We start from the raw sequence: 72,089 nt of genomic DNA, 5'->3' as shown, positions 1-72,089 counted from the left end.
CTCTTTTGCGCTTTTCGCCATCTCCTTTTTGTCCATTGGACTTCATTTTTCTCAGTCCTGTAATCTTCGATCCAACCGCTGCCGTCGTCAGTTGAAAGGAAATGGCAGTTGGCCGATTGGAGGTCAAAGGTCAGTGAAGCCGCCAGTACCAGGCTTGCCAGTACTTTGCCTGCCAGTACCCTGCTCTGCCATATACACTGTGATGTGGCCACCATGAGTGATGGTTTAGTGCCCAGGGAAATGGAGAAATTCATAGCTGGTTCTTCCAGTGCCACATTATTAGTAGATGGGCAGGGATGGCACTTGATGTCTGGGTTGGCAGTGGTGCCCATAGTTCATGAGAAACTTTTGGAGTTTTATAAAACTTACAGTTGATTGGAAATTGAAATGAACCCGGCGGAGGAAAAAACATAAATTGTACTAATGAGAGGAATAATAAAGTCTTGTGAGAGGTCATTTAATAAGTGTCCATCATCCAGATACATGATGTGTATCTCCATATGTTACAGCGGGCAGCGCCCTCGCCAGTGCAGATCTGGGTGTAGCGGGCGGAGATGCTTCTATGGAGGTCATAGATGGATTTATCCACAATGGGGGTTAATGCTGAGGTGTCAAATGATAGAAAGGGGTCATACAGAAATGTTAGGAGGATGTTATAAATCTACGGTTGCTGTGTGAGTTATTGTTGGGGGCTGCAAATTGGCGCAGTAATACGGTATTAGGGCGCCCACCCACTGGCGTTTTTTTTCCCTGCGAAATTCGCAGCATTTTTTTCTCTGCAGGGGTCTATGGGACTTGTAATGTTAAAATCGCGATCGCGCAAATTCGCGATTTTGCGGTAAATTGCGATTTTGCGCGATCGCGATTTTAACATTACAAGTCCCATAGACCCCTGCAGAGAAAAAAAATGCTGCGAATTTCGCAGGGAAAAAGAACGCCAGTGGGTGGGCGCCCTTATAGGACTTTTTATTTACACTGAGACAATAAAGACTATTTTATTAGACTAGCTTGTGAGTGCAATCTAAAGTCTGGGAGAATAAGAGGTTGTGTGCAAGATATAGTCAGGTTTAGGGCAACGACAGACGAGCGTGTAACGTAACACGCTCACTCCTGCACATTTTTTGCGCAGTGAACGAGTGTATTTAACATTCATGCCTGTGCAAATATGGAGTGTATGTCCGCAGGCTCCATTCGTTCACACAAGCGGGAGAATCACCGCACCCTGATTTAAAAGGCTATTTTGCCTAACGTGGATGATTGCAGATCTGCACTGCACTTAGTGCATACCCGCGTGGGCAGATGTGCGCGCTTGCCCACCTCACGTGGGACTCTATGGTGCACAAACACGCACAAGATAGGGCAAATACAGCCGCAATGAGCCCGTTTGCAATCAATGGGTTCTATTCTCTACATATCGCACTCATCTGTTTAAGCCCTTATATAAGGTGACCAGACGTCCCAATTTAGGCAGGACAGTCCCACTTTGGGACCCTGTGTCCTGCCTTTCCTAGGGTCCAAGCTCCCTGGCTTGTAATCAGTCAGTGGCGCTGCGGACGGCAGTGTGTGCATCCAGGATCCTTCTCCCATGACCTCTCCTCATTTGTTCCACAGGAGGAGAGGAGAAGGGAGGAGGTGTTGCTTTGGGTGCACACACTTCTGCCTGCAGCAGCGCCGAGAAGAGAGAGCTCTGTAGACCAGGAGAAGGGTAAGTATATGGGGGGACACTATTACTACCAAGGCCTCTGTGGGGGTGGGGGGGTCCCCATTACTAGTGAAGCCACTCTGGGGGATACTATTACTACTGACGCCACTCTGTATGTGGCAGCATACCTCAAGCTGACTTACTGTATGCTTACAGGTGGCAGAAGTGCTGCAGACTGTCCACGGTAGAAATTTCTGCTGCTAATTATGCAGCATTTTCGCAACCAAAAACGGTCAAAATCCGCACCCCTGGTGTCATTCTTCAGCCTAGCATACTGTATTACTAGGGGTTTGAACACATGCGCGTGATTTTGTTCCTTTAAGCGGCCGTGATAATCACGAGACAATTGATTTCAGCTCTTTTCTCGGGAGTGAATACTACGTCGCACCTATCTTCCCCCAATTATTTTCAGCCTTCTGCACAATGGCATGGAGTTTGAACGGGCCGAGAAGGGGGAAAAACCCTCCATTAATGCACCACTATGCTCCATACTGGTGATCGTAGTTGGGCATAAGCCCGTGTGATGTTGCCCTTGTATATTTATATAAAATGTGTGTGTTTAGAATATATATAATATATGTGTATTCATATAGAGTCTCATACTTACCCATCCAGCGTGGGGCCGCACAGAATTAGGACATGCTGCAATTTATCATAAGCCAGCATTAGGGCGCCTACCCACTGGCGATTTTTTTTTTTCCTGCGATGCTAAATTGCGTTTTGCGTTTTTTCTGAAGAGCAATTAGCATAGAATGTGTTCTTGTCCATTTGTTGTTTTTTTTTCGTTGCGTTGCAATTTTTCACATAGGAACTGTCAGTTGCATATGTCTCCTTATTTTTCTCTTAAAGGGGTTGTCTCGTGAAATCAAGTGGGGTTCAGCACTTCTGTATGGCCATATTAATGCACTTTGTAATATACATCGTGCATTAATTATGAGCCATACAGAAGTTATTCACTTACCTGCTCCGTTGCTAGCGTCCCCGTCGACATGGATCCATCTAAATTTGCTGTCTTCTGGCGTTTTTAGACGCGCTTGCGCAGTCCGGTCTTCTCCCTTGTGAATGGGGCCGCTCGTGCCGGAGAGCTGGTCCTCGTAGCTCCGCCCCGTCACGTGTGCCGATTCCAGCCAATCAGAAGGCTGGAATCAGCAATGGACCGCACAGAGCCCACGGTGCACCATGGGAGAAGACCCGCGGTGCATCGTGGGTGAAGATCCCGGCGGCCATCTTGGTAAAGGAAGAAAGAAGTCGCCGCGAGCGTGGGGATTCGGGTAAGTAATAAACTTTTTTTTTTTTTTAACCCATCCCTTGGGTTTGTCTCGCGCCGAACGGGGGGCCTATTGAATAAAAAAAAACCTGTTTCAGCGTGAGACAACCCCTTTAATGCACCCATGATTGTCAATGGAAATTAACGAAAAACGCCGCAAAAAAGGTGCGGAAAACGCGCGAAAACGCTGCGTTTTTCACGCACGAAAACCGGCAACGGCAGTGGGTAGGCGCCCTTAGAGTGCATAAACTAACGCAATCCTATGATAGCGTGCCAATCCCGCTGCAGAATTTCCGTCCGTGGGCATTGGGCCTAAGCAGTAGCATTGGCCCCATAATGTCACAATTCCCAATATCCTATCGTAATTCTAATCTTTCTTTTTCAGATGAGCAAGAAGCCGTTCAAGAGAACATTTACCAAGTGGATGAATTCCCATTTGGCCAAGGTAGATGGTCATGTAGTTACATTGTGTAAGAGGACATTCCACATGCTTTAGGGCTCAGTCACACCAGCAAAGTTTTCCTGCATGTATAGGCGCGTTTCCGAAACGAATCTATTAGAATCAATGCTTTCTAATGAAGGCGGTCACATGTCCGTTTTTTAGAATTCTTTAAAATGCGCACCTACAAAAGATAGGACGTGTGAGTGAAAATGCACCCGGTCACGTGATTATTTTCTACATGCCATGTGCTTTTATTTTTTTTACATGCGTGAAAAATTTGCTTGTCTGACTGCGCCCTTATAGTTGTTACAGTAATCAGAACTTCTCTCGTTAGTCTGGCCTCCTTCTCCACTACTTTATCAGGATGTTGTAGGGGAAATGTATTAACTGATGTTTGCCGGGTTTCTGGTGTAAAAAGGTGACACATTTTGGCGCATGCCACATATTCAACCTTTTTCTGTTTTGTGGCTTGATTGCCATTTTGCAAAGGTGGTCAGATATTGAGTGTAAATTCTGCCATCTTTTGGTGCATCTTGTTTCTGCGGCGTACACAGTGCAGCAAAAATGACGTGAGAACTATATTCTATGGGTCAGTACGATTACTAACATAAAAAATTAATTTTTATTTTTTGCTTTACCACTTTTTTTTCCAAAGATATTTTATTTTTTAAAATTATTTTCTTCCGCAATCTTCTGACAGCCATACCTTTTTTTTATTTGTCCGTCGACATAGTTCTGTGGGGCCTCATTTATTTTTTAGCAATACCAAATAGATTTTTGTCTTTTTATGTAGATTTTTTTTATTATACATCTGGCAAAAGGTTTTTTTTAAAAAAAATTTGTATTACCTTTTTATTATTTTAATATTTAATAAAATTTAAGTGATTTACACTTGTTTTTTACATGTGTAATACACGGTACTAAAAGCCCATTTACACTGCGCCATTCAGGCACACATGATAAAAGACGCAGCATGTCCTCTATTGATGCATGAGATACGCAGCGAGGACATCTTCGGATGGACGTGTTTTTGTCAGGTTTTGTTTTTACTAGCGGGATTCTCGTGCGTTAATACTACCTATAGTCCGCCTGCTTTTTTTGACAGGAGCCGTGTGATCATCATCAGTCACTGTAATATAGGAGGAACAAAAAAAGGTTTGGTACGGTGTTAGCCAGCAGAGCAAAATGTGATTGTTCCCAGCAAGAAAACCATGTAATCTTGGAGATATGATACCTTTTAATGGCTAACAAAAAGACATGATGTTCTAGCGAGCTTTCAAACCTACTCAGGGTTCTTCTTCAGGCTTAATGAAATAGATGTGAAGAGGAATACATATATACACTCATACATATGAGAAGGTACAGATCTGGTGTGATTAATGTGCACTTTAAACAATATATACTGGGGGTGGGGTGGCGGGGGGCTAGTTACATAATAAATGAGAAATGAATTCACTGGAGTGGGCTTTTAATACTCTCTTTACGTTAAACATTCTTGCACGCACTAGCAGCGGGGCCCCTACCGTGAGGCAGCAGTTTGTAGGACCCCAGAAGGAGGAGGTTGCTGCCCTCTGGTGAAAAAAAAAAACAATTGCCACCTGTTGGGTGGGCAGCAACCTGAGAAGCATTTTACTCACTTAGGCTAACTTCACAAAAAGGGCGAGCGCAATATGGGGCCATGAATCCCACCCCTATATCACACTCTCCACTATGTCAAATCCCTGAGGATGTGAGGCGTTGTCACGTGAGAACAGCCTCGTATCACTTCAGGGATGCAGGAAACCTCCGCCGTGACGGACAGGAGTTTCTGACATTGATTTTAATGGGAGACCTCGCATCGCGTGCCCCTAGCATGTGGTGCAATGCTGCCGCCGGGACCATAAAATGACATAGGGTTTAGAATCAATTTCTGCGTATACAAATACGAATCTGCCCTCAGGGTCCCTTCTGACATTTATGGGGTTCCATCTTAATGATTTGTGAATAAGGAGTGAGACTCATCTGGAGAAAGAAGTATGAAAGGAGTGACATGTCCACTGTACCCACGTTTTTTTAAGGGTATCTGCTTTATCTATAGTGAGGTGAGTCTCTTGCAAACCCACAATCTGGGGATTAAATTGCTTAGTATAAGAGAAAACTGCTTTACGCTTATTAGCGGTGCCCAGGCCTCACATGTTCCAACTAAGACATGACAGCGACATTGGGAGACATAATGACATATAGCACAGTCGGGTTTTCCAAGTAGGGGAGCATATTACCCATATTAGAAAGAAGGATATAAGCACAGACCTACTTGTAACTTAAAAGAAACTGTAACAGCTTAAACAACTAAGAATTGACATTCCGCTTAACAATAATGTGTTGCAGGTGTCTAAAAAAAAAGAGTAAGCTACAATCTATTTTGAAAGTAGCAGTTGTTGTGAGTGGGGGACATTCCAATGGCCTATCGGGGATTGGTTTATGGGATAAAAATTTTTTTTCCCTTTAAGCATGGCTTCAGGCTATTGCCGCAGCGGTGGCTACCCGGGGACGAGCCCACAATCCGAGACAGCGTAAAGGCTAGGTGACATATCTCTTCATCTCAGCCATATACAGTATCAACCATAGGCCAATGGATCATGGGCCCAAATGTTCTTTGCAGAATTTACATTGCATAGATCAGAACTCGGGACTATGCAACGTCGGATGACGCAAGGTGCATACGGAGCCACTCCATGGCTTCAGTAGGGGAATGTAGAAAGATCACTTTATCATTTGCTGCAATCCGTAAACGGGACGGGTATGCCATAGAGTATGGAATGCCTCTATCCTTGAATCTCTTTTTTATTTCCACGAAGGTGGCTCTTTGTTTCTGCAGATCCGCCGAAAAATCAGGGAAAATAGATCTCACTGAGTTGTTATATTTAAATTATATGAGGGCTTGTTTTTTGTGGGACAAGTTGTACTTTTTGATGGCATCATTTTTGGGTATATATAATGTATTGCATACCTTTTGTAAAAAAAAATTTTTAGGGAGATTGGGGGAAAAAAAAGAAATTCTGCCATTTGTTTTTTGGATTTCATTTTTGTGGTGTAATAAAGTTTTCTTTATTCCTCCAGATAAAAAAGTACAAAATTTCGACTTGCATCTTTTTCAAGTATAAGATCACATGTAACATGAAACTCTTATATACAACACTTATAAAATGGAAGCACAAATCATAATACACAACCCTAATTAGGTAGATCCTTCCACTAATGTCCAATTTACCTGTGGTTTGAGGTCATCATGCCGAGACGTTCCGCTCATCTGTATGTGTCCTACTGATGTCAAACCACATATGTCATCCTCCTAGTGGCATATATAGCGATGTCTATAACATGATACAACCCGGCATGCGCGGGATCTCAAGGCGTCTCCACAAACTGACCACGGAATAGGATCAGCTTGCGCATGCGTCAAATATATCGGCACTTGATATCACGGTGTTTCTAATCAGAGACCAACCGCGCAACTGAGTGTTATTTTCCGGCAATTCTCCCAAAAATATAATAGCGCATGCACCGAACAATATGGCGTGCCTATCTGCTACCTTTGCTGCAGCTGAATCAGATGCATAAGCTTTCGTCATACTGGATTCTGCTTCATGGTCTATAGTATCCCTCAAAAGAGAGGACACCTCAAATAGCTTCTCCTTTAGTTTTTTTGGAAAAAAATAATCTTTCTTGATTAGTTTTATGTGAAACATATCTTCCTGATCGTACCATGGATATAAGGCATGCATCTGACGATGAAGAATAGTACAGAATTTGTTTTTGGTCTTTGAAGTTCTGCATTTTTAAAACTTAGGACAACTAATCTTTGAACCAGCATAGGAATTCCCTGGCTTCCCCTTGATGGGAGGAGAATAAACAGTCTGTAGATATCTAATGGAAAGTTGTCAGGCAATGGCTACTGGCTACCGGATAACAAATTGTGGAGTAAATGTTCTCCTTCTGTCTCTTGCAGAAAAAAAAAATGCCGGAACTAAAGCTTGCAGGGCTGCAAGGGAAGGCAGGCGTGACAGGGTTCAAGGAGCAGAGAGGGAGATGAAGCAAGAAGAAGGACATGCAGCAGGACAGAGAAGAGTCACACACACCCGCCCTATGGAAGATGACATGAGAGATCATGAGAATTGTGATAGCAGCGGTGAGGGGAGGGGTCCTTGGAGTCAGCATAAAAGTGTGGTGGGAGGAAAGGCAAGGGCTGGATAGATACCTTGCCCTGTTTTTGTTTGATTAGTAGGTGGGTCTGTCGCCTTTTGGCTTTGACAGGGTGGTGCCCTGCAAAGATGGTTGATGTGGCTAGCCTGGGTATGGCTAGCTAGCCTCGGGGTCGGGAGGTAGGCGACTAGAGTTTAGTTTGTGAGAAGTGGGTCTCCCGAATCAGGTGACTTGCGGTGGGAGGCGTGGTTTGGGAAATAAGGTCTCCTGAGTCAATTAGTAGGCGATGAGAGGCAGTTACAACTATTTCCCTGGTTGGGAAGGTGACAGAATTTTTTGGGGCTCCAAGGATCTCTCCCCATTTTTTCCTATTGGGTTGGAATGTTTTATATTTTTAATGTTATGTTTGTAATAAAATGGCTGCTGTGGCCAAATTAATGCAAAGAAAAGAAGTTGTCTGTGGTTAATTAGGTAAGATGGGATTTTGAGGGGTGTTGGCAGCAGAGATGACTCCGTTATACCCGGGTCATATAAAATTTGGAATCAAACTTACGTTTTTTCAAAATTGTATTTATTAATTTTCAAAGCCCAACAAAATACCTGTGGGGTTAAAACACTCACTGTATCCCATTATGATTTCATTGATGGGTGTAGTTTCCAAAATGGTACCTTTTGAGGGTGTTTCTTATCTCTTGGCACATCAGCGCCTCTGCAACCCTGAAATGGTGACTTGTACAGGTCCCAATGAAATGGAGGCCCCCAAATCCCCAAGATCTGTGTCTGAGTCACATTGTAAATTTAGGGCTACATATGGAGATATTTCTAAAAACCTCAGATTCAGGGTAATAAATATCGTGTTTTATTTCTGTCTTCGTTTACTTTGCTGTTTTACAGAAAAGAAAGTTATTAAAATAGAAAATCTGCAAGAAAAATTATATTTTCAAATATTTCCTCTACTTTGCTTTAATTTCTGTGAAACACCTTTACCAAACTTTGTAAATGCTGTTTTGAAGACTTTGAGAGCTGCAGTTTTAAAACGGGGTTATTTTGGGGGGTTTCTAATATATAGGCTTTTCAAAGTCCCCTCAGAGCTAAATGTGTCCTTTAAAAAATAGGTTTTAAATATTTCTTTCAAAGTTACAAAAGTTGCCGTTATACTTAGAAGCTTTCTGGCATCCAAAATAAATAAAAAGACACAAAATGACGTGGACACGGAGCAGACATATGGGAAATGTTATTTATTAACTACACTCCTGGTCATAAAAAATCCCTCCCCAAGAAGACGTCAGAATTGAATGAAATTTTCATTTCGTTTTCATAACATTGATATAAGTAAGTAATAACAATATCAGAGCAAAGGGTTAATATAATGCGGAAATAGAACACTTGAAGGGAGGCTCTAGTATACTGTTGTACCACCTCTAGCATGGCTACAAAACATGATATTGGCAAGCATGGAAGCTCTAATACCCTGTTGTACCGCCTTCTAGCTTGGATACAAGATGTGATACAGACTGGCATTGAGGCTCTAGTATCCTTTTGTACTGCCTCTAACTTTGATACAAGATGTGACACGGGTGGGCATGAAGGCTCTAGTACCCTGTTGTACCACCTCTAGCTTGGACACAAGATGTGACACGGGTGGGCATGAAGGCTCTAGTACCCTGTTGTACCACCTCTAGCTTGGATACAAGATGTGATACAGGTGGGCATGGAGGCTCTAGTACCCTGTTGTACTACCTCTAGCTTGGATACAAGTAGTGATACAGGCGGGCATGGAGGCTCTAGTACCCTGTTGTACCGCCTCTAGATTGGATACAAGATGTGATAAAGGTCGGCATGGAGGCTCAAGAGCCCTGTTGTTGTACCACCTCTTGCTGGGAGATAAGATGTGATACAGACGGGCATGGAGGCTCTAGTAAACTGTTGTACCACCTCAAGATTGGTTACAAGATATGATACAGGTAGTCATGGAGGCTCTAGTAACATGTTGTACCCCCTCTAGCTTGGATACAAGATGTGATACAGGCAGGCATGGAGGCTCTAGTACCCTGTTGTACCACCTCTAGATTGGATACAAGATGTGATAAAGGTCGGTATGGAGGCTCAAGAAACCTGTTGTAACACCTCTAGCTTGGAGACAAGATGTTATACAGATGGACATGGAGGCTCTAGCAAACTGTTATACTGCCTCAAGCTTGGTTACAAGATATGATACGGGCGGGCATGGAGGCTCTAGTACCCTGTTGTAGCACCTCTAGATTGGATACAAGATGTGATAAAGGTCGGCATGGAGGCTCAAGAGCCCTGTTGTACCACCTCTTGCTTGGAAACAAGATGTGATACAGGCGGGCATGGAGGCTCTAGTAAACTGTTCTACCACATCTAGCTTTGATACAAAATGTGATACAGGTGGGCATAGAGGCTCTCGTACCCTCCAGCTTGGCTACAAAACATGATATGGGCAAGCATGGAGGCTCTAATACTCTGTTGTACCGCCTTCTAGCTTGGATACAAGATGTGATACAGACTGGCATGGAGGCTCTAGTAACCTTTTGTACTGCCTCTAACTTTGATGCAAGATGTGATACGGGTGGGCATGGAGGCTCAAGAACCCTGTTGTACCACCTCTAGCTTGGATACCAGATGTGATACAGGCAGGCATGGTGGCTCTAGTACCCTGTTGTACTACCTCTAGATTGGATACCAGATGTGATACAGGCAGGCATGGAGGTTTTAGTACCCTGTTGTATCGCCTCTAGATTGGATACAAGTAGTGATAAAGGTCGGCATGGAGGCTCAAGAACCTTGTTGTACCACCTCTTGTTTAGAGACAAGATGTGATACACGTGGGCATGGAGGCTCTAGTAAACTGTTGTACCACCTCAAGCTTGGTTACAAGATATGATACAGGTGGGCATGGAGGCTATAGTAACATGTTGGACCACCACTAGCTTGGATACAAGACATGATATGGGCGGACATGGAGGGCCTAGTACTGTTGCACTGCCTCTAGCTTGGATATAAGATGTGATATGGTCTGGCATGGAGGCTCTAGTGCCCTGTTGTATCACCTTTAGCTTGGCTACAAGATGTGATACAGGTAGGCATGGAGGCCCTAGAATTCTGTTGCACTGCCTCTAGCTTGGATACAAGATGTGATGGCAGCTTAAATGGAGGCTCTAGTAGGCTTTTGTACAGCCTATAGCTTGGATACAATAAGTGATACGGGTGAGCATGGAGGCTTTAATACCCTGCTGTACTGCCTCTAGCTTAAATATAAGATGTCATACAGGTGGGCATGGAGGCATACAGGTTCCATATGGTGTCCTGAGGCATATCGAAGTCAGCAAAAATGTTTAAATGTGGCAAAAATAGCTAATTTAGCCACACCATACAAAAAACGGAATAGTAAGTGATCAACATGCTGCACGGATCAACAAATGGTACTTATAAGCAGTACAACTTATCCCGCAAAATAAAAACCCTTAGACCGCCTGTAGACGGGCAGGTCGGATCCGGCTACGAGGATTCTCGCCATGGGACCCGACCCGAGCGCATGCAGTGAGCGGCGCGTACTCACCCGCGGCTCCAGCTGTTTGGTGTGCCGGCTTGCCGGGCAGCCGGCGCATGTGCCGACCGGAGCCGGTGGCCGGACAGTGAGATTTCTGTGCGGGGCTCCGCGAGCCCCGCACAGAAATAGAGCATGCCGCGGTTTGTTTACCGCGCGAAATTTCACGCGGACAAACCGCGTCTGTCTGCCTAGGATTGTGTTTGCTAATGCAATCCTATGGCAGCTTCCAAGTGCGGAAATTGCGCATGAAATCCCGCCGCGGAATTTCCGCCCATCTGCAGGCGGCCTTACACAGCTCTGTTGATAAAAAAAATTAAATGCTAGGGGTCTTTGAGTGCAGTGATAAAAAAAATAATCTTTCTTTTTTTAAAGTGTGAAAAAGTGGCAAAAAAGAAAAAACTATTACAATTTGGTATTGGCATAATCATTCTGGCCTGCAGAATTACTTTAATATATTACTTATACTGCTCAGAGAATGCAGGGAAAAATAAAAAACATGCCAGAATTACAGATTTTGTTAATCTTGCTCCTAGAAAAAGCGATTAAAATTTTACATGTTCCCAAAAATTAGATAAATTAAGGCCTTCTAGAGCTCTGGCAATGGGAAAATAAACTTAATACTTCATGCTTTAAATGTACAAAAATAGCAAAACTCAATAATAATAATAATAAGGTTATCACATTATTTATTCTGCATGCTGAACGCCGTAAGAATGAAATCCAAAACACAAATGGCAGAATTTCTTTTTTTCCCCAATCTCCTTACAATTTTTTTTTACAAACGTTATGCAACACATTATATGTACCCAAAAATGGTGCCATCAAAAGTACAACTTGTCCCACAAAAAACAAGCCCTCATATGGCCATGTCAATGGAAAAATGAAAAAGTTATGGCGCTTGGAATGCGACTGCGAAATTAGTTGAAATTAAATGATTGGCCCATTTGAAAAACCTGCCCTGGGGGGTCTGACGGGGTGGTTAGAAACCCGTCACTGAAGGGGTTAAAGCACCCTGACTGTAAGTACCACAAACCCCCAAGGTACTAAGAAGTACTACCTGCATGGAGGGACAGATGTTATATGAGAAAGTGTACCTGCCATGGCAGAGCCATCCCTTTAATACTGCTGGCCTGGCATCACCCATGGACACTTAGTGACAATTATGGACTATTCAAAAAACACATTTGAGACCATGTAAGGTGAGATGATAAGAGTGCAGCTTCCTTTTACATCACCTGTGGTCTGAACCATCATGGTACATGCCGCCAGCGGCAGCCAATAGAATCGCAGGATTTGGATTCAAACCACAAAGGAAAACGTCAGTTGGTGCCAGTCAGCGATTGCTCTTTATAGCACATATGAGATTTGCCAAAAAACTGTTCTCACAGGACTGATTTTTTCCGCACAGCCGCAGTGCGGAAATGCAACTGCATCGCGGTTTTAAAAGATGCAGCATGTTCATTCTTTGGTCTTTTCCGCAGCGCTTTTTTGTCCATAGACCTCTACGAACGCAGCCAAAACTGCACCAAATACGCGACAAAAAGTAAAAAAGCACGGAAAAACCGCAGCAAATCTGCCCTGTGTGAACCCAGCCTAATTGTGATGTGTAGCCTGCTGTACCGGCTCCTCGGAGTTTATCGCTGCTGCCGTAATTCAGCCCCTGCTCAAGGGCTAGGTTGAACATGATTGCTGCTGCTGCCATGAGTGTCCAAGGCGCCCCCGGCCCTTCTTCCTGCCTACCTCGCTCCCCACTGCAGCGCGTTGTTCCCCAGCGTCTAGTCGGCCCCTCTTTCAGCCTACCTGCGCTCCACAGTACTGCTGCGTCTTCTTCCCCGGCAGCTAGTCGGCACCTCTTGCAGTCTCCCCACGCGTTCCCGACTGCAGCGCGTTATTCCACGGCGGCTGTATCGTTTCACCGCAGCTCCTTATAGCTGGCCAGCAGCATAGACAGATGGCAGTTGCCAGTTGTGTCTTTGCTCCTACGGTCCGTGCGACATGTTACGCTGTCTGGGACAAGAGAGCCGATAGAGCCGCCGGATAGCTGTGTGGAATACGGCAGGTGATAGAGCCGCCGGTGCCAACATCTGAGCTCTCCTGCCGGTGTTCACAATGTCTGTGCGCTGCAACCGTACATAAGGCTCCTTACAGTGTGTGCGAGAAGGCAGCAACAGAGCTGCCGCTCCCCACATCTGACCGCTGCTGAGCAACGATGGCCAGGGCACATCCCTCTTAGCCGCAGCATCGGAGGAGCACAGTATTGGGATTGCCAGAGCCCTGTATGGCTTTGATTGTTTCTTGAATGCCACCTTCCAGGACCTTTGGAAATTCAGCCAATCAGGAGCAAGGGGTATGAGACGGGCGTTCCTCCTGTCAAACCCCTAGCTTCCGGTGCCGTCAAGATACACTAATACCGTGGTATATTTTAAGGGGTAGTGTTCGCCCCCTCTAGCTTGGATGAAAGATAGGCTACATGGGAGCATGGAAGTTCTAGTACCCTGTTGTACTGCCTCTAGCTTGGATACAAGATGTGATAAAGACAGGTATGAAGGCTCTAGTGCCCTGTTGTACCGCCTCTAGCTTGAATACAAAATTTGATATGGGCAGGCATGGACTCTCTAGTACCCTGTTGTACCACCTCTAGTTTGGATTTATGATGTTATACGGGCGGGCATAGAGGCTCTATTACCCTGTTGTACTGCCTCTGGCTTGGATACAAGATATGATAAGGGTGGGCATGTAGGCTCTAGTACACTGTTGTACTGCCTCTAGCTTGGATACAAGATGTGATACAGGTGGGCTTTAAGGCTCTAGTATTCAGATTAATATTCTGTTGGCTTCTTTTTTGCTACCAAAACAGATCTGGTCCATTGAGGTTTGAGCTCCGCAAGACCTCTGAAGGTATCCTGTGGTATCTGGAACCCAGACATCAACAGTAGATTGTTTAGGTTCTATAAGTGGTGAGGTGTGACCTCCATAGATCGAACTTGCTTTTCCACCACATCCCACAGATGCTAAATTGAGATCAGGGGAATTTGTAGGCCAAGTCATCACTTTGATGGAACCTTTATGTTTCTCAAGTCATTCCTAAACAATTATTTCTGTGTGGCTTGGTGCATCATTCTAGTGAAATATACCACTATCATTAGGGACTACTGCTACCACAAAGGAGTGGACTTGATCTGTAGGCTGTTTAGGTAGGTGGTAACATCCACATGATGCCAAGACCCAAGGTTTCCCAACAGAACATTGCTCCGAATATCACACTGACTCCGCTGACTTATCTTCTTCCCATAGTACAACCTTGTGGCATCTCTTCCTCAGGTAAGCGATGCACTCACAACCAGCTGTCCACATGATATAAGAGAAAACATGATTTATCTGATCAGACCACCTATATCCATTGCTCCATGGTCCAGTTGAGATGCTTAAACGCCCATTGGAGGACAAGAGGAAGCATAGGTAATCGGACTAGTGTTACCATGCAGGGCGGCGCTGGGTCCCGCGGCCGGCGCGCGCTGCTCCGATGTTGGCTTCAGCGTCCCAGAGCTCTGCTGTCGGGGCTCTCCCGGCAGCGTGGAGCAGCCAGCGTGCAGCGGCGTGGGCGTGTCCGCCCGTAGGGTGCTGTCCGCTCTCCTCCACCTTCCATATGCAACAGTGGGAGAGTCGGCTCCTCCCACTCTCCGCCCCTGGGCGGAGGCTTTAAGTTAAAAGGCTGGCAGTGACCTGAGCTCACTGCCAGTTATTGGTTTTGTTAGCCTCTAGTCAGGTCTGTCTCAGTCTGCTCTAGTTGCTAGTCAGTGTCCTTCCTGTTTGCCAGTGAGCTCCATCTCCAGCCCTACTCTGCCTTGCAAGTTCTGTTGGTCTGTTCCACCTGCCTCTTCTGTCAGCACTCTGTCCCCCGTTAGTTAAGTTCCATCTAGGTAGTCGCCAGGTCCCTAGCCAGAGCAGGGACCGCCGCCCAGTTGTCCGCCTGGGGTTAGCCAGGGACGAGGCAAGTAGGCAGGGACAGTGGGGTGCGGGAAGTTCAGGGCACCCCACCTGGTGCTCGGGGGGCAGAGTGCCGTAACATAATAACTGGCCCTTAAAAACTGTTTTGTCATGGAGGAGATCAGTTCCCTCACGAACCAGCTGCAGGCCCTGGTGCCTGTGATCCAGGATTTATCTGCCCGCATGGTGGCCCAGGAGCAGCGGGGGGTGTCGCAGGGGCCGGACGCCTCAACCAGCCCAGAACCCAAGTGCCCTCTTCCCGAGGTGTTTTGTGGGGAGAGGAACAAGTTTTTTGTTTTCCGACAGGCGTGTCGCCTGTTTTTTCGGATGCGCCCCTGTTCTTCCGGGTCGGAGGCTCAGAGGGTCGGGCTGATAATGTCTCTGCTGCGGGGTGTTTTCCATCCCCGAGGGTTCCTCCTGCCTGCAGTCCATGGACTCCTTTTTCCAGGAACTCGGGGGTATCTTCGACGAACCGGACCGAGCGGGGTTGGCGGTTTCGCGGTTGTTGGCGCTGCGGTAGGGATCGTCTTGTGTGGAGGTTTATTGCTCCAACTTCAGACGCTATGCGGGTGAGACGACATGGAATGATAGCGCTCTGAAAGACGTTTTTCTGCAGGGCCTCTCGGATGCAGTTAAAGACCTGTTAATTTCCCATCCCGTTCCCGGGTCCTTAAGGGAGGCTATGGAGCTAGCGGTGAAGGCAGATAGGAGGCTCAGGTCTAGGAAGCAGGACAGGCAGAACCGTAGAGTCAGGGAGGTCGGTTGCCCTGGTCCCTCTTCCTCCTTACCAGTCTCTGTGCCCGAGCCGATGGAGGTGGATCCGCTGGACCCCAAAGAGCGACGCCGGATCTGTTTGTTGCATCGCCTCTGCCTCTACTGCGAGAAAGCTGGACATCGGGTGATAACCTGCCCACTGAGGTCTCAACGCTCGCAGCCGGAACCGGCGGAAAACTCAGAGTCCTAGGTGATTGAAGGGAGGATCGCCTAGGACTTCAGGTACTTCCTAAACTTTTGGTACCGTGTCATGTTAGATTCCGGGACTTTTCCCGATCAGGGCGGGCGGTTATTGATTCCGGAGCAGCCGCTAACTTGATAAGTCTGGGTTTTGTCCGTTCTCTGAGGGCGGAATTTGTGGCGCTGAAGACGCCAATTCATTTTACCAGTATTGATGCTACCCCTCTCTACAGGCCTGGTACGATGGAGGACCCCAAGATTACAGCTCATGGTGGGGATCCTCCACTCGGAAGAACTGTCTTTCCTGGTTATGGAAAAAATGTCGGTTGATGTGGTGCTTGGTATGCTCTGGTTGGCACTGCACAATCCCCCAATTTGATTGGTCCACCCGGGAATTGACTCATTGGGGATCATCCTGTCATAGTCACCTGTCTACCATAGCTGTGTGCTCCGCAGATACGGTGCTCATTCTGGAGTATTTGTCAGACTTTCAGGATGTATTCTCCAAAAAACTGTCTAAGGCTCTGCCTCCTCATAGGGAGTGGGACTGTGGTATTGATCTGATTCCCGATAGTCCCATCCCTAAGGGAGCCATTTTCAATTTGTCAGGCCGTGAGCATGAAGCCCTCAAGTCCTATGTCTCGGAGGCTCTGGCCAACCAACATATCCGGCCATCCAGGTCCCCTGCCGGGGCAGGTCTCTTCTTTGTAGAGAAGGACGGGACACTAAGGCCTTGTGTGGATTATCGGGCCTTGAATAAAATCACTGTGAAGAACCAGTGCTCCTTGCCCCTAATTCCTGACTTGTTGAATCAGGTGGTAGGGGCCCACTGGTTCTCCAAACTGGACTTGCGGGGGGCTTACAATTTAATTTGCATTAGAGAGGGAGATGAATGGAAGACGGCGTTCAACACCCCGTTAGGACATTTTGAATGTCTGGTCATGCCTTTTGGACTTTGTAACGCCCCCGCTGTGTTTCAGGGCTTTATGAACGCGGTCTTTCACGACTTCCTGGGGGTATTTCTGGTCATCTATCTTGACGACATTCTGGTGTACTCACCTGACTGGGACTCACATGTGCGGCACCTGAGGTTGGTCCTGACCCGTTTGCGCGAGTATCAACTTTTTGTCAAGTTAGAGAAATGTACATTTGGTTCTAAGCAAGTATCCTTCCTTGGTTATGTAATCTCACCCACGGAGATTCAGATGGAGTCTGATAAAGTAGCAGCAATCTCCCAATGGGTCAGACCAGACAACCTCAAGGCTCTCCAGCGGTTCTTAGGTTTTGCAAATTTTTACCGCAAATTCATTAGGAATTACTCAGTTATTGCTCAACCTCTGACCGACCTGACTAAGAAGGGGGCCGACTTGGGTAAGTGGTCGCCTGCAGGCCTTGAGGCCTTTAGCCGTCTAAAAAGGGCATTTACGACTGCCCCGGTGCTAATACAGCCGGACGCACGACTACCCTTTTTTATTGAGGTAGATGCATCTGAAGTGGGTACAGGAGCAGTACTGTCGCAGGAAGTCAGTGGGAGGTCTGGGTATAGCCCATGTACGTTCTTTTCGCGGAAGTTCAATTCAGCAGAGCGCAACTACGATGTGGGTAACCGTGAATTATTGGCTATCAAATGGGCTCTAGAAGAGTGGCGACACCATCTTGAGGGTGCTAGACACCCAATTACCGTATATACTGATCACAAGAATCTGGTATATCTCGCCAATGCGAAAAGACTCACAGCTCGTCAAGCCAGGTGGGCGTTGTTCTTCGCCAGGTTTAATTTCGTCGTGACATATATCCCAGGAGAGAAGAACGTGAAGGGTGACACCCTGTCACGGAGTTTCGGGGTACCGGATAGTGAGACCATGACTCCCGAGAATATCTTAGCCCCCGGCGTGGTGGTGGCAGCTATAGAGTCTAACTTCGTCCCTCAACTACAGGATGCTCAGCAGGACACTCCTTCTGGGGTGCCGGAGGGCAGATGGTTTGTACCAGAGACCCTACGCCCTAGAGTCATGGATGAGTCTCACTCGTCGGTTCTCACCAGGCATCCAGGGTTCCAGGGGACCTTGGAGCTTTGTTCCAGACACTTCTGGTGGCCAGGCATCTCTCAGGAGATCCGCAACTTTGTGAGGGGTTGCTCGGTCTGTGCTCGCAATAAGAGTCGGCGCCGTCCTTCGGAGGGTCCCCTGAGACCGCTACCGGTTCCTTCCAGTCCATGGTCGCACTTAGCAGTAGATTTCATCACTGACCTACCAGAATCTCAGAAGTGCTCCACTATCTTAGTGGTGGTCGACCGGTTCTCAACGATGGCACATTTTGTGGCGTTAAAAAAGCTACCCTCGGCAAAAGAATTTGCCACGATTTTTGTAAAGGAAATAATTCGCCTACATGGGGTTCCCCAAAATATTGTATCTGATCGCGGGGTTCAGTTTGTGTCGCAGTTTTGGCGTTCCTTCTGCAGAAACCTGGGAACGTCGCTTTCCTTCTCTTCAGCGTTCCACCCGCAGACTAATGGTCAGACTGAGCGGAAGAACCAAGATTTAGTGCAATATTTACGGTTGTTTGCTAGCGAAAAGGCTCATTAGTGGGCAGAGTTTCTGCAGTTGGCAGAGTGTGCGCTAAACAACCGCCTTTGTTCTTCCACTGGGGTGTCTCCATTTTTTTGTGTATACAGTCAGCATCCTCGCTTCCTTACAGCAATCCCTACTCCGTCGGTCTGTCCTGCAGCTGATGTCGCCACAGATATGCTTCGGGGAGTATGGAAAGAGGCACAGAGAAATTTGGAGGCAGCGGGGGCCCGTATGCAGTTGCGTAGTGGGAAGAGTCTGTCCGTGTCTGAACCTTACAGGGTGGGACAGAAGGTATACCTGTCTTCTAAAAATCTTAAATTGCGGGTCCCATGCTTGAAGCTGGCGCCACGTTACGTGGGGCCGTTTGCCATCACACGTGTGGTGAACCCACTCGCCTACGAGCTGGGGTTGCCAGCCACATGGAGGGTTCACAGGGTATTCCATAAGTCGCTATTGAAACCTTTTGTCCCTTCGGCGTCCCGGAGCTCTGCTGTCGGGGCTCTCCCGGCGGCGTGGAGCAGCCAGCATGCAGCGGTGTGGGCGTGTCCGCCCGTAGGGTGCCGCCCGCTCTCCTCCACCTTCCATATGCAACAGTGGGAGAGTCTGCTCCTCCCACTCTCCGCCCCTGGGCGGAGGCTTTAAGTTAAAAGGCTGGCAGTGACCTGAGCTCACTGCCAGTTATTGGTTCTGTTAGCCTCTAGTCAGGTCTGTCTCAGTCTGCTCTAGTTGCTAGTCAGTGTCCTTCCTGTTTGCCTGTGAGCTCCATCTCCAGCCCTACTCTGCCTTGCAAGTTCTGTTGGTCTGTTCCACCTGCCTCTTTTGTCAGCACTCTGTCCCCCGTTAGTTAAGTTCCATCTAGGTAGTTGCCAGGTCCCTAGCCAGAGCAGGGACCGCCGCCCAGTTGTCCGCCTGGGGTTAGCCAGGGCCGAGGCAAGTAGGCAGGGACAGTGGGGTGCGGGAAGTTCAGGGCACCCCACCTGGCGCTCGGGGGCAGAGTGCCGTAACAACTAGTCTGAGGCTACATACCCCATAAGCCCAATAAGCAGCAAGCCTTGATGCCCTGTCCTGCCACCCTTCTATCATAGCCAGCAGAAACTTTTTTTTAGCAATTTGTATCAGTAGTTTTTTCATGAAAATCCATAATTACATGGATAGTCCATTTGTTTCCAGGAGGACCATGTAATGTTTTATTTCCCCTTATGGTGATGCTGCAGGAAAAAATGAACACTGCTTCCAGATACCCGCTGTCCCCTCAACTGCAAGATTACAGCTGATCGCTGGCAGTCTCTGCAAAGACGCATCCAATTATCGAGATTGTCCATAGCGTACAACCCAGTAAAAGTCTCCACAAGTAATATAACTTTCAAATACACAGTTTACTTCTTTCCACAAAAATGTAAATATTTCCTGTGATTAGAAACATGGAAAAGTAATGCAGGATGATCAAAACTCTGAATTGTGTTATACTGTGAATTAAAACAATGTTAGGAGATTGGATGGTCCAGTATCTGGATGACAAACCATACAGTAACCATGGTAGAAGATATAAGCCCATAACCTTGAAAGGAACCTGTTATCACATTTCAACATATTAAACCACACACCACAATAGAACAGTGACGTCAGTCTATTAAAAAAACTTAGTTTGTTATTGCTCCTTATTAAAGCATACCTGTAGAAATTGAACATATACAATTCACGCACAACATGTAAATGTTGGACACTGGTCTGGTGGGCGGCTGAACCATCTCTCCTGGCTGTAGTATTCTCATTAACCCACCTCTTTATGCTGCCATGATGTGGATGATATACTAGACCTCATCCACTGAACGGTGCAAATCTAGTGAGTTTGTGGACTGGCACATGAGTGCGCTAAATCGCACACAAAAGAGACAGATCTGTGCAGGTTCAATAACTCACAAGATTTACATTGCTCCATGGATGAGGTCTAGTATATGAGCCTCGTGTGGCGCAGAGTGCTAAGCTCTCACTCACGACCTGAAGGTTGCGGGTACAATCCCTGCACAGTTTAGGTAGCCAGCTCAAGGTTGACTCTGCCTTCCATCCTTCCAAGGTCAGTAAAATGAGTGCCCAGCTTGGTCGGGGTAATTAATAAATTATCTGAAAGCGCTACAGAATAAGTTGGTGCTATACAAATAACAAGGTTTAGTGCGTCATCCACATCACAGCAGCATAAAGGGGTCGGTTAAAGTTTTTCAAGGTGCTGGGCTCGGCGTAAAATAAAATAAACACCTCTCCTCGACTCCTTTGAATGCAGAAGCTGCAGCGTCACTGTCTGAACTCCTGGCATCAGCACTAACATCCTGGGCACCATATTGCCATGTGTTTGAGATGGTGATGCTGTGACCTCTGATTGGCTACAACAGCCACCTGACTTCCTCTGAGCTATACATCTGGATGCCAGTGTCGGGGCTGTGGTAGCTGCTGAGTTTCATCCAGGGGAGCCAAAAAAGGAGAGTATACAGATTTTCTATTTTACGTTGCGCCCAGCACCTAGAAAAGTTTTGGTGTTAGTGACCAAACCATTTTGATGATGGAGACTGGTCTGGTGGTCGGGCTGGACTGTGTTTCCTGGCTGTAGTGTTCCGACCACCAGACCAGTCTCCATCATTTACATGTGACGTGGAAAATTTATAGACTTGCGTTCTACAGGTGTTCTTTGATAAGGAGGAACAACACTAGGGAAAATATTAAAAGTTTCTTACAATGTGGTTATATTCAAATGTATCTGCACTTTTAAGAGCCAAATTATGTCTACAACTTCCAAAACCCCCCAGTTCCACTGAACCGAACCTCTACCATTATAGGATTCTTTGGTGATCCGTGTGGGGTTGGAGGTCTGGGTGTTGTGGTTGTAATATGGACCCTACAGTTGAGGCCACATAGAACCAATCTAGCTTTTACACACACACACTGTGGCTATTGTTCTTTCTGATGATTGATCTGATGATTGATACTAGGAGAGCCAAAACCTTCAGCAAATCCATCACGCTCTTCTCCATCACAGCTGGGGGAATAACAATGTCTGGTCATACATGTGTTCCTAAAAATTCCTATGATTTGTAGACAGGCTCTTCACATATGTTGTTTTTTTCCCTGAGGTCACATGGTAAGATGTACGATCCATTACCGGTTAATTGTTTTTCTTAAAACCTGGAAAATGTAACAGAAGTGAGAAATAAATCCAGATATAACAGCTAGTGTAATCATTCCTGAAATTCTCCATTACTTTCAATAGACATGTTGACTATTAAAGCAACCCTCCGAGCATGGACAATCAAAGCTGCCCATAGCAGCTTCTCTGACGGCCTGATGCACATTGTGTATTACTATGCATTATTAGTCTAAGACACAAATGAGGAGGATGAAACAATACCTCATACCTGCAGCGCCACCTATTGGAAGGCAGCATTCCTGCAAGCCGATGTTAGACTCTTAATACAAGCCTTGTAACAATGACTGGGAATTTTAAACCAAGCCAGAATCCATACACAGACAGCTAATCGGGGTTTTTGCCTCTCATCAGTGTATAGGTGACCGGAAGACTTCTTTGGCACGTTCTGCCTCCATTTGCTGAATGCTTATTACCCATTTGTGAAAGTACAGGAGTGACAAGTCTTGGGACGACAGTTGGGCGCATAAGGACCCAACAGGAATCCCTTGTAGAGCTACCCTAACCTCACCTCAATCTTCGCAAGGGATTGTCATCAGCTGACCGGATAGTAGGAGCTTTACTTCTACGCTGGGACTACAAGATGACTTTGGACATCATACACATCCCATGGCCATAGAGTGCAGTATTGCAGTACTACATCGCACCCTAATGTAAGTGAATATGGCTGTGTTCCATTATTTGTAAATGACCGTAACCTGGTTATCACAAGAAATCTAAACATGTTGGTTCTTGCAATTGTGTGGCAGCAACAACTTACAGATCATAGTGCGACTGCATTCACTTACATTAGGATTAGAGATGAGCGAGCGTACTCATCCGAGCTTGATGCTCGTTTGAGTATTAGGGTGTTCGAGATGCTCGTTACTCGAGACGAGCACCATGCGGTGCTCGACTCCATTACATTTCCTTCCCTGAGAAATTTGCGCGCTTTTCTGGCCAATAGAAACACAGGGAAGGCATTACAACTACCTTCTGTGACATTCCAGCCCTATCCCACCCCCCTGCAGTGAGTGGCTGGGGAGATCAGATGACACCCGAGTATTTAAATCTGCCCCACCCGCGGCTCGCCACAGACACAAGCTAAGAGAGATCAGGGAAAGTGCTGTCTTGCTGTAGCTGCTATAGGGAGAGTGTTAGGTGTTATTTTAGTCTTCAAGAACCCCAACGGTCCTTCTTAGGGCCACATCTGACCGTGTGCAGTACTGTTGAGGCTGCTTTTAGCAGTGTTGTACAATTTTTTATTTTTTTTTGTATATCGGGCATGCAGACCATAGCGTCCTCAGTCTGCAGTCATTTTGCAGAGTATAGGGGCAGTACTGCTGAGGCAGAGACAGTGGTACAGGGAAAGAGGTATACTGGCTATATAGGCAGTGGGCTTTTTCAAAAAAATTGGAAAAAAATACTATACTTGGGCTGCCTGTGACTGTCTTCAGTTTACTGCATGTGTGCTGGGGGTAGTAGTCACTGATTAATACCCAGCCTTGCGCATAATTGTTTCCTGGCTGCACTGTCCTTTCAGTAACCACAGTCATCCTCCAACAGGGAAAACCATATACAGGCTATATCACAGGCAGTGGGCTTTTTCCCAAAAAGTGGAAAAAAATACTATATTTGGCCTGCCTGTGACCGTCTTCAGTTTACGGCGTGTCTGCTGGGGGTAGTAGTCACTGATTAATACCCAGCCTTGCGCATAATTGTTTCCTGGCTGCACTGTGCTTTCAGTAACCACAGTCCTCCTCCAACAGGGAAAACCATATACAGGCTATATCACAGGCAGTGGGCTTTTTCCCAAAAAGTGGAAAAAAATACTATATTTGGCCTGCCTGTAACCGTCTTCAGTTTACGGCGTGTCTGCTGGCGGTAGTAGTCACTGATTAATACCCAGCCTTGCGCATAATTGTTTCCTGGCTCTGCTGTGTCCGTTACATGATCGCCGTCATCCCGCCAGAGGGAAAGAGTATACATATATACGCTGCATACGGTGTCTGTCTGGTTTTTCACCTCACCATTTTAAAAAAATTGAAGCAAAATACTTAAGGCCTACCACTGGCCTTTGGCCACTTGACTGGTTCTGCCCTGTGAATTCCAGTAGCTCAGTCATACGCACCTAGGTCTTACTACAGGCTTACGCATAATTGTTTCCTGGCTCTGCTGTGCGTTCCGTAAGCGAAGTCAGCCTCCAACCACAGGCCAATAAGCGGCACATTTTATTACAGCATTCTGTTTCTGCTCTACTCGTAATACACCATGCTGAGGGGTAGGGGTAGGCCTAGAGGACGTGGACGCGGGCAAGGACGCGGAGGCCCAAGTCAGGGTGCGGGCACAGGCCGAGCTCCTGGTCCAGGAGTATCGCAGCCGACTGCTGCGGGATTAGGAGAGAGGCAAGTTTCTGGGGTCCCCAGATTCATCTCACAATTAATGGGTCCACGCAGTAGACCTTTATTAGAAACTGCGCAGTGTGAGCAAGTCCTCTGGCTGCTGCTCCTCCTTCCCCCAAGCCTCCTCACTCCATGAAAATGACACATTCTGAGGAGCAGGCAGACTCCCAGGAACTGTTCTCGGGCCCCTGCCCAGATTGGGCGGCAATCGTTCCTCTCCCACCGGAGGAGTTTGTCGTGACCGATGCCCAACCTTTGGAAAGTTCCCGGGGTCCGGGGGATGAGGCTGGGGACTTCCGGCAACTGTCTCAAGAGCTTTCAGTGGGTGAGGAGGACAATGACGATGAGACAGTTGTCTATCAGTGAGGTAGTAGTAAGGGCAGTAAGTCCGAGGGAGGAGCGCACAGAGGATTCGGAGGAAGAGCAGCTGGACGATGAGGTGACTGACCCCACCTGGTTTGCTAAGCCTACTGAGGACAGGTATTCAGAGGGGGAGGCAAGTGCAGCAGCAGGGCAGGTGGAAAGAGGCAGTGCGGTGGCCAGGGGTAGAGGCACGGCCAGACCGAATAATCCACCAACTGTTTCCAAAAGCGCCCCCTCGCGCCATGCCGCCCTGCAGAGGCCGAGGTGCTCAAAGGTGTGGCAGTTTTTCACTGAGAGTGCAGACGACCGCCGAACTGTGGTGTGCAAGGTTTGATGCGCCAACATCAGCCGGGGAGCCACCACCACCAGCCTCACCACCACCAGCATGCGCAGGCATATGATGGCCAAGCACCCCACAAGGTGGGACGAAGGCCGTTCACCGCCTCCGGTTTGCACCACTGCCTCTCCCCTTGTGCCCCAACCTGCCACTAAGATCCAACCCCCCCTCTCAGGACACAGGCACGACTATCCCCCGGCCTGCACCCACACGCTCACCTCCGCTGTCCTCGGCCCCATCCACCAATGTCTCTCAGTGCAGCGTCCAGCCGTTGCTAGCGGAACTGTTTGAGCGCAAGTGCAAGTACGCCGCCACGCACCCGCACGCTCAAGCGTTAAACGTGCACATAGCCAAATTGATCAGCCTGGAGATGCTGCCATATAGGCTTGTGGAAACGGAGGCTTTCAAAAACATGATGGCGGCAGTGGCCCCGCGCTATTCGGTTCCCAGTCGCCACTACTTTTCCCAATGTGCGGTCCCAGCCCTGCACGACCACGTCTCCCGCAACATTGTACGCGCCCTCACCAATGCGGTTACTGGCAAGGTCCACTTAACAACGGACACGTGGACAAGCACAGGCGGGCTGGGCCACTACATCTCCCTGACGGCACATTGGGTGAATTTAGTGGAGGCTGGGACCGAGTCAGAGCCTGGGACCGCTCACGTCCTACCCACCCCCAGAATTGCGGGCCCCAGCTCGGTGGTGGTATCTGCGGCGGTGTATGCTTACTCCACTAAACCACCCTCCTCCTCCTCCTAGGCAACCTCTGTCTCGCAATCAAGATGTGTCAGCAGCAGCACGTCGCCAGCAGTCGGTGTCGCGCGGCGTGGCAGCCCAGCGGTGGGCAAGCCTTAGCAGGCCGTGCTGAAACTACTTAGCTTAGGAGAGAAGAGGCACACGGCCCACGAACTACTGCAGGGTCTGACAGAGCAGACCAACCGCTGGCTTTCGCCGCTGAGCCTCCAACCGGGCATGGTCGTGTTTGACAACGGCCGTAACCTGCTGGCGGCTCTGCAGCTCGGCAGCCTCACGCACGTGCCATGCCTGGCCCACGTCTTTAATTTGGTGGTTCAGCGGTTTCTGAAAAGCTACCCACACTTGTCAGACCTGCTCGGAAAGGTGCGCCGGGTCAGTGCACATTGCCGCAAGTCCAACACGGACGCTGCCACCCTGCGGACCCTGCAACATCGGTTTAATCTGCCAGTGCACCGACTGCTGAGCGACGTGCCCACACGGTGGAACTCTACGCTCCACATGTTGGCCAGGCTCTATGAGCAGCGTAGAGCTATAGTGGAATACCAACTCCAACATGGGCGGCGCAGTGGGAGTCAGCCTCCTCAATTCTTTACAGAAGAGTGGGCCTGGTTGGCAGACATCTGCCAGGTCCTTGGAAACTTTGAGGAGTCTACCCAGATGGTGAGCGGCGATGCTGCAATCATTAGCGTCACCATTCCTTTGCTATGCCTCTTGAGAAGTTCCCTGCAAAGCATAAAGGCAGACGCTTTGCGATCGGAAATTGAGGCAGAAATTGAGGCGGGGGAAGACAGTATGTCGCTGGATAGTCAGAGCACCCTCATGTCTATATCTCAGCGCGTATTGGAGGAGGAGGAGGAGGGGGAGGAGCATGAGGAGGAGGGGGAAGAGACAGCTTGGCCCACTGCTGAGGGTACCCATGCTGCTTGCCTGTCATCCTTTCAGCGTGTATGGCCTGAGGAGGAGGAGGAGGAGGAGGAGAAGGAGGAGGAGGATCCTGAAAGTGATCTTCCTAGTGAGGACAGCCATGTGTTGCATACAGGTACCCTGGCACACATGGCGGACTTCATGTTAGGATGCCTTTCTCGTGACCCTCGCGTTACATGCATTCTGGCCACTAGAGATTACTGGGTGTACACACTGCTCAACCCACGGTATAAGGAGAACCTTTCCAGTCTCATACCCGAAGAGGAAAGGGGTTCGAGAGTGATGCTATACCACAGGACCCTGATGGACAAACTGATGGTAAAATTCCCATCCGACAGCGCTAGTGGCAGAAGGCGCAGTTCCGAGGGCCAGGTAGCAGGGGAGGCGCGGAGATCAGGCAGCATGTACAGCACAGGCGGGGGAACACTCTCCAAGGCCTTTGCCAGCTTTATTTTATGGCTCCCCAGCAAGACTGTGTCACTGCTCCACAGTCAAGGCTGAGTCGGCGGGAGCACTGTAAAAGGATGGTGAGGGAGTACGTAGCCGATTGCATGACCATTCTCCGTGATGCCTCTGCTCCCTACAACTACTGGGTGTCGAAGCTGGACACGTGGCCTGAACTCACGCAGTATGCCCTGGAGGTGCTTGTTTGCCCTGCAGCTAGCGTCTTGTCAGAGAGGGTGTTTAGTGCAGCTGGGGGAATCATCACGGATAAGCGTAGCCACCTGTCAACTGACAGTGCCGTCAGGCTTACACTCATAAAGATGAACAAAGCCTGGATTTCCCCAGACTTCTCTTCTCCACCAGCGGACAGCAGCAGTACCTAAACAATACGTAGGCTGCACCCGCGGATGGAAGCATCTTTCTCTATCACCATCCAAAACGGGGACCTTTTTGCTTCATCAATCTGTGTATTATATTCATCCTCCTCCTCCTGCTCCTCCTCCTGAAACCTCACGTAATCACTCCGAACGGGCAATTGTTCTTAGGCCCACAAGGCTCAGTCATATTACTTTTGTAAACAATGTTTATACGTTTCAATTCTCATTAAAGCGTTGAAACTTGCACCTGAACCAATTTTTTTTTAACTGGGCTGCCTCCAGGCCTAGTTACAAATTAAGCCACAGTAAGCTAAGCAATTAAAGGGTTTCACCTGCCCTCTTGGTTGGGCATGGGCAATTTTTCTGAGGTATATTAGTACTGTTGGTACACCAATTTTTTTGGGCCCTCGCCTACAGTGTAATCCTAGTAATTTTTATGGGATTCGCCTGCACTCATGGTACAGCAAGGTGTGTGGTTGGCCTACACTTTTGCTACATAAATGTAACTGGGGCCTTATCTATACAGCAACTACTGAAATGTGAAAGACTGTTATCTCCCTAAACTGCTGCATTGGGAATGTTACTGGGGCCTGTCTTGAGTGCTACTATTACTGAAATGGAACTAAGACTGTGCTCCCCCTATACTGCTGTTTCAGAATTGTTACTGGGGCCTGTCTTGAGTGCTACTATTACTGAAATGGAACTAAGACTGTGCTCCCCCTATACTGCTGCTTCAGGAATTGTTACTGGGGCCTGTCTTGAGTGCTACTATTACTGAAATGGAACTAAGACTGTGCTCCCCCTATACTGCTGCTTCAGAATTGTTACTGGGGCCTGTCTTGAGTGCTACTATTACTGAAAAGGAACTAAGACTGTGCTCCCCCTATACTGCTGCTTCAGAATTGTTACTGGGGCCTGTCTTGAGTGGTACTATTACTGAAATGGAACTAAGACTGTGCTCCCCCTATACTGCTGCTTTGGAATTGTTACTGGGGCCTGTCTTGAGTGCTACTATTACTGAAATGGAACTAAGACTGTGCTCCCCCTATACTGCTGCTAGTGATATGTTACTGGGGCCTGTCTGGACTGCTACTACTACTGAAATGGAACTAATACTGTGCTCCCCCTATAATGCTGCTAGTGATATGTTACTGGGGCCTGTCTGGACTGCTACTACTACTGAAATGGAACTAATACTGTGCTCCCCCTATAATGCTGCTAGCGATATGTTACTGGGGCCTGTCCCTAATGCTACCGTTAAAATGTTACTAATTCTGGGCTCTGCCTATACCGCTGCTAATGCTATGTCACTGGGGTGTGGAAGCGGAGGCTTCCCAAAGACATGATGGCGGCGAGGCCATTTCCCACCAACGCGGTTACTGTTAAGGTGCATATAACCACGGACACGTGGAGAGGACACGTAGTGCCTCAAAAACATCCCCCTCCTCCTCCAACAATGAAAACATTCTGGGCAAATACCTTTGCATTGGTCCGTCTGGTGGCAGTCCAAGAATTTCACCTTTAACGACACAACAAGAGAGCCCCCCCCCCCCCCCCCCGCCACGGCCCACTTAATCCTGGCCACATTCCGAAAACCAACTAAATAAAACCGCGCTATTAGGTCCGCAGTCACCACCACATTCCCACCAACGCGGTTACTGTTAAGGTACATATTACCAGTCTGACTGGGGCATGCAGTGTGGGCCGAAGCCCACCTGTATTTAATATGACGTTAGCTCGCTGTCCAGGGCACTGCAATGGGATTTGTTTATGTACCGCCGGTGGGTTCCAGGGAGCCACCCATGCTTTGGGTCCACACGGACTTCACATTAGGGATTTGTACCTGCCTGTGTCTATGTATTAAAAACCCCGGTCAGACTGGGGCATGCAGTGTGGGCCGAAGCCCACCTGCATTTAATCTGACGTTACCTCAGCTGTGCTGGGCAATGCAATGGGATTTATTTATGTACCGACGGTGGCTTCCTGGGACCCACCCATGCTGTCGGTACACACGGAGTTGTATCTGCCTGTGTCTACTTATAAAGAACCCCAGTCAGACTGGGGCATGCAGTGTGGGCCGAAGCCCACCTGTATTTAATCTGACATTAGCTGTACTATCCGGGGCACTGCATTGGGACAAACTACAGGAACAATACAGCACTAATGAGACGTGCACAGCTATGCTAGCATTGGAGTCCGCTGTAGGCCCGCGATTGCTGAAGGTTTGTGCAGAGGCCTATGTCCTGGGTGCAGTGAAAGTCCGCTTCCTGCCTAGGATTGCTGAATCTGTGGGCCGAGGCCTATGCCGTGGGCGCGGTGCAAGTCTGCCATGTTTGGCCGCTCAGATCAATTTTTTGTTCATGTCTTGGGTTTCCTAGGACCCACCTATGCTGTTGGTGCAAACTTAGTTCCCATTGCAGTGTTTGACCTGTCTGGCACAAAGGCACTGACTGACTTGGGTAGGGGGCAGAGCGCTGACGGCTTTCCTCTTGCAGTGTGGATTGAGCTATGCGACACCTTGAGAGAATGAATACTGTGTGGCCCATGGATTCCCCATTGCTATGCCCACGTTTGCAGCTCCTGACGGAGGTGGCACAGGATTGGAGTTCTCATTGCTTCTGTTCAGCATTGTGGGCTATCTCCCCGCCCCTTTTAAAGAGGGTCGCTGCCTGGCCCTGCCAACCCTCTGCAGTGTGTGCCTCCGGTTCCTCCTCATGGCAGACGCACTTATAAATAGACATGAGGGTGGTGTGGCTATGAGGCCAGCGTGTGGCATGAGGGCAGCTGAAGGCTGCGCAGGGACACTTTGGTGTGCGCTGTGGACACTTGGTCGTGCGGGGGGGGGGTTGGGCAGCATGTAACCCAGGAGAAGTGGCAGCGGAGTGTCATGCAGGCAGTGATTGTGCTTTGTTGGAGGTAGTGTGGTGCTTAGCTAAGGTATGCCTTGCTAATGAGGGTTTTTCAGAAGTAAAAATTGTTGGGGGGGGCCCACTCTTGCCGCTATTGTGGCTTAATAGTGGGACCTGGGAACTTGAGATGCAGCCCAACATGTAGCCCCTCGCCTGCCCTATCCGTTTCTGTGTCGTTCCCATCACTTTCTTGAATTTCCCAGATTTTCACAAATGAAAACCTTAGCGAGCATTGGCGATATACAAAAATGCTCGGGTCGCCCATTGACTTCAATGGGGTTTGTTACTCGAAACGAACCCTCGAGCATCGCGGGAAGTTCGACTCGAGTAACGAGCACCCGAGCATTTTGGTGCTCGCTCATCTCTAATTAGGATGCCATGTAGCTCAGCAACACCCTTGTGACCCTTGGCCATGCAACGTCTACTGCAAGGTTGCCGTGCAGGCCAGGCCTAATAAACTGATCGATAAGGATCTGGAGTAACAGTAGTATATTTACCAAATGTAAATCTTCCCACTAAGGGCAGCAATTGTTCCACGACAGTCTGGATTCTGTAAACTGAAGTCGACAAGAAAACAGTTAATTTACATATTGAAAACAAATAAAAATGACTTCCTAACGTTCTACATTGGATAATGTACCCTTTATTCTGAACTATAAGAATCATTTTCTTCAAAAAGAGGTTTTGAGATAATGGAAGAATATGGACACACACTACTGTAAAACATACAATGCAGCTGCTGCAGAACCTCTTTAAAAGAAGAGAGTGAGCACTATGTGGGAATTTATGCCTTTGTGCCAGAATTCTGATGAAATATAGTCACAAACTTGGCGCAGGCCGCATCTGCACAAAAGGTTGTGGCCTTTTTAATTTTTACACTGCTCTACCCACTCTGAAGCCACTATGGGGGTGACTATTGGACTTGTTAACACGAGTGTAAGCGCATTTTGGTTGTAAAAATATGCTGCGTATATAGCCAAACCAAACTCACTTCTGCCAGTATTTTTCGGCCATTCCGGCGTGGTTTTTCTTGTGTGCAAATACACAGCGTACTTGCGTACGCAAAAAAAAATGCGGGCAAGCTCATTGAAATGGTGCGCATATACGCAGTGAATACATAGGTTTCCTATGTATTCACTGTGTATTTGCACCCACGCATTCACTTCAATGGCCTACTGCGGTGCGCAATATGCTCCAAAATAGGTCATGCTACATATTATTTCCCGCGATTGCACATCATGTGAAGAAATATGCTCATCTAAACAAACCCATTGAAATGAATACGTGCTACTCACTGCGTTTTACGCCTGCAAAAATTGCATGCATAATATGCTGCGTGAATACGCTCATGTGACCAAGCCCTTAGTATACAATTAGCATCGTCCCTATGAAGGCGACTGTAAGGTGACAATGAGTTTGACACCCCTAGCCTGACAGATTTACTGCAGTTCAGGTCAGAAACAGGTGTATATTATAGCACAAATCTATGGCAGTTCTTAGGTCATGAGCTCTAGATCTACAGATATTTTTCCTTACCCAATCCAAAATAGATGCCAATGGTTTCCAGCGTTGCAAATGAAATTAAACCAAAGCCAACAGAAACTGTCCAGTCTGAAACATATAAACAGAGAAATATATTGGGGCAGATTACACAGATTAGTATTTTACACTTTGTCAGGCTCGGACATCTCTGATGTAATGTAATTAGCAGAATTCACACAGCTGGTAGAATACGGGTCCCCGACTGGGAGCTGATTGTCATCACTTCCATCATGGGTGACACAAGATCAGAGAGGCAGCTCATCCAGCTCCTATGAGGTGCTTGGAGAACGGGGTCCAGCCCTGATTAGACCCATTCCCTTTGCTACTGGGTGGCGAGTACCTGTGCAATACTGCCCTCTACAGCCGAATTATATTGTTAGCAAACAAAGGAGTGTGAAATTGGGTTTATGAAAAAGTTTGGTACTATGTTAGCCCATAGAGCAAAATTTGATTGTTCCCAGCAAGAGAAACCAAGTAATTTTGTTGATATGATACCTTTTAGTGGCTAACAAAAATACATGATGTTATAGTGAGCTTCCGAACCTATGCTGGGCTTTTCTTCAGGCTTAAATGAAATACATCCGTAGAGGCATGCATATGTATACACACATACTTATGACAAGACACAGACATGGATGTGATGAATTTGCACTTAAAAGAATACTACCACAGAAATACAAACATCTTAAAAAAGTCACTGATAAGGGAGTGAAGGGCTTATGGTCCCTCATTAGTGTTGGGGTGGTGGTGGTGGTGGTGGTGGTGGTTCAATACCCTCATAAGGATGACCGTGTGAAAAGCCATATTCCCAGATTCTCCCTTCTGGGTTACAAGCAACCTCCAAATTTGAGGAACTTTATAATCTGAAGTGCATTGCCCTCTGACACGCAAAAAGGAACTTATCCCTGCAATGTAAGGGGGTTGCAAGACCTGCTCACATGAACTGACCGCAGCCAGGATACAAATCCCCAACACACAGTAGGACTATAAGATCCCGGGGACATTCACATGTTCCATGTCTGATGTTGTGTACCTGATCTTGTGCAGTAAATTTCCTGCTGGGAGAGACTTTATGGTGGAGAAACGGCAAAAACTTAAAGCGAGGATGAGATCTCATCGCCACACGATTAAACAGACAAAGACAGAATAACCTGTGGGCGAGCACTTTTCTAGTCACGAACATGACATACAAGATATGAACGCTATGATACTGAAAGGCAATTTCAAGCCACAAAGCCATAGAAGAATTTGGGGATATAAATTTATAACAACTTTTGACACTTTCAATAGAGGGCTAAGAAAAACTCAAATACTTTTGGGCCTCCTTTATCAAACCTGTCTATCCGAACCCAATCACAGCAAGCGTCTTTTGTTATACTGCGTTGGTAAAATTAATGCTGAGCTCTGATCTGTTGCTAGGGGCAACAAAGAAAGATTAGACGATTTTGATAAAGGAGGTCCAACATTCTTTGAGTTTTTCTTTTATCTCTTACTAATTACAATCCATGAGTCATCATAAGTTTATCATATCGATTGATTAAAATGTGGAAGGTTTGAATAGAACGCCCAGTATAAAGGAAGGACTTATAGTTCTCCTTCCTGCTGGATCCACTTTTGATTTTGGCTCAAAAACACATGGCTTCTTTCTTCTAAAAACAGGGACACTTCTGTCCATAGTTTGTGTCTGGTATTGCAGCTCAGTTCCATTGAGGTACATGGGTCTAGGATGCAATACGTCTAGCAGCCTCGTTTTTCTAATCCTGGACAACCCCTTTAAGTGGCTCCTCTTCTTTATATTGAGTTTTACCAGGTTCTACTTGTGCTACACTGAGACATAACTTTAGCTTCTGGTCACCAATGCATAATCTGTAACAGGGTCCCCCCCCAAATATAATGCTTTATTGGTCAACTGGACCCTCTGCACCCCCTATGCGCTGCAGTGTAGAATGTGACGTTTCTAGCAACCCAGGAGATTTATTAATGGATTATTTCAGTTTGTAAAGGGATTAATTACCATAATATATTAACATCTGGTAGACAGTACTTTTTCATGTTCACAATTTCATTGCCATGTTGTACTTACCAGAGTAGTAGTATTCACATACCAGGATCGCCCCCAGTGCAAAACACACAATTATGAAGTGAAAGAATTCATCTATAAACAAAAATAACAACATCAGATTGTTTCAGAATGAACAGTAGTCTATACAAAACACGGTTAGGGTCTATGTATTTACTGAAGATTGTATGTTTGAAAGTTTGCAGTGTCCTTTTCCTGACAAAGATACAAAAGTTTGGTATCGTGTTAGCCAGTAGAGAAAAATGTGACTGCTCCCAACATGGGAAACCAAATAATTTTGTAGTTATGATACCTTCTAATGGATAACAAAAAGAAATGATGTTGCAGCAAGCTTTTGAACCTAGTAGCTTGGAAAGCTTGCTATAACATCATGCATTTTTGTTAGCTATTAAAAAGTATCACATCTAAAGGATTAGTTGGTTTCTCTTACTGAGAATAATCTCCTTTCTCTGACACAGATAAAAGAATCACTAAGTGGCGCATAAAATATATTTATTTTCTTTTTTCTATGGCTTCCATTGAACTGAATGGAGGTGTAGAAATCTGTATGCAGGAATAGCTAAGTACTAGAGATGAGCGAACGTACTCGTCCGAGCTTGATATTCGTGCGAATATTAGGGTGTTCGGGATGTTCGTTACTCGTAACGAGCACCACGCGGTGTTCCGGTTACTTTCAGTTTCCTCTCTGAGACGTTAGCACGCTTTTCTGGCCAATTGAAAGACAGGGAAGGCATTACAACTTCCCCCTGTGACGTTCAAGCCCTATACCACCCCCCTGCTGTGAGTGGCTGGGAAGATCAGATGTCACCCGAGTATATAAATCGGCCCCTCCCGCGGCTCGCCACACATGCCTTGTGACTTAGCTGAGGGAAAGTGCTGCTGCTGGTGCTGCTGTAGGGAGAGCGTTAGGAGTCAGTGTAGGCTTCAAGAACCCCAACGGCCCTTCTCAGGGCCACATCTACTAGTGTGCAGTACTGTGTTAGCACAGTATTTTTTTTTTGTCCAAAATTGGATCTGCAGAGCATTGCGCCCTGCAATAGGGACAGAAGTGGAGGTTAGGCAGGGAGAGTGTTAGGAGTTAGTGTAGGCTTCAAGAACCCCAACGGTCCTTTCTAGGGCCACTTCTATCCGTGTGAAGTACTGTCCAGGCTGCTGTTAGCAGTGTTGCATATTTTTTTTTTTTCTCAAAACCGGCTGTGCAGAGCATTGCATCGGGCATTAATACTACAGGGATAGAATTGTGTAGGCAGGGCCAGAAGACATTTATTATTCATTGAATACACGCAGTGGGGTCTTCCCTAAGCTAAAAAGGAAAAAAATTATATTTGGCCTGCCTGTGTCAGTCCTAAGGTCTCCGTGTACGTGTGTGCTGCGTGTACAACGTACAAAAATCAGACGCAACCAGCTACGCTTCACTGCAGCCTAGCGCCATTGTCTTTCCTGACTGGCAAATACCTGCTTTGCTAGAGTTAATAACTCTGCTACACTATACTTGTGTGACACTTTTTGAGGGCCACACCACAGATATTAAACTTCTTGTTCATTGAATATACGCAGTGGGGTCTTCCCTAAGCTAAAAAGGAAAAAAATTATATTTTGCCTGCCTGTGTCAGTCCTAAGGTCTCCGTGTACGTGTGTGCTGCGTGTACAACGTACAAAAATCAGACGCAACCAGCTACGCTTTACTGCAGGCTTGCGCCATTGTCTTTCCTGACTGGCAAATACCTGCTCTGCTAGAGTTAATAACTCTGCTACACTATAGTTGTGTGACACTTTTTGAGGGCCACACCACAGATATTAAACTTCTTGTTCATTGAATATACGCAGTGGGGTCTTCCCTTTGCAAAAAAGGAAAAAAATTATATTTGGCCTGCCTGTGTCAGTCCTAAGGTCTCCGTGTACGTGTGTGCTGCGTGTACAACGTACAAAAATCAGACGCAACCAGCTACGCTTCACTGCAGCCTAGTGCCATTGTCTTTCCTGACTGGCAAATACCTGCTCTGCTAGAGTTAATAACTCTGCTACACTATAGTTGTGTGACACTTTTTGAGGGCCACACCACAGATATTAAACTTCTTGTTCATTGAATATACGCAGTGGGGTCTTCCCTAAGCTAAAAAGGAAAAAAATTATATTTTGCCTGCCTGTGTCAGTCCTAAGGTCTCCGTGTACGTGTGTGCTGCGTGTACAACGTACAAAAATCAGACGCAACCAGCTACGCTTTACTGCAGGCTTGCGCCATTGTCTTTCCTGACTGGCAAATACCTGCTCTGCTAGAGTTAATAACTCTGCTACACTATAGTTGTGTGACACTTTTTGAGGGCCACACCACAGATATTAAACTTCTTGTTCATTGAATATACGCAGTGGGGTCTTCCCTTTGCAAAAAAGCGAAAACATTATATTTGGCCTGCAGGCTTGCGCCAATTTATTTCCTGCCTGGGAAATCAAATCACTGGTAATAGAGCATGCTGAGGGGTAGGGGTAAGCCTAGAGGACGTGGACGTGGACGTGGCCGAGGACGCGGAGGGCCAAGTGAGGGTGTGGGCACAGGCCGAGCTCCTGATCCAGGTGTGTCGCAGCCGACTGCTGCGCGATTAGGAGAGAGGCACGTTTCTGGCGTCCCCACATTCATCGCCCAATTAATGGGTCCACGCGGGAGACCTTTATTAGAAAATGAGCAGTGTGAGCAGGTCCTGTCCTGGATGGCAGAAAGTGCTTCGAGCAAGCTATCATCCACCCACAGTTCTGCGCCGTCCAGTGCTGCAAATCCGAATCCTCTGTCTGCTGCTCCTCCTTCCTCCCAGCCTCCTCACTCCACTACAATGACACCTGCTCAGGAGCGGGAACACTCCCAGGAACTGTTCTCGGGCCCCTGCTTAGATTGGGCAGCAGTGGTTCCTCTCCCACCAGAGGAGTTTATCGTCACTGATGCCCAACCATTCGAAAGTTCCCGGGGTCCGGGGGAAGAGGCTGGGGACTTCCGCCAACTGTCTCAAGAACTTTCTGTGGGTGAGGAGGACGATGACGATGAGACACAGTTGCCTTGCAGTGAGGTAGTAGTAAGGGCAGTAAGTCCAAGGGAGCAGCGCACAGAGGATTCGGAGGAAGAGCAGCAGGACGATGAGGTGACTGACCCCACCTGGTGTGCAACGCCTACTCAGGACAGGTCTTCAGAGGGGGAGGCAAGGGCATCAGCAGGGCAGGTTGCAAGAGGCAGTGCGGTGGCCAGGGGTAGAGGCAGGGCCAGACCGAATAATCCACCAAGTGTTTCCCAAAGCACACCCTCGCGCCATGCCACCCTGCAGAGGCCGAGGTGCTCTATGGTCTGGCAGTTTTTCACAGAGACGCCTGACGACCGACGAACAGTGGTGTGCAACCTTTGTCGCGCCAAGATCAGCCGGGGAGCCAACACCAACAGCCTCACCACCACCAGCATGCGCAGACATATGATGGCCAAGCACCCCACAAGGTGGGACGAAGGCCGTTCACCGCCTCCGGTTTGCACCGCTGCCTCTCCCCCTGTGCCACAACCTGCCACTGAGATCCAACCTCCCTCTCAGGACACAGGCACAACCGTCTCATGGCCTGCACCCACACCCTCACCTCCGCTGTCCTCGGCCCCATCCACCAATGTCTCGCACCGCACAGTCCAGCCGTCGCTAGCGCAAGTGTTGGAGCGCAAGCGCAAGTACGCCACCACGCACCCGCACGCTCAATCGTTAACCGTCCACATAGCCAAATTTATCAGCCTTGAGATGCTGCCGTATAGGGTTGTGGAAACGGAGTCCTTCAAAGCTATGATGGCGGCGGCGGCCCCGCGCTACTCAGTTCCCAGTCGCCACTACTTTTCCCGATGTGCCGTCCCAGCCCTGCACGACCACGTCTCCCGCAACATTGTACGCGCCCTCACCAATGCGGTTAGTGGCAAGGTCCACTTAACTACGGACACGTGGACAAGCACAGGCGGGCAGGGCCACTACATCTCCCTGACGGCACATTGGGTGAATTTAGTGGAGGCTGGGACAGAGTCAGAGCCTGGGACCGCTCACGTCCTACCCACCCCCAGAATTGCAGGCCCCAGCTCGGTGGTGGTATCTGCGGCGGTGTATGCTTCTTCCACTAAAGCACCCTCCTCCTCCTCCTCCTCAACCTCTGTCTCGCAATCTAGATGTGTCAGCAGCAGCAGGACGTCGCCAGCAGTCGGTGTCGCGCGGCGTGGCAGCACAGCGGTGGGCAAGCGTCAGCAGGCCGTGCTGAAACTACTCAGCTTAGGAGATAGGAGGCACACGGCCCACGAACTGCTGCAGGGTCTGACAGAGCAGACCGACCGTTGGCTTGCGCCGCTGAGCCTCCAACCAGGCATGGTCGTGTGTGACAATGGCCGTAACCTGGTGGCGGCTCTGCAGCTCGGCAGCCTCACGCACGTGCCATGCCTGGCCCACGTCTTTAATTTGGTGGTTCAGCGCTTTTTGAAAAGCTACCCACGCTTGTCAGACCTGCTCGTAAAGGTGCGCCGGCTCTGCGCACATTTCCGCAAGTCCCACACGGACGCTGCCACCCTGCGCACCCTGCAACATCGCTTTAATCTGCCAGTGCACCGACTGCTGTGCGACGTGCCCACACGGTGGAACTCTACGCTCCACATGTTGGCTAGGCTCTATGAGCAGCGTAGAGCTATAGTGGAATACCAACTGCAACATGGGCGGCGCAGTGGGAGTCAGCCTCCTCAATTCTTTTCAGAAGAGTGGGCCTGGTTGGCAGACATCTGCCAGGTCCTTCGAAACTTTGATCAGTCTACCCAGGTGGTGAGCGGCGATGCTGCAATCATTAGCGTCACCATTCCTCTGCTATGTATCTTGAGAAGTTCCCTGCAAACCATAAAGGCAGCCGCTTTGCGCTCGGAAACAGAGCCGGGGGAAGACAGTATGTCGCTGGATAGTCAGAGCACCCTCCTATCTATATCTCAGCGCGTTCAGGAGGAGGAGGAGGAGGATGAGGAGGAGGGGGAAGAGACAGCTTGGCCCACTGCTGACGGTACCCATGCTGCTTGCCTGTCATCATTTCAGCGTGTATGGCCTGAGGAGGAGGAGGAGGAGGAGGATCCTGAAAGTGATCTTCCTAGTGCGGACAGCCATGTGTTGCGTACAGGTACCCTGGCACACATGGCTGACTTCATGTTAGGATGCCTTTCTCGTGACCCTCGCATTCAACGCATTCTGGCCACTACGGATTACTGGGTGTACACACTGCTCGACCCACGCTATAAGGAGAACCTTCCCAGTCTCATTCCCAAAGAGGAAAGGGGTTCGAGAGTGTTGCTATACCACAGGACCCTGGCGGACAAGCTGATGGTAAAATTCCCATCCGACAGCGCTAGTGGCAGAAGGCGCAGTTCCGAGGGCCATGTAGCAGGGGAGGTGCGTAGATCGAGCAGCATGTACAGCCCAGACAGTGCAACAGTCTTTAAGGGCCTGGCCAGCTTTATGGCTCCCCAGCAAGACTGTGTCACCGCTCCCCAGTCAAGGCTGAGTCGGCGGGAGCACTGTAAAAGGATGGTGAGGGAGTACGTAGCCGATCGCACGACCATCCTCGGTGACGCCTCTGCCCCCTACAACTACTGGGTGTCGAAGCTGGACACGTGGCCTGAACTAGCGCTGTATGCCCTGGAGGTGCTTGCTTGTCCTGCGGCTAGCGTCTTGTCGGAGAGGGTGTTTAGTGCGGCTGGGGGAATCATCACAGATAAGCGTACCCGCCTGTCAACCGACAGTGCCGAGAGGCTTACACTCATCAAGATGAACAAAGCCTGGATTTCCCCAGACTTCTCTTCTCCACCAGCAGACAGCAGCGATACCTAAGCAATACGTAGGCTGCACCCGCGGATGGAAGCTACGTTCTCTCTCACCATCCAAAACGGGGACATTTCTGCTTCATCAATCTGTGTCTAATATTCCTCCTCCTCCTCCTACTCCTCCTCCTGAAACCTCACGTAATCACGCTGAACGGGCAATTTTTCTTAGGGCCACAAGGCTCACTCATAATTTTTCTAAACAATTTTTAGATGTTTCAATGCTCTGAAAAGCGTTGAAACTTTAACTTGAACCAATTTTTCGTTAAACTGGGCTGCCTCCAGGCCTAGTTACCACTTAAGCCACATTAACCAAAGCGATTAATGGGTTTCACCTGCCCTCATGGTTGGCCATGGCCAATTTTTTTCAGGTACATTAGTACTGTTGATACAGCAATTTTTGTGGGCCCTCGCCTACAGTGTAATCAAATAAATTTTTAGCCCACCTGCATTAAGCACGACATTACTACCTCAGCTGTGTTGGGCAATGCAATGGGATATTTCTATGTACCGCCGGTGGGTTCCAGGGAGCCACCCATGCTGTAGGTGCACACGGAGTTTTTACTACATCTGTACACTTGAAAAGAACCTCAGTCTGACTGGGGCATGCAGTGTGGGCCGAAGCCCACCTGCATTAAGCACGACATTACTACCTCAGCTGTGTTGGGCAATGCAATGGGATATTTCTATGTACCGCCGGTGGGTTCCAGGGAGCCACCCATGCTGTAGGTGCACACGGAGTTTTTACTACATCTGTACACTTGAAAAGAACCCCAGTCTGACTGGGGCATGCAGTGTGGGCCGAAGCCCACCTGCATTAAGCACGACATTACTACCTCAGCTGTGTTGGGCAATGCAATGGGATATTTCTATGTACCGCCGGTGGCTTCCTGGCACCCACCCATGCTGTAGGTGCACACGGAATTCCTATTGCGGAGTTGTACCTGCCTGTGACTATTTATAAAAAACCGCGGTCTGACTGGGGCGTGCAGACACCTTGACAGAATGAATAGTTATGCACGTGTGCAGCTCCAGATGGAGGTGGCACAGGATTGGATTTCTCATTGCTTCTGTTCAGCATTGTGGACTATCAGCCCGCCCCTTTTATGGGGGGGTCGCTGCCTAGCCATGCCAACCCTCTGCAGTGTGTGCCTGCTTTTCCTGTGGCAGACGCACTTATACATAGACATGAGGGTGGTGTGGCATGAGGGCAGCTGAAGGCTGGGCAGGGACAATTTGGTGTGCGCTGTGGACACAGGGTCGTGCAGGGGGGGTTGGGCAGCATGTAACCCAGGAGAAGTGGCAGCGGAGTGTCATGCAGGCAGTGATTGTGCTTTGTTGGAGGTAGTGTGGTGCTTAGCTAAGGTGTGCATTGCTAATGAGGGCTTTTCAGAAGTAAAAGTTGTTGGGAGGGGGGGGGCCCACTCATGCCGGTATTGTGGCTTAATAGTGGGACCTGTGAACTTGAGATGCAGCCCAACATGTAGCCCCTCACCTGCCCTATCCGTTGCTGTGTCGTTCCCATCACTTTCTTGAATTGCCCAGATTTTCACACAAGGAAACCTTAGCGAGCATCGGCGAAATACAAAAATGCTCGGGTCGCCCATTGACTTCAATGGGGTTTGTTACTCGAAACGAACCCTCGAGCATCGCGAAAAGTTCGTCCCGAATAACGAGCACCCGAGCATTTTGGTGCTCGCTCATCTCTACTAAGTACACAACACTTTGTCACTATGTTGCAACAGTCCTTATGGCAAATATGAGGTCTGCATTTTGGGTAGGTATGCTGTTTGAAAGAGAGGATCAGAGTAAATAGGCTAAAGTCATACCATCTTTCTTTATTCCCCATCCTCTTCTAAGGTAGGTCCTTTGTTGCTCCTCGAGTTTAACTACTAAAAATAGGGGAAGAATGAAAGAAAGAAAGAATAGTTTACTAAATTTTAACCTGTGTATCTATAGTAGCACTGTTGGTTATAGCATCTCACTGAAGTTAATTACACTGAGATACAAAGTCACCCACAATATGCTGTAAAACAGCATTACTAAAAACCGCAGGAAAAAATGTGCAACCTTTGTAAGCAAAATCTGTCCATTACATATTTTTGTGCAGCTTTCCTATGGGAATACTATGAAATTGCCCACAAGTTGGGGTAATGCACAATTCTATCATAAATCACATGTGACTCTGGAATCTTAGCCTAATACTAAGTAGCACAAAGCTTTCTCTTGTTCTGATGCAATGTATCATTGTAGGAAACTGTGACACTAATTAGACTTGTTCTAGAAACGATCAGGAAATAACACAATATTAGAAAGTTGCAGAACTTTTCATTATACACATTTTTTAAAGGAGTTGTCTGAGATGTTTTTTCTTTTTCAAAACTACATTCCCCATGCAACAACATAACAAATAGTCATATACTTACCTCTTCCAGCTCCCCGCTGTATCCAACACCGCTGTGCTGGGTCTCCCCATCATATAATGTTTAGAAGTTGCAGAATAGGCTGCTGTAGCCAATGACAGAGCGCTGCGCTTCATCACTGAGCTCTGTCATTGGCTGTGGCAGCCTGTGACATCCCATAACCTGGCTGACCGCAGCCTGTAAGCAAACAATGGACAGGGAAGACTGAGCAGCGAGATGTGGGGAGTCGGGAGAGGTGAGAATATGATTTGTTATGTTGTTGCATAGGGAACATAGCTTTGAGAGAGAAAAAAATCTCAGACAATCCCTTTAACCTTTTTGTAATCATTTTTTTCTTTAGAAGGGTTCACAAATGTTAAGGTAATCAATACGGCTGGGACAAGAGGTAGGTATTACATCTAAGCATTTCGACAGAGAGGGGTTTCCTCTGTCATCCATGCACTCCCATGATGTAGGTTGCTGATGAGCTGCTATGGCTTCCATTAGGTCATCTCAGAGATAGGGACTAAAAGGATTCTGGTTAGTGTTATTCTGACAGGTACAATACACTGGAGTACAGAAGTATTATATAAGTATAGTCCAGTCCTCTATTGGGACTTAAAAGGAAGCCCAAGAATTTTTTTTTTAAGAAAATAAGAAAAAAATGCAAAAAAGAAAGTGATGTCAAACACACACACTTTTTTTTTGCAAGAACACTGCATCTGTTGCGTATTTGCTGCAAGCATTTTTGTGACTATTTTGTGGCAAAAAAAGCTGCATCCAGATGTTAGTTGTACATCAGTAGTGAAATATGATAAGCTCTATAAAGATTGCATTTTGTGTTTTCTCAGTTTTTCTTTGTCTTTCGGTTTACAGTGTTATTCTAAATCACTGCATATTTTTTCAAAAGTTTTTCTATAGCCTTCTCTGTAGGAAGAAAGACACCAAACAAAAAACCTGTGTGATCAAATGTGTGACACCACCAAAAAAGAAAAAAAAAGAAAGTTTTTCACAAAAAACAGAATAAAGACTGTCTGCAGGAAGCCTGAAAAACTACATATAATCGCTAACTCCACATCCATGACCGTAACGACCAGAAAAATGAAGTCACAAAAAGCTGAAAGTCATAGAAAATAAATAAAAGCAATAGCAGAATTGCTGTGTTCATTTCATAAATTTAAAAAAAATGAATAAATGGGGTTTAAAAAGTTGTATGTACTCCAAAATGGTGCTAATAACACTACAGCTCATCTGGCAAAGAACAATCCCTCAGAAAGTTATGGCTATGAGAATATGGCGACACAAGAAAATGTATTTTAAAAAGTTTGTATTGCGCTAAAATACTAAAATGTAAAACTAAATAAATTTGGTTTTGCAGAAATTGTGACAACATGCAGAATAAAGTTGACAGGTCATCTATACTGCAGCGTGAACGCCATAAAAGAGAAACCTAGAAAACAAAATCCAAAAGTGCTGTCTTTTTCATTCTTCCGCCCCCAAAAATGTAATAATGTTTGTGAATACATTATATGTACTTCAAATTGGTGCCATTAGGAAAAAAATAGTCCAATAAGAAAACAAGCCGTCATCCAGATATTTTGACGAAAAGATTAGAAAAGTTGTAGCTCTCAGAATGCAGTGCTGAAAAAGACGAAGAAAATTGCTGCATCCTGAAGGTGTTAAGGTTGCCATGCCAACTGGTAATAACAATCACCCTCGTCTAGTCATTTATATTAAAAACCTCTCTTTGTTGCATCCGGTTTGTGAAGTGAATCACCGAAATGATACTATCTTACCATTTTTTTGTCATTGACGAAAATGGTTTTCAGCCCGACCTGAAGATTTCTGCATAGAGCTAGCTGCGCTGATTCATTTTAAATTGAGAGACATGAAGTTCCCAAAATTACCTGTCTCAGAAGAAGAAATGTTTCCATCCTCAGTGCTATTTTTCCTCTCCAGACTGTTCTTCCCTGTCAGTATAGAGTGCACACATCAGACATGACTGAATATCCACTTTGTTTGTATTGTTGATAACCAGAACGTCCTGAATTGGGGGTTGTCCAGATGATTTTTCTAAACAACTTTGGATGGAAACCCCTTTTACCCGAAGTTATTGGGTGTTTCTGCTTTGGCTGCTCACATATTCATGTCCATATACTGTGAAACCTCTCCAGGAGACCACCTTACTGGGAAGACCACCCATTATCCAGACCAGACATCCTATGACAGATTTTCAATTCCACTATATATTATGCATGATGACCATTTTCTTTTCCTCAAGGCCACCCACTAGTAGACAATACAATATTGGGTGGTCATCTCAAGTAAGTTTTAGTGTATCACTGTCTATATACATAATTTGTACAGTGAATTCTATACTGTATGTTCATAGAGTTATATCCATGGAGAAATATCTTAGAGCTCATACACAACTCCGTTAAAGCTGCACTAGGGATTTGCACCTCTGTGTTCCATTTTTGGAGCAGAGAAATTGAATTAAAATAGAGTTAAACATTTCTGGTTTTTTTCCCATTTCAATGGGTTTGCAAAAGTCGGAAAGCAAATGGAAAACTTTCCGTTTGCTTCCTTTCCATTGGGTTTCCGTTTTCTTAAAGGAGCAAATATTGTAGTCCAGCAGTGCCCTTGAGATTTCAGCTCTGGGACTAAATATTTCAAGCAATCTCATTACAAAATCCTGCTGACTAACATAAACATATTTTCTAGAAACCACAAAATCTCTTTAAAGGGGTTTTCAGAGTACTTTTTGTACTTACCTTCTTTAGCGTTTCCTAGGGATCAGCTGTCAAGCCCGCCACTGAACTGGACTACGTAGGCACGCGCATAGAATAAGAGGATTTCATAATGTGTCTAGATAGTTTACGGAACGCATTGCAGTGGTGAGTTTGAGAGCAGGGAATGTGAATATAAAACTGACATCAGCTCAGCTTATAACGCTCGAAGTAGCTGACAGTCTCCTAAAGCATGGTATTCATTAATCATTAAAGGGGTTGTCCCGCGCCGAAACGTTTTTTTTTTTTTCAACCCCCCCCCCCGGCTCGGCGCGAGACAACCCCGATGCAGGGACTGAAAAAAAGAACAGCACAGCGCTTACCTGAATCCCGGCGCTCCGGTGACTTCTATACTTACCGGTGAAGATGGCCGCCGGGATCCTCTACCTCCGTGGACCGCAGCTCTTCTGTGCGGTCCATTGCCGATTCCAGCCTCCTGATTGGCTGGAATCGGCACGTGACGGGGCGGAGCTACACGGAGCTACACGGAGCCCCATAGAGAACAGCAGAAGACCCGGACTGCGCAAGCGCGGCTAATTTGGCCATCGGAGGGCGAAAATTAGTCGGCTCCATGGGAACGAGGACGCCAGCAACGGAGCAGGTAAGTAAAAAACTTTTTATAACTTCTGTATGGCTCATAATTAATGCACAATGTACATTACAAAGTGCATTAATATGGCCATACAGAAGTGTATAGACCCACTTGCTGCCGCGGGACAACCCCTTTAAGTAGTACATGTGGTGCTTCTGTGCCAACCACCAAACTGCTGTTAAGCAGTAAATAGCTGCAAACCAACCAGTCTGGATAAAGTCTTACCATTTGTATCAAGTGTTGTATCTTTTTCCTCTTTCTTAATGGTTTTAAATGGCTTGACAGTTGCTACAGAGGTGGCTGATCTACCAGATCCTAAAATGTAAGATGATGGTTATTAGATTATATTTGCATTGTTCTGATTATTTTGACTGATCCACTTTTAATGACACATTCACCAGAGAAAACAGAATTATATGACTCATAAGGATATATACAATACAGTACAATACTATTCAATAAACATCCTGATGTAAGCCTAAAGAAAAAGTATTACCTCTCCATCCTTTACATCTCATTATCCTGCCCTGTGGATGTCCTGAATACCATTATTGACAATATGAATGCTTATTTAGAGTTCCTCCAGGGCGGAGCATTGCTTTAGCCAATCCACAGTGGTTTTCTATTAACTGGTTCTGATGCTTAGAGCTGCATAATAGGGAGTGTTCACTGCTGATTTTCCTTATGATATAGTCTATTACAGCTCCAAAGCCTTCTTTTAGATTATCGGTCCTCATGCTGGCATACCTCAACTCTGCACAATGATGTAATTAAAAATGGAGCAGATTGGGGGCGTGGCCAAGCAGCCGAGCAGACCGGCCGCATGTAAGAGAGGCTCCCACCTAAGCCGACAATACCAGATCCTGAACTCATCCTGAGGGCCCCCGGACCCAACAAAAGTCACCTGCAGTGAGGGGAGAGGAGGCCGAGCCACTAGCAGAAAGTGAACAGCACCCATGGCTGAGGTAATACCGGCAGTGGACCCGCGACGCCGCGACCGCTACTGCCGCCATCTTTAGAACAGCGCCGGCCATGGGGAGCGCACAGAGGAGGCTCCCGGAGCGGCAGATACAGCGCCAGAGACAGTGCCGGGGAGACGGAGAAGCAGGGGGAGAGCGGCTGAATCAGAGCCCATACACAGCACTGAGACCGGGAGCTGCACACTTTCCCGCCACAACTGCGGGGGGGGGGGGGCCAAGGGGGAAGCTGCAGAGATCAAGCAGCAGGGGAAACAGTGCACAAACGATATATCCAGCCCTGAAAGGGAAACAATTACCGGCACCACTGTATAAAGGCCACCTCTAGGAGTGAGCAGCTACTGGTCCCTAGCAAACAGGGAACACGATACAGCCAGCAGCTGCCCAGAAAAAGGGAAGAACAGAGCAGTGTGCATAAAACTGTGAACACTACATGCTTGACCAAAGGGCATTACCAGTGTCCTAATAACCAGCAAAGAGCAGCCACAGCAGCCCCTAAGCAGCGGAACACCTAATAAATAACGCATAAAGTATATTCCCCAAAGAGCCTGCAAAACAAAGCAAAGACATTTATAGGCCCCCTGCTGGGACTCCAATATCCTGTTAAACCATCTCTCAAAAGGAAAACACCCAAAAGATCTCACCATGGGCCCTACCAGACAGAACCCTGCAGCCGACAGACTAAAAGCGTTTGCCAGGGGAGATACTCGTAAAGACCCTGGCCCCGAGCCCACTACACCCATCACAGCAGGAACATCAGCGGCAAAAGACACCAGCCCAAAACCACCTGAGGGTGCAGTCCAAACCCTACAACAGCTATCTGAGCAGCTCCTAACCGCAATACAGGGATCTACAACTACTCTCACTGGCAAAATTGACGAAGTAAAGATGGACGTAAGCCTACTAAGGCAAGACCTCCAAAATCTAAGAGAACGAGTCACAAGCACAGAAGACAGAATCTCAACACTAGATGACACTGTCTCTCCAATGTCGGCCGCGATACGTGAACTCACAAAAAGCTGAATATTGGAGACAAAAGGCGGACGATCTTGAAAATCGTTCAAGACTAAATAATTTACGCATAGTGGGACTGCCAGAACGAGCTGAAGGGCAGAGACCCGAAGAATGTATGGAGAAATGGCTCCGCAAGCTTCTCCCTAACGCAGGACTCTCACAAGTCTTCGTGATTGAGCGAGCTTCCCGGGTGCCCATGAAGCCACCCATACCTGGAGCACCACCTAGACCAGTGATGGCGAACCTTTTAGAGACGGAGTGCCCAAACTGCAACCCAAAACCCACTTATTTATCGCAAAGTGCCAACATGTCAGGGGGCGGAGCTTATCACGACGTATGATTTTACCCCCGTCGTTATAAAAAGCACACGGCCGCTTCAAAATAGACCGGGTGCAGATTGTGACTGCTTTTTAGATGCGGAAATACTGCGGAATTTTCCACGGTAATTCCTGCCATGTGTAAACATACCCCAGCGGTAATAGGAACACCCCACGGCGACCCCGGCGATAATAGGGACGGCCCCGGCGGTAATAGGGACACCCCACAGTGGCCCCGGCAGTAATAGGGACACCCCCCAGCGGTAATAGGGAGACCCCAAGGACACCCCACGGCGGCCCCGGCGGTGATAGGGACACCCCAAGGCGGCCCCAGCGGTAATAGGGACACCCCCCAGCGGTAATAGGGACACCCCCGAGTGGTAATAGGGACACCCCACAGCGACCCCAGGGACACCCCATGGCGGCCCCGGTGGTAATAGGGATACCCCACAGTGGCCCCGGCAGTAATAGGGACACCCCCCAGCGGTAATAGGGAGACCCCAAGGACACCCCACGGCGGCCCCGGCGGTGATAGGGACACCCCAAGGCGGCCCCGGCGGTAATAGGGACACCCCCCAGCAGTAATAGGGAGACCCCAGGGACACCCCACGGCGGCCCTGGCGGTGATAGGGACACCCCACGGTGGCCCCGGCGGTAATAGGGACACCCCACGGCGGCCTGCAGTAGTAATAGCGCCCCTTCCCCACCGAGACCCATATACGTACCATCCTCCTCTACTCGCCGCTGCTGCTAGCGCTGATCCCAGGTACACACTGTGACATCATTTGTGCTGCCGGACGCCTTCGGTACTGGCGTATCTTGTCACCACCCGAAGCTAGGGGTATGACAGGGTTTCCATGCAGGAATGCTTTTGTTACACCCCTAGCTTCTGATTGGCTACTTGCAAGCAGGTTCTCGCAGCAGCGTGTGCAAAGCTTTTTGCCTGGCCTCCAGGGTTACGCCAGTGCCCCCACACTCATGACACAGCGCTCCCAGCCACCCCCGCTGCTGACACTGTGCTCCCAGCGCATCACACTCATGATAGTGCGCTCCCAGGCCCACCTTACCCCTGTGGCCGCTGTCACTGTACTCTGCGCTGTCCCACTCAATGCCGGCTGTGTATGGCCATGTGCCCCCGCGGCCACTGTCCTTCCCGCTGTTAGCCTGCATGCCGCCGCTGTTGTTTCCCCCGCGCGCCGGCCCAAGAGGACACTGACAGCGGGGGACGAGTCCCGCTGGTGCACACTGACAGTGGCGCAGCAGGCATGGAATATGCCGGCCCGCCGCTGCAGTGAAGAAGGGAGCGCGCCGGCCCGCCAGGACTAACAGCGGGGGACCAGTCCGTGCCGCGGAGCAGGCAGGGAAGATGCTGGGCTGCTACTGCAGTGAAGAAGGGAGCGCGCCATGGACACTGACAAGGCAAAGAGGGAAGACCGTCAGGGAAAGGTGAGGGAGTACGCCGAGGACATATCTCACCTGCCAGGGCCATTGGTCCTTTCTGCCGGTATTCAGTAAGTGATGAGCGGCCGATGGTGACGCGTGCCAGCAGGGAGGGCTCTGCGTGCCGCCTCTGGCACGCGTGCCATAGGTTCGCCACCACTGACCTAGACCCCTGCTAGCGAAACTACTCAACTCCAGCGACATAATCCTACAGGCTGCCAGAAAAGGAGGCCCCCTAAGATACGACAATGCTACAATATCCATTTTTCCGGACTTCTCAGCAGACCTCCAGAAACAACAAGCGTCATTCTTCGGAATCAAAAGGCAACGACGAGACCTGCAAATATCGTACTCCATGGCATACCCGGCACGACTACGAGTGGTAGACGGAGAACGCACCCGCTTCTTTACTTCACCATCTGAAGCAGAAGACTGGCTGGCTACCAGGCGTCCACCAGAAGGACCTTAATGTATACATAACTATTTTCTTTCTTCCCCCAGGTGCCGGAACTCTCGTATAAATATGCAAATGTATACTTAAAAGCCTCTTAATATACAACAGTAACAGCGTCTCAGAAATACCTTGTTAATATTTGAACTTGAGACGCAGAATCGAGACTCCTACTACACAGGACAAATACTCATCCCACACCCCTCTGATGGCAGCAGCGAGGCGTCCTCCCCTCAAGCACTAATAGCCTGTACCCTTTCTCCTTCCCCCCCCCCCCTCCCTACCATACCCTTTACCCCCCCCCTCTCTTCTTTCCCCTTTATCCCAAGGAATGCGCAAACAAGAACGCATACAGAGTAGAAACGAATTTGGAATACCCAGAGAGGAGAAACTATTTCCCCCCTCCCCTCCCAAGGGGGCCCACCTAGTTAAAACTCACCAGGCTAACGCCGGCTTCTACTATGGTTTTATTAATATAACAGTACCTCAAGTATAGCTAATGTTAAAGTTATACTATGTAGGTTCCCCCTAATACTAGTTTGCCACGAACTTTATCTCAGTTGAGAAAGCATTTAAATTTTGTTTGAAAAACAAATTGTTTACGTTTTTAAGTTGGTAATATATTACCGCAATGTTAACGAATTGTATACATCAAGTGCTCTATGTTGTTCTTGGAAATGTACTGAAATACAGTTGCATGACGTATGATAAAAATGTAACCAGGTGTCACGAGGGAACTCCTAACAGGCAGAAAGACACTAAGAAATTTATCCGGACTCGATCTACCTGTCCTTGCCTATGGCGGTGGTAAACTTCGTGTCGTGGAATGTCAGGGGCATGGGATCAGCCAGAAAGCGAGCAGCAATAAACTCTTTAATACGCTCCTGGCGGCCACATGTACTATGTCTGCAGGAGGCCCACCTCACACCCGAAACTACAAAAGTTCTGTCAAAGCCATGGGTTCAGTTGTCCGTTCACTCGTGTCACACAACATACTCCAGAGGGGTGTCTCTATTAATAGGAAGATCACTAAGATGGGAAGCAGAACAAATTAAAAGAGACCCAGAAGGTAGATATATATTTGTACGAACCAAAATCAATAATGACCCATATGTCCTTCTATGTTGCTACAATCCACCACCAGCAACAATAGCTATCTTAGCGGACAGCATTCAATTTGCATCATTCTCACTAGATGCAACGATTATCTGTATGGGGGATATGAATATGGTAATGGACCCCCTTATGGACAGATTTGGAGGTGGTGCTCGGAGGGAGGGGGACACGAGTACAACCCGATTGGCCTCTATTATATCAGTGACGGGGTGGCTGGATTTATGGCGCATATTTCACCCACAACTACAGGAATTTACCTGCCATGCAGCCCACAACCACGCGCTTAGTCGAATAGACTACATATTCGGGTCCCCTTCATTATTTTCTAAAATCAACTCCATAGAGTTCCTTCCTCGTGGAATCTCGGATCACTCACCAATCCGCATGGCTCTTAAAAACCCAAGCTTGACCATAGATAAAAGACTTAAAATACATCCATTTTGGCTGTCGTTGTTCGGCCCTAATGATCGCATACCAGACCAGATCCAAATCTACTATGAGGCACATGAACCACACTCAGACAAAAAGCTAGTATGGGAGGCATTTAAGTCTTACCTCAGAGGATGTTTCAGATCCTCAATCTCCTTTATCAAAAAAGCCTCTTCACGAGAAGGAGAACTATTAGCGGAACAATGCCAACTACAAGAGAGAGACTTTATCGCAGACCCAACAGACATTAAAAGAGATAGATGGCTCCAGACAGGCAGGAATTACTTGTTATACCTAAGAGAAAAAGCCCAGAGGAACCTTTTTTATACTCGACAATCCTTTTTTGAATTGGGAAACCAATCTAGCAAACTACTAGCCTGGATGGCCCGGCAAGAAACTGCGCCTCCGGCCATGCTAAGAGTCAAATCAGCCCAGGGAGAAACACTTACAGATCCAAAAGACATTCTAAATAGATTCCAACAATTCTATGACGATCTATACCAAACACGGACTGATTATTCACCTGAGGACTTGGAAATCTACTTAACGGACATAATATTCCCAGAACTACAAGATGCCCACAAGTCCCTATTAGATTCCCCCATAACACACGAGGAAATTGAAGAAGCAATAAGCGGCATGGCAAAAAACAAAACCCCGGGGCCGAACGGTCTACCAATAGACGTCTATCTAAAATACAAAAAAGAAATAATCCCACACTTACTCTCCCTATACGAACACATATTCGATAAAAAACAGCTCCCAGAATCAATGTTAGAGGCCAACATAGTCCTCATCCTAAAACCAGATAAAAACCCAGAAGACTGTGGCTCATATAGGCCTATTTCATTATTGAACACAGACTATAAAATCCTCACTAAAATACTGGCCTCACGCCTGAACCTAGCCATAAAAGATGTTATACACCCTGACCAAACAGGCTTTATCCCAGGAATGTCCACGTCGGACAACATTAGAAGGACGCAGGTAATCACGCAGGTGGGGTGGAGGTGGAGGTCGGACTGGGCCCTGGCCTCATTAGATGCAGCTAAGGCATTCGACTCGGTTGAATGGCCATACTTGATGAGGATCTTACGGAAGTTTGGATTCGGAGACTCCTTCATTAGATGGATCTCTATCCTATACAAATCACCGACGGCTAGGGTAGTGGTGAATGGCCTGGCCTCCACCCCCTTCCTTCTCCACAGAGGGACTCGACAAGGCTGCCCGCTCTCCCCTCTCCTGTTCGCAATCGCCATAGAACCCCTAGCCTTAAGGATTTGACAGCACACCTCATACAAAGGCGTCCAAGTGGGACCTAGAGAAGACAGGATAGGGCTATACGCAGACGACATAATACTATATATGTCGGACCCCAAGTACACCCTACCACTAGCCATCTCTCTGATAGACAAATTTGGAAACTTCTCAGGCTTACGCATAAACTGGCAGAAATCCGCATATATGCCTCTAAGACCAGAGAGCTGGCAGACGGGGGGTGGTATTCTGCAAACTACTAGTCACCCCCCAATTTAAATACCTCGGGATCCATATCACCAGAGACCACACTCTGAGCCTTGACCTAAATGTCACCCCCCTACTGACAACTCTACAACTAAAACTAAAGTCCTGGAGCTCCCTGCCACTGTCTGTAGCAGGCAGAATAAATCTCATAAAATTGATAATACTTCCTAAATACTTATACTGCCTAGAACATGCAGAAACAACAATACTACAGAAATTCTTTAAAAAAAATGAATTTCCTAATAGTATCATTCATCTGGGGGAACACTAGGGCCAAACTTCGAATTGATACACTGCAGCGACCTAAAGAATTACCAGACTTCAGACTTTACTACTTAGCGGGACAGGTCAGATATATTCGCCACTGGTTGTCAGGCTCTTCTCTCCCAAACTCCGAGCACCACCTGATGTTTTTCCTTTCAGAGGCATCACTCTGGATCCTCCTGGAAAAACCAGGACTGTTGACTAAACAGATGCTACCCATTCATAGACTTGCGGCTAATGTATGGTAGGCATGAAAGTTACTGACCAAACGGGATGACACCCCTCTGGAGACTCCATTATGGGACAATACCACACCTGGTGAATTTACCAGACAAACAGTTTTGGATAAACCTAGGAATCACTACTTTAGAACACCTATATATTAATCAAGTACTGATCTCCTTTGAGCAACTACAGCAGCTATACCAAATCCCAAGAACGGGCTTCTTTAGATACGTACAACTTAGAAACGCCTTAACAGCACAATTCCCAGAACCCAGACAACCCTTCTCGCAGTACCCATTAATAGGCATACTACGCACCCAGGGACCCAAAGGTTTGATATCGGCATTGTACACCCACCTACTACAATCCAAGATCCCTGAAACGCCAATGACAGTGGTAGAAAGATGGAGAGAGCTTATTCCCACCCTCACCATTGAGGACTGGGAAACTGCAATGTCCACATACACGGCGGTATCACCAGCCGCAAACTATAGACTAACCCAACTATATATATTACACCAGTGTTATTTGACACCGATCAGACTTCATAAAATGAATAGAATACCCACAAACTAATGTCAAAGGTGTAGAGCCCCCAATGCAAACTTTAACCATCTAATATGGAGCTGCCCCAATATTTATGCATACTGGGGAGAAATTACAGAGTTCCTAAACCACCTGATGGGTATACCGATACCACAGGACCCAGCAGTATGCCTATTGGGCATCCTAGACGAAGAACAGTGGCAATACCACGACAAGATATTTCTCACTAAGACATTATTATATGCCCGCAAAGCAGTAGCACTGCGATGGATGGATAGACGCCCCCCGACCCTCTCAAAATGGCAAAACATAGTAAATGCCATCCTACCATATGAAAAAATAGTGTACAAAAATAGAAAATGCCCTGAAAAAATCGATAAAGTATGGGAAAAATGGTGTGGATCGACAAGTACAATATTTACGCAAGACCGATTCCAAAGCCTACTAAGAGCAAACGTTCCTGGGACGAACCGGTAAAACACGAGGAAAACTATGGACCTCCACTGACACCATGAGCAAATATACAACCATACTCTATTTAATACCTGCATGTGTCAATGTAACGTGTTCAAGTATAAACATATAACCATAAGAGCCTACGATGTAATTAAAGTTGTTTATTCATGCAATGTACCAAATATATACTGTTCAATAAAACGAGTTTAAAAAAAAATGGAGCAGATTGCTCATCACAATGCATTCACTTTTTACTATATTAGAATACTGTACAGTAGTTGGTTTAAAGACTGCATTTTTAGAACAGCTGAGTATGGCTACTGAACAAGTAGGGGATTCCAACAACTTTGAGTTTAGTAATCTACAGAATTATGAGACAGCAGTAAGAAAGAATAAGCTTTAGCTCTGCAGTGGTGCAGTTATAGCAGGTGCAGGGGCAGCAGTTGCACAGAGGCTCTGGTGCTTAAGGAGGCTTAAGGCCTCTCTGACACATAAGAAGTCACCAGTCCTATTGATGTCTTATGGTAGGTGGATGGCCCTCCTACTGATTTTGCATTTGCCCAAGAAGCTTAAGATACAGCCCTGGTTGTTACCATACGGCAGTTGCTGGTCCTCCCGGGACGGCGGTGTGCGGGGTCCCGCGGTCGGGGTGCGTCCCCCCAGCTTGTTGTCCAGCTGCCGGGGGCGCTGGTGGCGCGCGCCGCCGTGCGTGCGCGCACCTGTGAGTGCAGCTGCCGTGCACGAGCTCCCTTTCCTTATGATCTGTTGGGAGTTGGCTGTCTCCCTCTCTCCGCCCCTAGGCGGAGGCTTTTGTTTAAAGGTCTGGCAGGGACTTGCAGTCACTGCCAGTTATTGGTTTCCCTCAGTGTGCTAGTTAGTTTGCCTCTGTAGGTCACCTGTCTATCAGCTTGTCTGCTATAGCTGCTACCATCTGCCAGGTTTTTCCATCTGCCTCAGTTCTGATTAGTTTGTTCGTGTTGGTCGCTTTTCATCTGCCTTTTCTGTCAGTATTCTACCCTTCCATCAGTTACGCCAGCGTCCCTTCTCGGTCCCTAGTGAGAGTAGGGACCGCCGCCCAGTTGCCCGCCTGGAGTTAGCCAGGAGTGGAGGCAAGCAGGCAGGGATAGGGGTTGTGATTGAGATCCAGGGCAACTCGGGCTGGTGTATCAAGGGTAGTATACCGTAACTTAATAACTGGCTCAGTGGGTTTTTTGCTCTCCAATGGAGGCCATGAGTACCCTTGCAAGTCAGTTGCAGGATTTGGTGGTCATAATCCAAGACCTGTCTGGTCGTATGGTGGCCCAGGAGCAGCGGGAGTTAGTGCATGTTTCTGCCGCCTCTTCTAGTCCTGAGCCCAAGTGTCCTCTTCCTGAGGTGTTTTCAGGGGAGAGGAGCAGGTTTTTTGTTTTTCAGCAGGCATGTAGATTGTTTTTTCAGATGCGGCCCGGTCATCCCGCTCAGAACCCCAGAAAGTTGGATTGATTATGTCCTTACTTTGGAGTCCCCCCCAGACATGGTCCTACTCCTTACGCGAGAGTTCGGCTTTCCTGCAGTCAGTTGTTTTGTTTTTTCGGGAACTTGGAGGTATTTTTGATGAGCCGGACCGTGCGGGTTTGGTGGTATCTCATCTCATGTCTCTACGTCAGGGGCAGCAGTGGGTAGAGGACTATTGCTCTAAATTTAGACAGTATGCAGGTGAAACCTCTTGGAATTATAGCACCCTTAAAGACGTGTTTTTGTTGGGTCTTTCTGACGCTGTCAAAGAATTGGCAGTCAAAGCTGACAGGCAGGAGGCTGAAATCTAGAAAAGAGGAACGTCAGGCCCGTAAAGCTAGGGAATCCAGCAGACCCACTCCCACTTCTCCCATGCCAACTTCTGGTGCTGAGCCTATGGAAGTGGACCAGCTAAGTCCTGAGGAACGTCGACGGTTCCGGATGACTCATCGCCTCTGCCTCTATTGTGGGAAAGACGGACATCATGTAGTGACCTGTCCTCAGAAGCATCTGCAACATCAGTCTGAACCGGTGGAAAACTTCAGATCCTAGGCAATTTTTGGGAGGATTGCCTAGGATCACAGGTACTCCCTAAGTTGTTGGTGCCTTGTCAGATTGGCTTCCGGAATTTCACTCGGTCCGGTCAAGCTTTTATTGATTCAGGTGCGGACGCCAATTTGAGTAATTTAAGTTTTGTCAGACCTCTAATGACTGAATTCTCACCGTTAAAGGTTCCCATATGCTTCACTAGTATTGATTCTACCCCTCTGTCTGCAGGTGTAGTACAATGGAGGACTCCCACTTTACAGTTCACTGTGGGTGTTCTTCATTCTGAGAATCTGTCGTTCTTGGTGATGGAAAGGATGTCCGTCTATGTAGTGCTTGGCATGCCCTGGTTGGCACTGCACCATCTCCAATTAGACTGGTCCACTCGGGAATTGACACATTGGGGGTTGTCCTGTCATAGTCACTTAGCTACTATATCCATGTGTTCAGCAGATACCATATTTATCCCGGATTATTTGTCTGATTTTCATGACGTATTTTCCAAGAAACTGTCTGAGACTTTCCCTCCCCATAGGGAGTGGGACTGTGGTATTGATTTGATCCCCGAAAGTCCCATCCCTAAGGGAGCCATTTTCAATTTGTCTGGGAGTGAGCACGAAGCCCTTAAGTCCTACATCTCAGAGTCTCTGGCAAAATGTCATATCAGGCCATGCAGGTCCCCTGCCGGGGCAGGTCTCTTCTTTGTAAAGAAGAAGGATGGGACACTGAGGCCTTGTGTGGACTATCGAGCTTTGAATAAAATTACAGTGAAGAACCAGTGCTCCTTGCACCTGATTCCTGATTTATTGAATCAGGTGGTAAGGGCCCACTGGTTTTCCAAATTGGACTTAAGGGGGGTTTACAATTTTATTCGCATCTGAGAGGGTGATAAGTGGAAGACCGTGTTCAACACCCTGTTAGGACATTTTGAATGTCTAGTCATGCCCTTCGGACTTTATAATGCCCCCGCTGTGTTCCAGGGATTTATGAACGCGGTCTTCCATGACTTCCTGGGGGTATTTTTGGTCATATAGCTCGACAACATTCTGGTGTACTCCCCAGACTGAGATTCACATGTGCGGCATCTGAGGCTGGTCATGACCCGTTTGCATGAGTATGAACTTTTTGTTAAGTTGGAGAAATGCATTTTTGGTACTAAATGAGTGTCTTTCCTTTGTTAAGTGATTTCTCCCACGGAGATTCAAATGGAGTCTGATAAAGTAGCAGCAATCTCCCAATGGGTCAGACCAGATAACCTGAAAGCTCTCCAGCGGTTTTTAGGTTTCGCAAATTTTTACCGTAAATTCATTAAGAATTATTCTGTTATTGCTCAACCCCTGACCGATCTTACCAAGAATGGTCGACTTGCGTTAGGCTGTGCAAGCACCGGGGCAGCAGTAAATGCCTTTTTGAGATGACTGAAAGCCTCTAGGGCCTCTGGCGACTTAGTAAGATGGTCGCCAGAGGCCCTAGAGGCTTTCAGTCATCTCAAAAGGGCATTTACTGCTGCCCCAGTGCTTGTACAGCCTGACACGCGGCGACCGTTCTTTATTGAGGTTGATGCGTGTGAGGTGGGGGCGGGGCTGTATTGTCTCAGGAAGTCAGCGGGAGATCTGGGTATAGCCCATGTGCGTTCTTCTCGCGGAAGTAATGACAACATGGGTAATCGTGAGTTATTGGTGATTAAGTGGTCTCTGGAAGAGTGGCGTCACCATCTTGAGGGGGCTAGGCATCCCATTACCATGTATACTGATCATAAAAACTTGGTATATCTCGCCAATGCTAAGAGACTCACAGCTCATCAAGCCAGGTGGGCGTTGTTTTTCGCAAGGTTTAACCTCATCGTTACATATATTCCAAGGGAGAAGAACGTGAAGGTGGGCGCCCTCTCACGGAGTTTCGGTTCGACGGAAAGTGAGACAGTGGCTCTTGAGAATATCTTGGCACCTGGGGTGGTGGTGGCAGTTGTAGAATCTGATCTCGTTCCTCATCTACAAAATTGTCAGCAGGACGCTCCCTCAGGGGTGACGGAGGGCAGATGGTTTGTGCCAGAGACCTTGCATTTCAGAGTCATTGAAGAGTCTCACTCATCTGTTCTCACAGGCCACTCGGGGGTTCAGGGGACTCTGGATCTTTGTACTAGACACTACTCGTGGCCAGGCATGTCTCGGGAGATACGCGACTTTGCTAAGGTATGCTCTGTCTGTGCACGCAGTAAAAGTCGTCAGCGTCGTCCGGAGGGGCCTCTGAGATTGTTACCGGTGCCTTGTCGTTTCGTGGTCGCATTTATTGGTAGATTTTATCACCGATCTACCTAAGTCTCAGAAGTTCACCACTATCCTAGTGGTTGTAGAGTAAACCGTTTCTCAAAAATGGCACATTTCGTGGCGTTAAAGAAGCTACCTTCTGTGATAGAGTTTCCCAAGATTTTTGTAAAAGAAATCATTTGTCTACATGGGGTTCCCGAGAACATTGTATCTGATCGCGGTGTTCAGTTTGTTGCGCAATTTTGGAGAGCTTTCTGTGGAAATCTGGGAGCGTCGCTTTCCTTCTTGTCAGCATTCCACCTGCAAACTAATGGTCAGACTGAGCGGAAGAACCAGGATTTAGTGCAATATTTATGGTTGTTTGCTAGCGAAAAGGCTCTTCAGTGGGCAGAATTCCTGCCCGTGGCAGCGTTTGCGCTAAACAACTGTACTTGTTCTTTCACTGGGGTATCTCCATTCCTTTGCGTATGTGGTCAGCATCCTCGCTTCCTTACAGCTATTGCTAGTCCGTCTGCCTGTCCTGCAGCTGATGTCGCCACAGATGCACTGCAGGGGGTATGGAAAGAAGTACAGAAGAACCTGGAAGCAACGGGGCTCGTATGCAGTTGCGTAATGGGAAGAGTCTGTCAGTATCCGAACCTTACAGGGTGGGACGGAAGGTATATTTGTCTTCTAGAAATCTCAAATTCAAGGTTCCGTCTTTGAAACTGGCACCGCGTTATGTGTGTCCCTTTGTCATCATGTGTGTAGTAAATCCGCTTGCTTATGAACTTTATTTGCCAGCTACATGGAGGGTTCATAGGGTTTTTCATAAGTCATTATTGAAACCTTTTGTCCCTTCTGTGAAAAATCCCAGACAAAGTAGGGTAGCATGCTGCGCTATTTTGTACAGGAAAATGACAGAGAGCCAGGTGGAAATCAAGCTGACCCCTTTATAGTCAATGGGTTCCGCTAAGTACCATTTGCTTCTGTCCTGCTTCCTTAACAGAACACGAAAATGGAAATCACAGCGCAAAAGTGAAAGAATCCTTAGTCTAACTTACCTTGAGAAAATAAAGGTTTGACTGTTTTCAACATTTCTGAAACTTTACTTTGCAATAAACTGACTGATTTGTCCCTCATTTTCGATATAAGTACCATCTTCTCATCTAGAATTGGAGGAGAAGCCATGATAGTACATCGCACAACAAAGTAATGATACAGAGGGGTACAATGATGTAAAGCGATGATTTATTAAAGGCCTCCACCACTACACGAGGAACAAACAAACAACATGGAGGAAGAGTTTCATCATTTTGAGCATCCTCACCCACCTCCATCCAAGGCAGGACCCTTTGCTGACTGCTTTCTGACAACGATTGCAATAATGCCCTGTAGGTGGCTAGAGAAGCAGGGAGAATGACTGCTCTAGTCAACCAAAGTATGAATAAGCTATCTGTACATGGCTACTCTGGTTTGGCCTACATCCCTTATCATGTTTTTTCCTTAGCATGTTCCCATTGAGCATTACATGGCCTATAAAACTCCCTACACCCTTGTGGTGCTCTCTCTTCTTGTACCCTCCACAGGGACAAACATTACTCTCCTATCTACTTACATTGGTGATTTCTCCCTTAGCCACCCTGAACCCTACTGTGCACTGCCGAGGGGAAACATCTGTATGTATATGGGTACTCTGGTTTGGCGATCATCCATAGCCTGGTAAAAGGTTAGATATTGACTCATAGGGAAGCTTCAATTCCAATGGGTGTCTTTGTGGAGGATTATTCCATCACTTATTTGTACACCAACTAACACAGCATAGCAAGATGTGTTGTATGTCTCAGCTGTTGCTATAGGTAAGCTGATTACTGATTTGAGGTGCTTTTAGACAGAACAATTATATTGTTCAAATAATCATTCAAACAAGTGAAAGTGAACAATAATCGTTCGGCCTAGTTGTGAGCCAACGACTGAACGATGAACAAGAATCGTTCGCTTTTCATTTGTCATTCAATTTCTGAAGGCGTAAAAACCATTCTTGGCTCATTCGGTTTAAACAGCAATCGTTCAGTCCCTCTCATTCACTTATACAGCGAATGTGAAAGACTGAACGATTTTTGTTTGAACAACCCAACTATGTATCTGCCTGTCTAAACAAGCTGCAGAAGAGCTAATGAGCTAGCAATGATGTCACTCGCTCATTCAAATGAGAATCGGCTCTTCTAAAAGGACCCTTATATCTGATATCATTGCACCACTGTTATTTGGACACTGTATGGTGCATAGCAACATATGCCAATATTTAAGGGGTACCAGAACACAAACTCTCGTGCTCTTTTCTTTTGGCTGCGTTTATATAGCATACAGAAAAAGGATATGTTTTCAAATCTGAGGTTGAAAAAGGCTTAATAGGGGCCAAAAAGTGTCCTTTATCTTTATGCTATATGCTAAATAAACAAAGCACAGCTAAAAGAAGTAAGCGAGTGCCAAGAGTTTATGTGCTGGAATAGCAAGTGAGGATTTCCTCAGCCATGTGCACTGATATATATTGTATGCTGACCACTGGACATTTTTTCTACTATTTTGGGGTATAGTATGGTGGTATTGCGTGACTAACTTATTTCTGTGCACTAAACTGTTTCTCTCTTTCCAAAATGAAGCTGGAGAACCTAAATAATGTTTTCCTCTGTATACCTTAATCTGGATTTGTCTGTGTATACCATATATGGTATATAGCATATATATTCACATGCTGTACCTCGGTGCACCTCCATGACTGAAAATAATTGATGCAAAGTAATATAATGTACCCACAAAATAAATACCATTGTCCTTGCAGCTGGGCAGCTGTCCATAGGCTTTCTCATCAGTCATATGTAGTAATAGGTAAAATATTGCAATGGCTTGCGGGCCTTTATCATCTATAGACTTCAGGAGAGCCAACTGCTTGTCAGGAGGATCACTTAGTTTGACTATCTGGAATACAAACCCATTCTTTTCTTAGTGGTGGCAAACTTATTTGTTATTTCTTTGCTTATTCACCCAGCTATATTTTCAGGCCATGTACTGTCCATGCATTTCAACAGCATGTAGCCCATCATAGCCTATAAGGCTATTGAGACCAACCATTCTTCACACGGTCCAATGATCCACCCAATGCCCTATTCTCATCATGGATGATAATAGGATGTGCAATTGGTTAGGGTCTATGGAGATCAGACAACACATGAGCTTTTTAATACAAGTTGTCCCCAAGTTTCTTGGCTGCAATATGCATACAGCTGTGTGAATTCAGCTTAAAGCTGGATACACCTTTGGTGAACCTACGCTCTTCTATTAGGGAATCACATAAGCAGCATCTTTGCAATATATACTGCATATATTATTGAAGTTGGTGCCTTTTTGTACAAAAATGTTAAAAAATCTGTGGTTCCTCATCAGCAAGCTGATTCTTTTGCTTTGCCATAGGCCACATACAGACTACCGAAAACAGCAACCAGCATTCTGCTGATGAACTCTTTTGGCACTCTTCTACCCAATGAGAAGTGATTATGATCATAGCGATGTATTTAGAAATTCTCTAGTAAGTTCACCAAAGTTCAGCCTCCAAGCTCCATCCTTTCCCTGATAGAAAATAGCTAAATCTCAGTATGCATTATTTTATATATGAAAGAGGCACTATACTGGGCGTAGCTATGGGGAGGGTTGAGGTAGCACTCACGCTTAGGCTCTTGTGCCTAAGGGGTTGAGACATGAGTATTATATATGATACTTGGTATGGTAGGGGGTTGGTTGGGGGATGTTTTTTCACAGAATTAACTTTGGGACTCCATTGTTTCAAGTTATACCTCTGGCACTATTCCCATATATGAATATTAAGACATTCTACTGTATCTTATCAACCAGGAAGTGTTCCACCATTATTTACCCTAATATGGTCATTTGGTGGCCAAAGCTCAGGATCCATTATAGCAATGCTTCAGCATTCTAATACCAACCAAATATTTCGGCTGACTCTAGAGACCACATATATGCATGGTATTATGAACTCTGAACTCACAGTCTGAGCTTCCTTCTCAGTATATAAGGATAATGATGACATCTTGCAGATGGTTACATGGAGCTCACAGAAAGATGGGCTAATTGCTGGATTTGTCTTTAAATTCTCAAAATCTCTGGCGAATGATTTCTGGAAAAGATCTAAATCAAGGCAAATTTCACTTAAAATCCATCATTACATACAGAGATTATTGCTACGATCTTATTTTGTTGGTTGCAGTAAAAGCAATGGCTGTAAATACAATCTAGTGAATAAATATATTGGGGCATGGTTACACAAAAGTCTTTTTGCTGGCAGTTTTGTGTCAAATAGGTGCCATATTTACATTATGGAGCACAGATAGATGTGAAATTAGCACAAGTGTTATGTATTAACCTATACTTGTCTAAAAGTTACTCATAGCGATACAGTATAGGACACAGAGCACTGAAGAAAAGTGCAGAAGTAGTATGCAGATTGCTTACTGATCTGGAACCTGCAGCTTCCCCATAGCTAATGAAGGATAACTCCAATCATGCACTGACAGTTTGCGGTTCTCGAGATGGTGGAATTTGTAGTTTTACAACAGCTGGAGAACTTAAAGGGCCACTCTGGTGAAAATAGATTTTTCCATCCCTGCTCCCCTTATCTGATTCCCTGTCACACTCTGGATATTCCCACTGTTTATTGCAGCCCCCTGTCTGATGCCTATCAGGCATCATCTTGATGGTGACATTTTTTAATTTCACTTTCAATCAATCTCATGATGCATCAGCCCAGCATTAGTTAAGGTTGTACCATTTTTGTCGGCTGGGAGACAACTTAATTATCACTACCTTTTATATTCATCTAAATGAGCTACAGGCCATAAGTATAAAGTCAGGACGATGAGCTATGATCTGCTCTATTATAACTGTGTGACAGGAGCTGTGTGATCATCATCAGTAATTGTGACAGGAGTGTCGGGGTGCCTCTCTGTGCAGTTTTTGTGGTAGATCAATGTAACAGCATTACACAGACTGAGAAACTGACTAGAAAATAAATCCAGAACCCCAAGCAGATCTAAGATCACATAACCATCTGAGGAAAAAGAGGCCAGGAGTTTAAGACAGAAAGAATTTGCTAACCAAGGTAACACTATCTGACATATATACTGGGGGAATAGCTGCATAATGAATGATTAACAAGAAACACTAGAATGGCCCTTTAATGAAAATGAATGAGATATGGCATCTTAGTACACCAGCATGCAACTTTCTAAACATTAAAGTACAAGTCCACCTCTTTACCATAGTTAGTCTACAGAAAAAGTTGAGTAACATTATATATACTGTACATTCCATGATTTATCTTGAATTGATCCTGATTTACAGCCCATCTAATAATCCAGAGCTGCATTCACACTTCTGCATAGTTCAGAGCTGAATTCTCCCAGCCTTTAATGTAGTGTCCATATTGGCACAGACTTTATAATTAGCAGAAGTTTTCAGTTTACACTAGATCCTGTATAGTAATCTAAAAGTAGAAAAAATGAACTGGGCTCCATTATAGGAGTGAAGCTACTATGTTCATTGACAAGTGGTTGACTGTTTCCACTGGTAACCAGCATATCTGTGACATAAATGTAACTTAATACAGGCCTTAACTCAGGATCAGTACAAGATAAACTAGATTCAAAATCGATATGAAGAAGCTGACCACACCAGAGATTGTGATTCACAGATAATCAAGAGAAGTCTTGCTTCTTATAAAAGAGGCCTTTTGGGAGGAAGCCTACGAGTCAATGGCACATTACAATCACAAGAAAATAAATAAATTAGAAACTTATTTCTTAGGGTATGTTCAGATGGGTCAAGTCTGCTGTGAATTTGAAGGGGTGAGATTTAAAGTGAAAGTCTGCAGCATAAAATTACATGCTGTGGATTTGAAATCCGCAATGCACATCAATTTACACAAATTGCAAATTTTTTCGGAGCGTTTGGATGAGATTTCTTAAAATCCCATCTACAATCTTTGCATTGTAAAATGCTGTGGATATTCTGCTGTGGATAATCCCCAGGATTTCCACAATCTCTGAGCATACCCTTAAAGAAAAACTATTTGCATACTCCACTAAGGTAAGAATATGTATATTGTCTAGACACAAGGGCAGGATCATTGACATTATAATTCAGATTGCTTCCATTGACTGGAGAGGTAATACTTTGCAAAGATACAGTAAAATGTGACATAATTACTGAACAAGTATGTAGCTTACCACATAGGAAAATATTAAACTTGCATGAGTACCCTTTTATATTATGGAGGGCGCGGAGCATCTGGTAAAAGCTGTGAAGTGTTATATGAATGCTTTTTGACAGTGTAATAAATAGATAAATTGCTCCCACATTATGGTAGGTAAAAACCAAGATATAATATTTCAGAATAAGATAGTTTGAGCTACCTTGCTCCTCCTGGGTGTGGTCAGGACGTGACAATTTCTCTGTGTTCATTGTAATTTCTGTACAATAAAGAACACATCACGTTAGGCAACATAATACAAAATATTTGAGAGAGATAAGATGTTTAGCTTCAGTTAAAGGGCCACAAAAACACATATTTCCATCCCTGCCACTTTCACCTGATTGCCTTCCATGTGGTGCAGTCCCCTGTCTGATGCTCATCTTAAGAGTGAGATTTTTTACTTTCACCTTAAGATCTATCCATCATTGATGCATCAAAACAGCATTAGCTAGAGACTGTGCCATTTCTGCCTGCTGGGGAGGAAGTTTAATATCATTACCTTCTATATTCACCTATATAAGCTACAGAGCATAAGAATGCAGTCGGGAGGATGAGCTCTGATCTCCTCTATTATAACTGTGTGACAGGAGCTGTGCAATCATCATTAGTAACTGTGAAAGTCATGTATCTTTTCCCCTGTAGGCAGTTCCTATGGTACGGTTTATGTAATAGCATCAAATAGACTAAAGAATTGACTACTTTCAGACAGCATAACCCCAAGTAAATCTGAGCTGCTCAGAACTGAGGTAACATGACCATCTGAGGAAAAAGAGGTTGAGAGTTTCAGATAGAAAGAAATAACTAACAGAGATTAACAAAAATCACCAGAATGGCCCTTTAATGAAAATGAATGAGATATGGCATCTTAGTACACCAGCATGCAACTTTCTACACATTGAATTACAAGTCCCCCTTTTACTATAGTTAGTGTACAGAAAAAGCTGAGTAACATTATATATACATTCCATGATTTATCTTGGATTGATCCTGATTTACAGTCAGTCTAATAATCCGGAGCTGCATTCACAATTCTGCAGAATTCAGATCTGAATTCTCCCAGCATTCCATGTAGTTTCCATATTAGTTCACATATATATATATATATATATATATATATATATATATATATATATATATATATACTGGAGGAGGGCTACAATCATAAATTAATGAAAACAAATAGCAGATTGGCCCTTTTAATGTGGTAAATCCTGAGTTATTAGTTCCTGTTTGAATTACCAGGTTAAACTTTAGGCGGGTACATCCCTTGCTACTACTGGAGAGGACAGCCATGGTCCTAATAGTCTTGCACTCCTGATACCTACCTATGGAAACGCAGCACATATAATGCAGCTACATCATCAGTTTATTGACTTGATGGTGTTAACTAAGAAACTGTCTATCAGTATTATTTGGGTTCTTTACAGTACGGTTATTTGGGTTCTGTATATTATTTGGGCACTATTTGATACACAGGGGAACTTCCAATCTAAGACCGGACTTTGCAGATTCCAAACAATTGACTGATAGAAAGCACTCAAAGGGATACATACAACTACACGTTTTTAGGTTTTTCTCCATTAAATGTAATTAAGGCCTGCCAGGATAAAAATGGTGCCCTATCTACAGACAGCATGTTATAGAGCAATGGATGCTGGGTAATTTATGATTGTGCTCTATGCTCTCTAAGCAAATAAACACATATCAATCTTAAATCTTGCTTATTCAGTAGCTAAAGATCTTCTTGGTCAATAGTGATTTACCAGTTCGGATCCAGAGAAGGCTGTAAATCATGCAATATGAAGTCCAACCAGCTACCATGTATTAAGCTGTGCCTGAGGCAGAACTTAATAGAATGCCTGACGTACAATATGCTGCAATACTGAAGTATTGCAATGTACTGTACAAGCGATCAGGCGATCACTATTTCAAGTCCATTTTGGGGACTAAAAAAGTGAAAATAACTAAAATAAAGATTCTTATTATAAAAATAGATTATTATTATAAAAATATTAAAAGTTTGAAAAATATTTTTCCCATTTTTAAAATAAAAAAAAATAGAAAACAAAAAACAAACATATTTGGTATCAATATGTTCATAAAAGTCCAATGTAGTAAAGTAATGCATTTTTTAATCAACATGTTGAATGCCAGCAGGAAAAAAAATGCACAACAGAACTGCCCTTCTCTGGTTACCCTGTCCCCAAGATAAAAGTTAAAAAAACGATCAAAAAGCCACATGTACCCCAAAATGTAAACAATACAAACTAGTGGTCATCCTGCAAAAAACAAGCTCCCACAGAGCCATATCGACAGAAGAATATAAAAATTGTGGTGGTCAGAAGATAGAGATAAAAGGTAATTTTAAAAAATAGATTCTTTAAGTTTAATTGTACATGAAAAAAACTGTATAAATTTGATATCACCACAGGTTTCATCACCAACACAGAAGGGGGTTCTTTACTGTAAGAGCAGTGAGACCATGGAACTCTCTGCCTGAGGACGTGGTGATGGCAAAATCCATAGAGGAGTTTAAGAGGGAACTAGATGTCTTTCTAGAGCGGAAGGATATTACAGAATATAAACTTTAGGTGACCAGCAGGCTGTTGATCCGGGTCTTACAGACAGGTAGGAACTATCAGAGGTTGATCCAGGGATTATTCTGACTGTCATTATGGAGTCGGGAAGGAATTGTTCCCCCGAAAGGGCTAAGTGGCTTCTGCCTCTTGGAATTTTTGCCTTTCTCTGGATAAACAAGGAGGTTGAAACAGGCTGACCTAGGTGGACATTGCCTTCATTCGGCCTTAGATACTGTGTTTCCCCGAAAATAAGACAGTGTCTTATATTAATTTTTGTTCAAAAAGGTTTAACTTTTTTACATGTATAGCTGCCTGGACACTATTTAAATTGACTTTTTTTAATTAACTGTTATCAGGGCTTAATTTTGAAGTAGGGCTTATATTTCAAGCATCCTCAAAAAACCTGAAAAATCATTTTGCATCCTCAAAAATTCTGGAAATTCATGCTATGTCTTATTTTCAGGGTATGTCCTATTTTCAGGGAAACAGGGTACTATGTTACTATGTAATCATACTGACTCACATAGTAAAGTTAATGCCATTCCTGCCACATTGTGTACACAGTAAAATCAAGCCCCCCTTCAAAATGATGGAATTGGTTTTTTTTTCTATTTCACCCCACTTAAAAATGTTGAAAATTTTTTCAGAACATTATGTGGTACATTAAATAGTACCTTTGAAAAATACTTCTTGTGCCACAAAAACAAGCCCTCAGACGCCTATGTCGATGGAAGAATGAAAAAGTTATGATTTTTAATGTGTAGAGGAGAAAACAGAAAAATGTGGTTAATGCAATTTGAAAATAACACTTGGTTCAATATAAATAGGAATGACAAGTGTTTCTTTAATTTCAGGAAGTCATAGGAGGTCACATGCAAATAATGTACGACCTTTAAATAACAACCAAACAGCAAAAATACTCTGTAACTATTCACGTTATCATGTTACAGTCTATAGGATCTACTAGTTTACCTGATCAGACAAGCAACAGTCATGTAGAAATAGGTATACAGATTAACTAGATTGTGATAAAGTCAAGTTATCTTATCTAAAGCCACTAAAAAGCTGTTGATATCTCAGCACAAAAGCCACTGTAAAGCAATTGAAAGATCAAACAAACTGTGTAAAGACTCAAGTTAAACTCACATCAGTGTTATCAACTATGGGTGTTATTGTAGAACCTACCTGTACAGTGCGAATAGAATAGCTGTATAGTCTTGAAATGAGGAAGAATCGTCTGCTCAGTGTCAGTCTTCCTGCATCTTTCAGTTTCAGCTTCTTGCTCACTTCTCCTCTACAGCCAGTGATTTGTCACATGATAGTCAACGTCAAAGTGGCAGCAATCTGGACTAACCAGCTCTGCATGTCCCAGCAAATGATCATAAATTATTACAACCTAGTATTAAGAGAGAAAAACATTGCAGCCTGTTCAGGAAAACCTAATACAGGACCGATATGAAATCCACAGGAAAATCCATTCATATTGAAGGAGTCCCAGGACACTCACGAGACGTAGAGAAACAATGACTTTCATGAAACATCACAAATATCTATATGGGGACAAGTATTACTTTTCATGATTTTGGCACAGCTCCCCTTTTAGTTTTATCTTTGCTCAAGATAAGACAATGAACACATCCTACACTAAACTTATTCAACAATTAGGATTTTAATAGCAATAATGCAATACTTCTAGAAAGTATATAAAAAGCCGAGAGATGGACATGTTTGGGCGAGGAGAACAGAACTTATTTGGAACTCTGAATCATAATTTAGCAAAAATGCTACCAGACCGGATTGTGATGAATAATAAACAACCTCATGCCAGAACAGTTTTGAAGCGCGTCATTTTCTTTTATAGCTACGGAATACTTTTTGATGTGCACATACAAGAAGATCTGACTTTCTGTAACCAGAGAGTTATGTGAGATTCATAGGGATGAAGCGCCCTCCCTCTCTGACGTTATTGGCCCTCCACAATATAATTACAGAGGGCCGATGGGCTGATATAGCGACCGGACAGCAGACACTGGCGCGCTGGCCTGCGATGGTCTATGATTGCTATTGTGAGAGATAAGGCATTGCAGTACAGAAGTGAACATACTCTTTATCCTGCAGGGTTGTTTCAGCTGGTATCCCGCTCGGAGAACACAGCAGACGTATGCAGAAGACAGCACTCTGTGTTCTGCATACCCCACTTGGAGTGCTCAGCTGTATACCAGCTGAGTGCTCCGTGGACACAGCACCTGTATACAGAAGACAAGTGGCCACGCTTGTCTTCTGCATACCCCGCTTGGAGCGCTCAGCTGGATACTGAGAAGACAACAGCTGTATGCAGAAGATAGCAGTCCCGCTTGTCTTCTGCATACAGCGTGAGCCTTCATTTACACACTTATGCAAAGTGAACGCTCAAAACTGTCACTCAAACTCCTGTTTAAGCGAATTTTGAGTGATCATCTTGCCGTGTAAATACACACAACGATTATCACTCAAAAGATCTCTTTTGAGCAACTTTTGAGCGATATTCATTGTGTCTAAATGGGCCTTAACAAATGACTGTGCATTTTATGCATGTATTTCATATGCAAATTAGACATGTTACAATGCCTCAGCAACACCATCTGGTAGAAGATAGCTTTCCTACATGACAACATAGCTTTATTCCACTCGCCAGAAACCGCAATGCCTATCCGCACGTCTAAGCGAAGCTGCAAAAGTTTATGCCTCTCAATGGCCGCATATTACAACATATCGTCCGCACAGGTGCCGATTGTGGAATATGCTTAAAATGCCAGGTTTATGTAATATTAAAAAAATCAGACAAAGATGAATCATTTCCGATTAATTTCCACTGTCAATATGACTCGTTATCTATACAGTTTCATTAAGAAACACACTAAAATCATTTAGGGTGAGAAAATAAAAATAATAAAACCAAAATAATGTGGTTACATAAATGTGAACCCCTATTTATATTTGGGGATGTGGATGTGGTTGTGTTCAGAATAAGGCTGCCTGTCCATGGGCATAGTGATATCTCGCGGCAGATCTCCGCCACCCAGGAGTTGGGGAGACCTGATGGTTCTCCGCACTGAGCCAATCTGACAGACAAGCTCACCACGGAGAATCGCGTTGCCGCCCGCAAGCGGGGAATCACTATGATTCTCCACTCATGGACAGGGGGGCTGCACTTTCCATAGCAATGACGGATTATTGCTGCGGGGAACGCAATGAAAACTCGCCCGTGGACAGGCAGCCTTAGGCAATCACATTTAAGCTCATGATAAATAGTAGTCAGTACTCTGCTGCCATTATTCACAAGGATTATGATTTACCCATATAAATTTCAGCTCTTCTAAGAGGATTTCCTGACATTTTCTTAGTTAGTCTGTAAAGATCTAACAGCACATCAAAGGGATCTGATTGTTGGAAGGTGTCAGTCAGGAGAAGGGGACCAAAACATTTCCAAGGCATTACATATACAATGGAACACAGTGAAGATGGTCATCAAAAAGTAGATTAAATTTGGCACAACAGTGACATTACTGAGAACTGGATGTCCCTCAAAAATTGATGAAAAGACCAGAAGGAAATTGGTCCGGGAGGCGGCCAAGAGGCCAACAGCAATATTAAAGGAGCTGCAGGAATTTCTGGCACATACTGGTTGTGTAGTGCATGTGATAACCATCTCCCATATTCTTCATATATCTGGGCTGTGGGGTAAGGGGCAAGATGGGAGCCTTTTTTGAACAAAGTAAAACATCCAAGCCCAGCAATGTTTTGCCAAAACCTATATGAAGTCTGCCAAAAATCTGTAGAGGAGCGAGTTATGGTCTGAAGAGACCAGGAGGGAACTTTTTCACCATAATTCCAAAAGGTATGTTTGGTACAAAGCTAACCCTGTGCATCAACAGAAGACCACCAGACCAGCAGTGAAAACTGTTGGAGGCAGCATTATGTGTGGGGCTGTTCTGCTGCTGGAACTGGGACTTTAGTCAAGCTGGAGGGAATTATAACATTACCAAATATCAGTCCATCTCGGCACAAAACATTCTCTGCTAAAAAGCTGAAGGTAAAATTCCTCTTCATCTTTCAGTATGACAATGACCCAAAGCCCACCTCCAAATCAAGAAAAGAATGGCTTCTCCGGAAGAAGATCAAAGTTTTGGAATGGCCCAGCTAGAGTCCAGATCTGAATCCCATTGAAAATCTGTGGGTTGACCTGAAGAGGGTGCTACACACGAGATGCCCTCTAATCTGACAGATTTGGAGCTCTTTTGCAAGGAAGAGTGGGCAAAGATTGCCAGGTCAAGATGTGCCATGGTGATGGACAACTACCCCAAAAGACTGAATGCTGTCATAAACTGAAAGGGTACATCAACAAAGTATTAGTTTTAGGGTGTACATATTTATGCAACCACATTATCTTAGTTTTTTTTTCTTTTTACATTTTTCCACCCCAAAAGATTTCAACTTGTTTTTCAATGGAATTGTACAGATAACGGGTCAAACTGAAGGTGGAAA

At 46.1% G+C, this 72,089-nt stretch overlaps 1 protein-coding gene across 5 annotated transcripts; it reads right to left on the bottom strand.

Annotated features, from left to right (window-relative positions):
- Positions 1-20,035: 20,035 nt before the first annotated feature.
- On the bottom strand, positions 20,036-68,895 carry TMEM40 (transmembrane protein 40). 5 transcript variants are annotated; one of them, XM_066596518.1, is made up of 12 exons: positions 68,751-68,895; positions 65,147-65,203; positions 62,725-62,864; positions 61,490-61,640; positions 59,726-59,830; positions 45,842-45,931; positions 44,143-44,205; positions 41,663-41,725; positions 33,989-34,060; positions 31,900-31,974; positions 30,861-30,920; positions 20,036-21,852 (listed from the first exon to the last, which is right to left on the bottom strand). In XM_066596518.1, the coding sequence occupies exons 2-12, from the start codon at positions 65,193-65,195 to the stop codon at positions 21,833-21,835; spliced, it is 888 nt and encodes a 295-aa protein (XP_066452615.1). In that variant the 5' UTR covers positions 65,196-65,203; positions 68,751-68,895; the 3' UTR covers positions 20,036-21,832. The 5 variants fall into 5 exon arrangements, with proteins under 5 accessions (XP_066452615.1, XP_066452617.1, XP_066452618.1 ...); XM_066596520.1 differs by having other exon boundaries at positions 41,663-41,722; XM_066596521.1 differs by lacking the exon at positions 59,726-59,830.
- Positions 68,896-72,089: the final 3,194 nt, after the last annotated feature.

The sequence above is a fragment of the Eleutherodactylus coqui genome, chromosome 3 (assembly GCF_035609145.1).
Source record: "Eleutherodactylus coqui strain aEleCoq1 chromosome 3, aEleCoq1.hap1, whole genome shotgun sequence".
Lineage (NCBI taxonomy): Eukaryota > Metazoa > Chordata > Amphibia > Anura > Eleutherodactylidae > Eleutherodactylus > Eleutherodactylus coqui.
This window is presented reverse-complemented; position numbering and strand designations above follow the sequence as displayed.

Excerpts from the sequence above, each read along its gene's own strand:
- TMEM40 (XM_066596518.1), bottom strand. The coding sequence starts at position 65,195 with ATGAACACAGAGAAATTGTCACGTCCTGACCACACCCAGGAGGAGCAA. Across the intron at positions 41,726-44,142 it reads CATTTCTTCTTCTGAGACAG|TAGTTAAACTCGAGGAGCAA; the intron begins GTAATTTTGGGA and ends CCCTATTTTTAG. Across the intron at positions 31,975-33,988 it reads ATGTGAATACTACTACTCTG|ACTGGACAGTTTCTGTTGGC; the intron begins GTAAGTACAACA and ends TATATGTTTCAG.